The 72,089-nt window shown below is 36.1% G+C and overlaps 4 protein-coding genes across 4 annotated transcripts; 3 read left to right on the top strand and 1 right to left on the bottom strand.

Annotated features, from left to right (window-relative positions):
• Positions 1–16,557: 16,557 nt before the first annotated feature.
• On the top strand, positions 16,558–17,493 carry LOC145069807 (temperature-induced lipocalin-1-like). The gene is made up of 2 exons (XM_079016754.1): positions 16,558–16,983; positions 17,135–17,493. Exons 1-2 carry the CDS (start codon positions 16,612–16,614, stop codon positions 17,318–17,320), a joined length of 558 nt encoding a protein of 185 aa, XP_078872880.1. The 5' UTR covers positions 16,558–16,611; the 3' UTR covers positions 17,321–17,493.
• Positions 17,494–24,979: 7,486 nt separating this feature from the next.
• Positions 24,980–25,858, top strand: LOC145069561 (temperature-induced lipocalin-1-like). Its single transcript, XM_079016496.1, has 2 exons — positions 24,980–25,411; positions 25,495–25,858. The coding sequence occupies exons 1-2, from the start codon at positions 25,040–25,042 to the stop codon at positions 25,678–25,680; spliced, it is 558 nt and encodes a 185-aa protein (XP_078872622.1). The 5' UTR covers positions 24,980–25,039; the 3' UTR covers positions 25,681–25,858.
• A 3,956-nt stretch (positions 25,859–29,814) lies between these two features.
• Positions 29,815–31,134, top strand: NKS1 (ubiquitin-associated protein (DUF1068)). The gene is made up of 3 exons (XM_079017644.1): positions 29,815–30,193; positions 30,545–30,568; positions 30,646–31,134. Exons 1-3 carry the CDS (start codon positions 29,998–30,000, stop codon positions 30,945–30,947), a joined length of 522 nt encoding a protein of 173 aa, XP_078873770.1. The 5' UTR covers positions 29,815–29,997; the 3' UTR covers positions 30,948–31,134.
• A 1,120-nt stretch (positions 31,135–32,254) lies between these two features.
• LOC145066097 (two-component response regulator ARR12-like) lies at positions 32,255–37,298 on the bottom strand. Its single transcript, XM_079013277.1, has 8 exons — positions 36,875–37,298; positions 36,449–36,601; positions 35,618–35,986; positions 35,455–35,531; positions 34,355–34,778; positions 33,487–33,537; positions 32,765–33,390; positions 32,255–32,619 (listed from the first exon to the last, which is right to left on the bottom strand). The coding sequence occupies exons 1-8, from the start codon at positions 37,014–37,016 to the stop codon at positions 32,539–32,541; spliced, it is 1,923 nt and encodes a 640-aa protein (XP_078869403.1). The 5' UTR covers positions 37,017–37,298; the 3' UTR covers positions 32,255–32,538.
• Positions 37,299–72,089: the final 34,791 nt, after the last annotated feature.

The following is a 72,089-nucleotide window of genomic DNA, read 5'->3' on the forward strand; positions in this document are numbered from 1 at the left end:
AGCAAAAAATAAAATGGGAGGTGGAGGGAGAGGAAAACACATGTTTTTTTCATGGTAATGTGAACAACAGAAACCGAAAAAATTACATCCATGGGATTATGACAAACGGAGTCTGGATTACTGATCCATCTGAGATTAAGCAGGAGGCTGCTAAATTCTTTGAAAAGAAATATAAAGAATGTTGGCAATACAGGCCTTTGTTTCGAAGCTCTGACTTCCGTAAGCTATCCGAAATAGATACTCAGTTCTAAGAAGATGAATTTTTCCATTGGTGAAATAAAAAATGTTGTGTGGTCGTGTGGCAGTGACAAGTCTCCGGGGCCTGACGGTTTCACTTTTAAATTTCTCAAAAAATATCGGGAATTGCTCAAAGAAGATATAATGGGGTTGGTTAAATACTTTGAAACGGGTGGTAAATCACTAGAGGCTCTAATTCTTCGTTTATATCCCTAGCTGCAAAGACTAAAGATCCAATTCACTTTGGGGATTATAGACCGATAAGCCTGATTGGGTTTACATACAAGATCATTGCAAAACTACTAGCCCTTCGATTAAAGAATGTCATTGGCAGTGTAATTGACGAGGTTCAATCCGCGTATGTTGTGGGAAAAAATGTTCTTGAGGGCCCTTTGGTGATTAATGAGTTTTGCTCTTGGGAAAAATCAAAAGGAAGGAAGATGCTCCTTTTTAAAGAGGACTTTAACAAAGCTTTTGACTCTGTAAATTGGGTTTATCTGGACTCAATTATGGAGCAAATGGGCTTTGGAAGTAAATAGAAATATTGAATTAGTAATTGTTTGGAATTGGGTAGAGCGTCGATGATTATTAATGGAAGCCCAACAAATAAATTCTCTATGGAGAAAGGAGTGAGACAAGGCGACCCGCTCTCTCCCTTTTTATTCATCATTGCAATGGAAATGTTGAATATGGCGATGAAGACAACGGTTGAAAAAGGAGTTTTTGACGGAATAAAATTCCCAAACTCTAACATTTGTTTGTCTCATCTATTTTATGCAAATGATGCTTTATTCATTGGAGAATGGACGAGACGTAACATCGCTAACTTAGCGAGGATTTTGAGATGTTTTTATGCTGCGTCCAGGTTGAAAGTTAACTTTAGTCAATCTAAAGTATTTGGTGTTGGAGCATCTCCTAGTGAAGTATCTAACTAGGATCCTCCTTTGAGTTGTGAATCATCATCCCTCCCATTCACTTACTTAGGCATTCATGTGGGTGAAAACATGACTTGAAGAACGCATGGTGGCCGATTATTGAAAAGTTTAATGCCAAACTCTCATTGTGGAAAGCGAAAACACTTAGCTCTGGAGGTAGATTAACATTAGCAAAGGTGGTACTTGGTAATATTCCTACCTTCTTTATGTCCATCTTTGCTGTCCCAAACGGTGTCATTGAGACCGTAGAGAAAATCAGAAGAAGATTTATACGGTGTAATAAATTGGAGAAGAAAAGTATCAATTGGGTTGCTTGGGAAACACTAATTGCCCCAAAAAGATGGGTGGCACGGGGCTTGGATCTATCAAGAGTCTGAACATTTCCCTATTAGCTAAGTGGATGTGGCGATTGAAAAATGAAAAATCTACACTTTGGGCAAAAGTTATAAGATGTATTCATGGATTGGATGAAAGATAGTTGTCTATTTTTGCCAACAGATCTAGAACGGGTGTTTGGAAGAATATAACCAAAATCATGCTTTGGTTAAAGAATCTTAACATCGATCCCAATGGAATTGTGCATTGGAAATCAATGGAAAGTTGTTGGGTCTTCGACTTCGTGATCGACAATCAGTTCTCTGTGAGATTGTTACGAGAACGGATTGAAAGTGCAAGTCATGTGGTCTGTGATGGACCGTTCGATTGGTGTAAAGTGGTACCAACTAAGATCTTATGTTTTATCTGGAGAGCGAAGTTCGGAAGAATCCAATCACCAGTTTCGTTAAAATCAAGAGGTGTCCCAGTTCTATCGACGATGTGTGTTTCATGCAACTCGGACGAGGAGACATGTGATCACATCCTTCTATTATGCCCAGTGGCAAAAGTCGTCATGAATTCGATTTTATCTTGGTGTGAAATCTCATATGATGGATTCAAATCGATGAAGGATATGTTACCTTTCATATCTCGGTGGTCTAAGTGCAAAAAGAAAAAAAAAGTATGCTATATGAGAGCTTGTGTAGATGATTGTGGTGTGTATGGAAGGACAAAAATAAAAGGGTTTTCAAAAACATTCCCTTTATACCGGCGAATATAATGAAGAAGATAAAATCAACAACGAATATAATGAAGAAGATAAAATCAACAACTTTCATTTGGTGCAAGCATAGAGGTTCTTTTCGAAACATGGATTAGAGAGTTTGGAATCTTGGTCATTTTCTTTGTTTGTAATTTTCTTGTTTGTTTTGATTTTTCTTTTTCTTTATTTTTTGTACTTTTCTCCTTGCATCGTCTTGATGTGAGATGTTTTTAATATATTTGTCGTTTAAAAAAAAAGTTTAATAGTAAACCTTTATACTAATCTAACATATTAGTTTAATAGTAAAACTAACTTGTTTGTTAGAAGAGGTTATAGGTCTTTTCTCAAGTTATTTACTTTCATTATCTTTTAATTAAATTGGTGTTTTTTATAGAAAAAAAATGTGAACGTGAAATGGTGCATAAACATTCATCAAATGACCATAAAAGAGTTAAAATCAAAAATTATATCAGTCTTGGAGTTTTGATTGAAATTCTTTTTGTTTTCAGGGATTTTAGAATAAGTTTTTAAAATAATAAATATTTTATTAAATTTTTAAAGGAAAAATCAATTACGTTCCTTTAATTCATTAATTAGGAGTTATAGCCATTATGTTAATCATTTATAAAAAAACATAAAACTATAAGTTAGGCCCTGTTTGATACTCGTCTGACTGAGTCAAGTCAGATATTTTTGGCTGATTCGGTCAGCTGTAGCTGTTTGATAACCCTTCTGACTGAGAAATTGAGGTCTGGCCCGGTAAGAGAGAAGGAATCGGCTTACTGAGAAAGGAAGACATCTAATTTCACTTGTGCCCTTGCGTGTGTATCCCTGTAAGAATCGATCCAACACCCCTTTTGCATCTCGTTCGTAATAGGCTCACATAATCGATCATCCAACACCCCCTTTGCTTTCTTAAAATCAATCACAGAATCGATGGACTGCCCCTTTTGCAGGTATGTTTCCCCTTCTCTTTTGCGTTTATATCTCCAACAGTAATAAGAAATTAACCATCTAAAATCACTTCCATTCATCTTCTCGCAATCAATCAACCATCTGAAATCATATCAGAATCCATATGCTCCTATGTTCTCATTTTTCTTTTGTGTATGCTGGTTGAGTAAGGAAGAAAGAAAAAAAGACATTGATTTTCTCTTGGGGTAATTTCCTCTCTCTATGCTGCTTCTATCCTAATCTCTCTAATTTTGCTGTAGGAGTGGTGCTATGTACATTTAAAACACTCGATGGATACACTTGGATTTTTTTACTACAATAGAAAGGTGTGCTATACTCAAGACTAGATGCTCCCTCTGTTATTATTAAGCCCTTGAGATATATCATTATTTGTAAATGGCAAGGATGTGTTGTTGGTAGTTTAAAGTGGCTATAATTGATGTTTCTTTCACAAGGATGCTGGTAATTCTCTTGCTTTGGACAATTTTGCCCTTACCCAAGTTTTATCCAGAAAGGCCTTTTGCTCCCATGTTTAGTATAGAGTTTGGTTGTATTAGTTTGATGTGGTCATGATGTTGAATCTGGGTTTTATTTGTCTGTTTGTTTTTTTATACTCCTTTGAGTTATTGCTCAATGAAACCAATCCACCAAATAGAATATGTATGTGTTTTGATTTGGTCACAAAATGAATCATAGGATAAAATTTTGTTTATTTTAGCTATTTTTTTTAGTTTACATATCAGTTACAGTTAAATTTTTTGAATGATGGTATTTGTTCCTTAATTGTAAGCTAAACACTCAAAACCAACAAGCTTAAATATTCGATTGTCATAATAAGTTGGATTAGGTTTATGCTTCAGTTTTCACTTCCATAAGTTCTACTTATGATACAGAAAACAATCTTCTAATTCTACATTGTAAACTTTCACATTTCTTGGTTAATTGGCGGTCAATTGATAATGCTTCATTTTTCACTTCCAAGGATGGCATCAAAGCTTTGGAATCAGCCATTCCATCTTTTGGTGATTCCGTTTGTAAGGGTGTAATTTATTGATTCTTATCAACATGGTTTAAAGGGCATTTCAGCTATGAGGATTAGGAGGACATTTACGTCTTTTTCATAGACGAGAGATCGAGAGATCAAAAATTGCAATTTTGTTCCGGCCCCAGTCCCAGGCAGTACACGTGGTTCTATCATGTCCTGTCTTTGCATAACAAACAAGGCCTTAAAGCATTAGTAGACAAAAAGATTTGTTAGTAAGTTCATAATCTTTCTTTAAATGAATAGATTGATTAGATATTTTTTATTATGCCGGAAGTTTTATTATTATTATTATTATTATTATTATTATTATTATTATTATTATAAAGAGTACAAGAGTAAAATGGTCGCATCAGTCAGATGTACAATCAAACAGCATGACTTCTTATTCAGTCAAAATTTATTACTCAGACATGTATTTTCCACTCAGTACTTTCTCAGTCAACAACTATCAAACGTCCCCTTAATCTCTTGAAAACTAAACACCACTAATGCATTGTTTTACCAATGTTTTAAAAACCGGTTTTTTAGTTAAACCGGTATGGTGACCGGTTCCCGGTTCAACCGTCAGGTAAACCGGTTTTTATAATTTTATTTTTTTTTTATTTTCCTACACATACATACATATAAAAATGATGATTTGACGTTTACAAGTTCAAACATTAAAAATATACATAAAATTAAGTTGTAAATCAATCCAAATACATTAAAATAACACATAACTAGAAGTTTTAGTGTTTTACATCAATTCATATACGTCGAAAAGAAAATAAAGTATAATACCGAAATAAAGTATAGTTTTAAAAGAATAGAGAACACATCAAAAAATGTTATAACATATACCATATGTTTTTAGAGCAAACAAAATAGATTTTAAAAAAATCACCAAAGTTTATTAAGCAAATGGTTTTTTTCCAGATGTTTTTATTCGGTTATTTTGACCGGTTTAATCGGATTTTTCTAAAAACCGGTCGGTTCAATCCGGTTCAAAAATCGACGTAAAACCGATAATAATTGAATCGCTCCCTCCCCCGATTCCCGGTCCAACCGGTTCGACCGGACGGTTCAAACCGGTTTTTAAAACATTGTGTTTTACGGAAATTCGTGGCCAAACTGCGAAACTCGTAAATAAGGTATGTATTGACAAATATACCCTCCAGCCCTACGCAAGCCACACTTTTCTTTCTAAATATCCGAAGGACATAAATGGGAATCGCTATGACTATAAATACCAGCTGTCGAACGCAGACACACCAGAATTGGGGATCTGAAGATGATGCTCGGAAAAACAAAGGAGGCTCCGGCGAGAGAGACGGGAGGTTTTCAAAGGGTGGTTGCCCCTCTCTTGCCAACTCATAATCGGATATGATCCGATCATGTTGAGCCGGTGAATTTGTCCCCATTTTCGTCAAAAATCAACAGCCCTTGAAACAAATGAAAAAGGAAATATATATACTACTCTGTCTCTCTGTATCTATATATCTGTGTATATGTGTTTGTGTGTGTGTGTTTATCTGCAATTACAATGATATTTGATGATGGCGATGATATTTGATTTCTGTATGGATTGTTATCCGAGCATCATGGATCGAACACAGGGTGAAATTCGGCCCGTATCTTGGCGGGGCAACCCGGATGGTATGTTAAGAGGAGGAAGTGTTTTTTGGTCTTCTTTCTCTTCCCGTGCAATCGGTGTTGCAGCCATGGCGGTGTCCTACCCCTGTGTTTGACTTTAAATTACAGATCTGAGCCTCATTGTATTCGCTTGAAGTTTCAAATACTTTAAACTGTTGATTTGTATTAATTTGTTGTTTTCCAACTGTTTTTCATCTAATATTATCTTGGGGCATGATATGTTCATGCCACTAAAATTTAATAAAAGAAATAATTTGGGTATAGTGTGATTAAAAAATATATAAACTTTTGCTTTTGGTTATTTTAGACTGGGTCTCTAGTTGGTATCGAAATAATGAAATTGTCCGGTATTTTTTTTTCGGACCTGAACACCTGTGGGACCCGAACGCCCTAGGCTTGTTTGGTATAGTTTCAAATGAGATCGGCTCGGTCTCTTTTTTTTGGGTCGACACGTCGTTTTGTTCATGTCTAGCTTAAACAATCTCCGGTTGTGGTTTATACTTGAAAACCTAAACAATCTCGATATGGTAGGTAAGAATGATTGAGAATCAAGGCAAAGAGTATTGGGAATGTATAGGGGACTAGTGTTTATCTCTCCCTATGCCTTTTACGTCGAGAGTGGGCAACGTTCGGCGTTATTAGCCGTTATGTTATCTGCCGAAGGACAACAACTACAATTTGAATGTTGGAGGAGGATTTCAAAGGAATTGACCGTTTGAAAACGGTTACTTCTTCAAATATATAAAAAGAATTATATATTAATTTTACATATAAATACATACATATATCTTATTTATTTTACCTATACAAATTTTCTATTATCTCACAAGCCGTATCATTGTCTTTTCTTGCCAAGCCGGGGACCAAAACTCTGGGTCTTACAGACAAGTGTCAGGAGCCACCTCCTAGTCTTATATACAAGCATCATAAAGACAACTAGCATATTCTACATCTACTTATCTATTTAACTACTAGAGTCCAAACTCTGGTCTCGCATACAGATCTACCAGGAGCCACCTCCTAGTCTTTCATACAAATGTCAAGGGTCAACCCTCAGTTTTCCTACAATACATAAACCAAATGGGCCGACATTGGTGCCTTCAACCCAAAGTGCAGTGAGGAGACTTACCTCGACAGCTGAACCCATGAATAAATCTCTGACTGCAGATCAGCTAAAATCCTCGTGCTAGCAAACATGAATAACATTCAATTAACATCTAGGTTCCAATTCAAATCCAACAATCCATATATGGGATAAAAAGACCATTTTACCCCTTACTTAGTTTGGTCCAAGACTAAGGCATAAACTCCCAAACAATAAGGCCCACAAACCAAATAATCATCCAAAACCCACTTATGACCTAATTTTCCAAATTAGGCCCAACCCTTACATGAGACTCACACTAAAACCCATTAACTTTTCCCTATTCCAAAACACTTGATCTCAGATGGCCCAATAATGCCCCAAGCAACCAAGCCCAAAAGATAGCCTAAACCCGAAATGACACCACAAGACCCAATAAGGACCAAATATCCAAATTGGTCCCAAGACCATCATGGGCCTGACCCGAGAAGGCCCAATATCTAAAAGGCTCAAAATAACTAGTGGTTAACGTCGGTCAAACTTCTGGTCAACGATCAATGGACAACAAGTCAACAAAACAAGAAAAGTCCAACAGGTCGAGTACGCCCCGCGTACTCAGCTGGTATGCACATCATACATCCTTTGGGGCCAATACACGCAACGTACCAGATGGCTACCCCCAACATACTCTCCTGAATCCCATTCATCTCCATTAAGCACTTAACCACTTAAGTCCTTGCTCCAAACTCTCATATTTGATTCCTATGGATGACTTATTACGTAAAGTTGGCAACTTTACTTGCATGCATGGATTAATGGGTCTCTAGAGCTTAAAATAGCTTAATGAATGGTCTTAACACATGCACATGTCCAAATAAACCATAAAGATCACATTTTTATGCTTTTGGGACACCTAAAACGCCCAGATCTACAAGATCAAGCCTCTTAAACAACCTTAGCTCACAAGGGCCACCAAAAGAAGCTAAAATGACCATAAACAACCGAAAAGAAGATCCAACCAAAAGAGATGACAATATCAAAGCTTTTTACCTTTAATAGATTGTAAAAGATGAGAAACTTCTGGATCTACAAGCTCCCTTCCAGGTAATGATTCTTTAACAAGATCCAAACTCTTCAAAGTGCACAAGAATACTCCAAAAATCCTCACAATGGCTTAAAAGCTCCAATATAATGGCTAAGGGTCGACTATTAGGGTTTAGGAGGCTTAGAGGCTGATAAAAGACATTGCTCATGAAGGAAATGAGGTTTAAATAGGGCCAAGGACCAAAAATTAGGGTTTCATGGTTGAAGGGAGTACGCCCCGCATACCCCTTAGTACACTCAACATACTCCTCGACCACCCGCGACCAACTTACTCAGTACGCCCCGCATACACATCTAGTATGCTCCGCGTACCATATGGCCTTCCAAAACTCTAAAACTACATTCGACCTTTACTCCTTCGTCATACGCCTGTTTCCAACGAACTTTATATCTACGGAAAGGTGACGAGAAGCCCTACGCTTCTATCAGCTCACCCTTGCCTTAAAACTTCCTGAACAAGAATGCAGAATCCATAAAGGCCAAAACTAACAAATTACGATTATACCCTTGGGCTCCGAAAGACCATCGAACACTCAGATCACTTAAACTGTAACACCCACATCCAAAAAAATCATTTCTTCCCCAAGGCCCTGAGCCTTATGATAACCGAAGATCGGGCTACATCCCCGAATAATGAGGCAATTCGAAACCGAGTGTTACATTTGAACTTAAGATTTGTACAATATGCAAAAAACGATCTAAACTAGAAACACAAAACGATGTAGGAAGTTGATGAAAAGGAAAAAGTAAACTAAATTAAATCATATGAAACTACAAAACAAGAGGTTGAAATTGTGTAGAAGTCGGAGCAATGTATCATAAATGAATAAAGCAAACAACCTTATTCCTCATGTTTCTTTCTCTCCTTTGTATCTATTTCATATTTGCATAACGAGAAGAATAAATTAAGCTGATTTAACACATTATATGTTAGAAATTGGGTGTAACACCGTGAAAATTTACAATAAATTTAAACTTTTCAAAATCAACCCATATTCATAGAATCATTACAAAAAGGTTTTCATTTCATTTATTATCAGAGTATCCCATAACATCAACATAAAATTTGAGGAGCGGTACGATCACACCTTTGCCTTGCCACGATCTCCTGAGTTACCTGAAACATTACACTGAAACTGTAAGCTCGAAAGCTTAGTGAATTACCCCCAAAATACCACATGCAACACATACGCCTTTCCAGGCCATAACTCTATGGGATCTTCCGATCCGAATGTCTCAGGGGATTTCCATCCCATATCTCTGTTGACCTTCCGGTCCATATCATATTAACCTTCCGATCCTTATCATACATGACATACATAGCACATACATATCATATAACCGCATATAACATGATGACCTTCCGGTCCATAACATACTGCTCATAACGTAACTTAACACATACAACTCTCATAACATCTATCAACATATATCTCATACCCTTATAGCACATAAGACCTTCCGATACATATCATATAACTACATATAACATGATGACCTTCCGGTCCATATATACCATCCTAACTACCAGGATGCAAACATAGCAAAGCAATAACATAACAACAATACCCGAATTTCCATCCGATAGAGGGCCGATGGTGGTTGTCGAGGCCAACACAAATAATAACCCTAAATATTACACACTAAAATAGTGTATAGTGGTAAAGGGATCGAATCCACGGAGATTGGTTCAATTTATAACTCTATGAAAAATCTCTTTGTAAAAATACTTGTAAAATGACAATAAAAATAAAATGGGGGGTTTTGGTGTTTTGAAATACTTGAAACAAACTAGAATTAACTATGATTTAAATAGACAAATGCAACAAAAATAAGAGTTTGATGTAAAATCAATAAGGGAGAGATGGTTGACTTAAAGTTTCCTCACTGTGACTTTTGATGAACATATCATTAGAATCCAATGGTGCAATACTTTGATTTAAATCCTTAATTTGGCTATAGTAATCCAAGGAGCTTGAGATTACCTAGACTTTTCTTAATTGTTGAAATGGCTAGAGAAGCTCATAACAATTTCCTTAGTCAAAGTCACTAATTCCAAATAGCATGTAATTAGTGAAAGTCAACTAGCATTAAGAACCAAAAAGTCACCAAATCCAAGAGGGGTCAAATGCTTTCACCACCATGTTGGAGGAAATGTTTTTATGATTGTGTGAAGCAAAAACAACACAAAAATCATTTGTTGCTTGCTAATTTGAGGATCCTTTACTTAATCAAGAAATTAGCCAACTAATCACCACAAACACATTTAAACTCATGAACTAAAACATACAAGTAGTGATAAGATGTTAAAACACAAAACATTCCCATAAAGATTTAAGAACATGTTCATGGATTCTTCAACATTCAACAAAAGTTCAAAGGATTAACCAAAAGTCAACCAAGATTAGTTTAGCCAAGCATGGCTAAACCCAAAGAAACAAAGTTAGAGAAAATTGTACCAAACATTAAGCAAGAATCAAGAGGTAAAAATATGATGTTCTTCAAGTATTCTTGGCCTTCAAAAGTCTTCAAAACTCCAGAGAGAATCTCCAAAAATCGGATGTCTAAGAGTCTCCAAAAGATGGGCACCAACCTTCCTCAAATAGCCTTCCAAATGGATTTCCGAAAATGCCCCTGCAGAGCCTTGCACGACCCGCGTGCTGCTGCGCGGGTGGGTTGCGCGGGTGGTGCCTGACATGGGCTTCTTTGAGATTTTGGGCCTCCAAAGCATATCCCACTAGCCCAGATCGAATCCAATCACCTCCTAGCCCATTTTCTTCAAGTTTTTCTTCATTTTAAGCCCAATTTGACCTCTCCACATCCTCCAAAGCTCGTGCACTCTCCCGATTAAAAATCTACGTATGCCCGCATCTTGCAAATTTAAAGTTTATTTCTCTCCAAACCTTCAAATAACCATCAAGCTCGCTCCATGCATCATCTCCACAATCACCAAGCCTAACATCATTTTTGCCTATCAAATCTCATCGCTTCCCATACATCCCGAACACTCCCGCTCCGCTAGACCCGAAAACCTGCAATTATGCTCACAAGATTCAAAAGTACCCGAAATAGTCATAAAATAACAAAAGGGAAAATATGCATGGAAATTATCTAAATTATGAATGAAATATGCTAAAATAAACTATAAAAAGAAGTAAACAAAACTAACTATCAGCCGACCTTGGTGCCGTAGACCCTGTCAGTATAGTGAGGATAACTCACCTGCAACTGCCGACTTGAAGGATTAAGACCACGTTGCTCCGACCACCAGCACGAACTCCACCACTGATCATTACCAAATAACCAAACCAATAATTACCAAAATACCCCTGAAAGTCAAGCTGGTCAACCCTTGGTCAAAGTCAAAGTCCTCAGTCAAAGTCAACCTTCCTGACTGACTCTACTCACCGAGTCAACCCGCTGACTCGTCGAGTTCCTATGCTCTGAAAACTCCTATGCCTCGACTCTACTCGCTGAGTCACCTCGAGACTCGCCGAGTCCAAGAATCCTCGAGTCCCATCCTGTTCAACACACTGAGTCGTCCCTCGAATCACCGATTCATGACTTAACCAGAAAAGTTAGGGTCCCACGACCAGACTCGCCGAGTCCAAGAACAGACTCGCCGAGTGCAAGGCAATCTTCAACAGACTCGCCGAGTTGTTCTTCCAACTCGTCGAGTTCCTACCTATCTTCATCCAACTCACCGAGTACCTCTAGTTCTTAATCCATACAGTGGCTTTCTAAGCCATGCAGGGACTCCCAACCATAGATCTACTCTCCTACAACCCATCCATCACATAAAGTGGCAAACTTTACGTGAATCCAAAGAGATCTAAGCATAAAACACTCTTGGGCTAGGGTTTGGGACAAGAAGGCTTCACTAACAACTCAAGGACAGGGGTTTATGCACTTCTGAATCATCTCAATCCCAGATCTGAGGTAGTAACCTCAGATCCATCCTACAAACCCAACATAACACTAGATATGCTCCCAAAACTTCCACAAATGATAGATCTAGATGCACAAAAGCTCAAGCAACAAATTATTACCTCAAAAGAAAGCTCCAACTGAAGAATAATCTCAATCTCTGCAAAGCCCTTTTCTCTAATCTTCTAAATCTTCAAAATCTCTTCACCAATCACTTCTCAAAGCTCCAATTTGCTCTCCAATGCTCTCACCAACGGATCTAGGGTTTTCTGGACTTCAAAGGGGGCTAAGGGGACTGAAGGGAGGACATTAAGTCCTTTAAATAGGGTGCAATCCCAAAGATTAGGGTTTTTATCTCTTCAACACTAACTCGTCGAGTCCAGTCGCCGACTCGCCGAGTTGGCCACTTAACACGTGACCAGAATCGCGACTCAACTCGCCGAGTCGACCATCCTTATTTACACTTTGAACACTAAACTTGCACTTCTGAACTTGGGATGTTACATTGGGATTATACGTAATAAAGGTAGTGTACATAATCAAAATTAGACGAACATTTGAAATTGAGTATGAGGTAGAGAGAGAAAGAACCTGAATGAATTTAAGGGAGCAAATCAATCGGTTTAGGGTATATTTATAGATCTTCAAAGGTTATATGATTCTAAAATCCAAAATCCCCCTCCCCCCCAAAAAAAAATAATAATAACAATAATAATAATAATAATAATAATAATAATAATAATAAAATCCTTTATAGGTGGAAACTTTTAGAAAACGCACCTATAAAAAACCAATTAGAAACAACATAACCAAAATTTTTGTACAAAATTAAAATTAGGGGTTGTATCGAGAATTGAAAATGAAAAAAAACTACCAGAATCAAAATTAAGGGTTGTATCGATAATTGAAAATTAGGGGTTGTACATGATACACAATCACTATCGAGCCAACATGAGATTCCCCCTTTGTCAATGTTTGGAATTAGGTTAAAATCAATATAAAATTACAATAGAAAAGATAAGAGTCAAACCCATACTCTGATTAAACCCCCGGTGTCCATCGTTGATCTTAAGACTAGGTTGGAAACATAGATAGAGATATATAAAATAGAGAAAAAGGAATGATATAATGGATTATATTAGTGGGAAGAAGGTGGTAGGTTTTGCCTTCTAGGTGTGGTGATGAACGTTGTGACTATTAGCATATGGTGGTGGATGGTTGTGGAGGCATTAGCTGGTGGTGGTGGATTTTTCATGTGATTCTGTTTGGTTTGTGACGCCGCCAGTGAGCGGTGGCAGTTCTAGGTTTTCAGAGGTGCGATGGGTTATTGGAAAGGGTGGGCATGTTATATAGTCGTGGTGGGTGATCATACTTCATCGTTACCGAAGATGGTGGTGGGGTTGTTATTCTTCATCTTTGCTCGAGATAGTGGTGGCTGGTGGGGGGTCTTCATCGTTGTTAGAGACAACGTACGATCACAAGTGAGAAAGAAATATTGTTGTGTGGTGGGTGTTCTAAGTTTTAACAAGAAAGTTGTGGATTAACCGTGAACTCAAATGGAAAAAGTCAGGCAAGCAAAGAGAAAAAGTCTAAGTCAAGGAGAAAAAATAGATAATAAAAGAAACAGATAAGATGATATCTTATATTTAAAATATAATATTATTTTGTTAATAATTGGTTGTACTTTAAGCAGAAAGACTTGAATGTCTTAAAATATATTATTATTATATTAAAGTTATTTATAAAAATAATAAGATTTCTTTTATAAGATAGTATAAATCTAACCCGGAAATTCGGATGTTACGGAATTGTTAGCAACCAAAGACACGTCTACACTAGTTCCACCATCTACTTTATGGTGAATAGTATGACCCATTCCTATCTTTCTCATCCATAAGATCCTCTCATTTTCAAATCAATGCCATATTAATGACCATATTAGTCATTGATCAAACATTTTTTTCATCTAGTCAACCATACCAATATGTATAACAATATGTACAAATACTAAAGCTAGATTGTACAACACATGATGCAGTAATATGATCATGGAATGGGATACGTATCTTACACATGATGAAAAACCTTCATTTGGGTAATTACACAATCTAGGGACCACAAAATGTACCAAAACTTTGTTTTAGTGAGTGTTTATGCAACAAATCAAACATGTGGAGGAAAATTATAACTTTTAACATACAATAAGGAGTATTTATGTTCTCAAGGAGCCATAGGTTAGGAGATATGAAAGATTGTACATTCTTATAATGGAAATTCAAAATGGTTGTTTCAAAATATAAAAAAGATACCCAAAATTTTGATTCCTTCCCTACCTTAAACAAAATGGAGACATGAAATATTATACATTGTTATAATTATAATGTTTTATACGAAATGGGGACATTAAATGTTTAGATTTATACTGACGACTGAACTTCTTGATGATATTGACTATGGAATAACATAGATGTATCATAGTGATATTAGTATTAATATAGATATTTTGGAGTGAAATGCGGTTATTATTGATTATATTGTATTTGTATCAATATTACATAACAATGGAATGATAAGTAATCTGAGTGCTTAATCAATTTTCAAATAGATTAAGGTGTCTAAGTGGAACAATTAAAAGATGGTTACTATTTGGATTATTTATCCCCACTTACAACCATGATTAATTAATTTTCTTGGTTATTTGAAAAAAAATATTTATATCATAATAATGAAATGCAATCGAAACTTGAATAAAATACTAGAGGAACTTGAAACAACATACAAAAAATTGTTCCATTTGGATTGTGGAATCGTGTTCAAACCTTGATATTACTCCGTTTTTATGACCATGAAGATTTGCTTAAATTGATTCATGGACATGAGTCATAACATTATATATTCATATCCTACCTAATAAATAAAAATACTTATGACACTTAATATATGCTATTTTTTAGAATTTTTAAAATTGTTATTTTCCACTTGTTAATTTTTGGGGATTTCAATTTTTTCTTAAAATAAATTTCCAAAAAGTTCTAACGGGTTATATATATATATATATATATATATATATATATATATATATATATATATATATATATATATATATATATAAAAGGTTATCATTAAATTAATTCGATAATGAATTTTCATAAATGATTCAAACGATTTGATTTCTTTCATAAATGATCTAAAAGATTACATTTTTTTATGGAAAAACATTACTTTATAAACTATTTAATGTTTATATATATTTATATTAAATTTTTACTTTTAAAAAATCCGTATGATATACATGTCTCACACTAGAGGTGAGCGCGGTGCGGTTCGGTGCGGTTATTAGCCAAAACATCACCACTAACCACAAATGCGGTTAATTCATTTTCAAAACCGCATGGTGCGGTTATTTTTGCGGTGCGGTTAAGCGGTTATTTTTGCGGTGCGGTTTTGTTTTTTCTGTGTTGCGGTTATAAACCGCATGGATTTGATGCGGTTATTTTGTGTGGTTTAAACCACAGTTTAGAGCTCAAATAGTTTTAAGAGTTCAAACATATTACTTGTAATAATAATAAAAACCATAAGGTATAAGACAATTAACTATTTAACTTAAACCACAAACAATTAATATCTTAAAAACGTTAAATCAATAGTAATTAACAATAAATATCTTAAAATTGTCTAATTTCATCCTTTTTTCAAAGTTAAACATAAGAAAAAACCAACACTTTTGTCTTCTAGTATTTTATCCGTTTTTCATTCATGAAATTTGTCTTATTTTTAATATTTAATAAACTAATTATTGATAAAAAAAAAAAAAAAACTGTATATAATATATGCGGTGCGGTGCGTTTTTTTGCGGTTTTTGAAAATTAATAACCGCACCGCACCGCAAATTTGCGGTTTTTGAAAAACAGAAAACTTCACCATCGGTTTTTATTGCGGTTGCGGTTTTTCGGTTGCGGTTTATGCGGTTTTTGCGGTTATTTTTAGTTGCGGTGCGGTTTTTGCTCACCCCTATCTGACACCTAGTTCACAACAAAAAAATTAATGGGAATGAGAAACTTGTTCTGAAAACCATCATTACCATAGTTTCATTTCAAAAGAAATGTGATGTTATTTTTATGGTATTTACGAGATTCACTACCATTAATAACCTGACCTCCTTTTAAGTCTATTTGCAATGATGTTTAGCGGAATAAAAAGAAGGAAAGTAAACGGGGAGGCATAAAATGAACATATGAATAAATAAAATTTGTGTTTTTGAAAAAAATGATAAGTATAAAGATACAATTTCGGAATAGTAACCTTTTAGGCCATATTTTTGTAGAGGAAAATTTGGCACATAGTTTTCAAATCTCTCAAAATTTAATGTCTAGAAACAAGTCCAAAAGCCAAAACTTGGAGGGAAAGGGATAAGATTATTTTCAACAAAAATCTCATGGATGATAAACACTCTAGAATGATCGATATCAAAATATTCACTTTTACAGATGGACGGTTACGATTTCTCCATGTCACACTTATCAACACCCCCTCAGTTATAAAATCTGCAGAATCTGTTCTCCATTTTACTCATCTTCTTCGTTAGCACTCACCGATAGAGAAAAACCCCAAAATCATGTCTAAGAAAGCGATGGAAGTTGTAAAAGGTTTAGATCTACAAAGGTACATGGGCAGATGGTATGAAATAGCTTCATTCCCATCGAGGTTTCAGCCCAAAGATGGGATCAACACAAGGGCTACATACACATTGAAAGACGATGGCACTGTTAATGTTCTAAACGAGACTTGGAGTGGTGGCAAGAGAGGATTCATTGAAGGAACTGCTTATAAAGCTGATCCTAAAAGCGATGAAGCGAAATTGAAGGTGAAATTCTACGTTCCACCATTTTTGCCCATCATACCTGTTACAGGTGATTACTGGGTGTTGTATCTTGATGATGATTATCAGTATGCTCTGATAGGTCAGCCTTCCAGGAGTTATCTCTGGGTACGTTTCCATTTCCATTTCCAATTCCTGTTGTTTTTTTGTTCTAATTTCATTTAGTGGAGATTCTGTTGAAATTCAATACCATTTTCAGCCATTTGGATTTGGGAATTTGAGATTTGTAATCTGAAAACTGTGGTTTGGGTATGTGTAGATACTATGCAGGCAAACTCATCTTGACGATGAGATATACAACCAGCTTGTTCAGAAGGCGACGGAAGAAGGGTATGATGTGAGCAAACTGAAGAAGACAACACAGACAGAACCACCGCCGGAATCTGAAGATGCACCGGCGGACACCAAAGGGATTTGGTGGTTTAAATCATTATTTGGCAAATAGACCTTGAAAACAAGAACACTCTTAATAAATGAACGTATATTGATGTTGAATTCAGTTGAAGTGTGGAAGAATGTAGTGGTTATGTAGTTGTACATATTGCTTTACTTGTGTGTGGTACAACTTCTTTCTAGTTCATATGGGAATGATTAATGAAAATGTTATTGGTGTTTGAATGTTTGATCGCATTTTGGAGGTTGAAATTATGTTAATGGGTTTTTGCATTTTGGAGGTTGAAATTACGTTTATGGGTTTTTGCGGTGGGTCTGGTGGCATGTGGGTGGGTTGCTTGTATGGAAACGGGATTGGGACTTGTCTATGTGAAAAAGATGACACAAGAAACCAAATCAATTAACTTTTATCTTGAATAGACGAGTGAACTGATTTTCCTGGTTTTATGAAGTTGTGTGCACGCTTACTTAGGGGTGTTGAACGGATAATTTTTTCGGGTTTCGGGTAATTCGGGTCGGGTAATTCGGGTTTTTCATGTTAGAAAAATTACCCGTTATCCTACCCAAACTAAATTCGGGTAATTCGGGTTTGGGTAATTCGGGTATCGGGTCGGGTTTGGGTAATTCGGGTATTACCCGAAATATATGATTTTTTTTTTTGAATTTCACCTAAAAATAAATTTAATGAAATAAATAATTCGTGCTTTATTAGTCTTGTTTATATAAACAAACGAGACATAAACGAAGTTACTTAAGCTTTGAACATTGAGATTTTCTACTCAATAATACATGAGATATCAAGTAATTTTTTAACGACTTAATCTAATCTAATAAGATGTTAAAAAAACAAATACCTAAAGATCTTAATTTAAAAGTTTAAAATGTTTAAGATAAATGTAGTCATAAGTTTTGTCATGTTCTAAAGTTTCGTCAAGATAATGAGTTTGTTAATTGTAATAAAAACTATAATAAAAAAAACAGTTAAATTTTAAAGAACGTGATGATATATAAAAATTACTTTTAATATTGTTAGTGTCGTATTGTCATAATAAATATATTTATGTTTTACAATAATGATAGTTAGTTTAAGCGTGATCAAATACCTGTTATATAGTACAAGCTCTAAAAAAAAAATTTTAATAATTTGGGTAATTCGGGTATACCCGAAACCCAAAAAGTATACCCTTTACCCGACCCGAAAAATTTCGGGTAGCCCGATTACCCGGAAAAATTTACCCGATACCCGATTTACCCGACCCGTATTACCCGATACCCGAAAAAATTGGACGGGTAATTCGGGTATCGGGTATTTTCGACAGGGCTATGCTTATTGACCCTAATCCGTTGAACAGGTACGATTAAGGCTGTATCTTGCTTCGTATAGATCGATCCATCGAGATTGTTTTTGGCTGGTAGGATGTTAAAGTGGAACATTGTTTTTGGCTTGTAGTTGCACATGAATGAAATAGATTATCGACAAAATTGCAAAAATGTCTATTTTTTTTGAGGGGTTTTTGTCCAACCAACGACTTTTTTGGATTGATAGTTTTTTGGTCTGATTTGACTGTGATTCTGGTCCTCGTAAAATTGAAAAGATTAAAATGCACTTTTTATATATTTTTAATATATATTTTCTATTTAATTTAATGTTTTATTATTAATAAACATTGAACCCCACCCCTATTCTATCTTTAGGTTTGTGTTTGATAAACACCAAGGACATGTTCATAGATTCAAAAAAACTTATGAACATCTTCCAACACCACACTGCCGCCGCCATCGTCTGCCACCTCCATCTCCACTTAAACTTTTTCTATCACTTTAACTACACAAAAAATCATCTCAGAAACAAAAGTCATCCACAATCAGGGTTTGTTCTTGAGTTCACTCCTATTTTATGAACAAAAACACACATGAAATCATATGTGATGAACATACATATACAAAAAATCATACCTAATGAACACATACACACACAAAATCATTAACACACACAAAATCAGATCTGATAAACACATGTTTTTGTTAGTCAACAATATACCATTTAACCCATAAATCTTGCAATTTAATGACATAATAACCAATACACACTTGTATATCTTGAGAATGGGACTTGGACTTGAACACTTAAGAACAGAAGAAAAACACATAAAAATAACTGAACTTCAAATCCATGACGAGAAGCCAAGAAACAACCAAATGAAGGAAAACAAAGGTGATAAGTGATGAACTTGTCAGATCAGATACGTTGGTGTTTTTGTTTTTAGATCCATTGGAAACAACATCCGTCGCCACCCTTTTCTTGCCCACACTCTCCATCTCCGTCGTTATCAGAAACCTTTCCCTCTCCATCACCGAATCTGAAAACCATCATAAGCTTTTCCTTTTCTGTCTCTACATCTGAAGCCACGTCTGTCTATGGATCTAAAAACCCTTCTCGGATCTGTTCATCTCAAGCCCTCCACACTTTCAGTTTTTGTTCCTCCTTATTTTCTTTATTTTTTCTCAAACAACACAGACTCCATATTTTCAGATTTGTTCTTGAGGAAGAAGACAATCAGAGAGAGAGAGAGAGAGAGAGAGAGAGAGAGAGAGAGAGAGAGAGAGAGAGAGAGAGAGGACAATGTTTATTAATAATAAAACATTAGATAAAATAGAAAAAATATAAAACAAGAAGGACATTTTAGTCTTTTCAGTTTTTCGAGGGACCAAAACCACAGTCAAACTAGGCCAAAAGGACTATCGATCCAAAAAAGTCATGGTTTGGACTAAAACCCCCAAAAAATGCATACCACAGGGACCATTTTTGCAATTCTATCTAGATTATTATATTTATATTTGTTATTTTTTGCTCGATCAAAAAATTAGATTTTTTAGATTTTTATTTTATTTTGTACAGTGGAATTTTATAAAGGCAAAACTAGTAAGATGCTAGAAGATTACATAAAAAAATTCAGATATGTAGGAGAGCAACACCAATCTAAAGAATTACAATTCAATCTATAATTTTAACCATTTGAAATAGATGATTTGTACATCATCCGTCGTCTTCATCGGAAACCCACAAGCATGCTTGAACACCAAATCATTACATGTCTTCCAAATCGACAAAATAAAGTGTTTATCAAAGACCAACATAATATCCTATCCTTTTTGCTCAGATTCAATTTATCCATACCAACCATAAAAAAACAATAAAAAAGAGATAATAAACACTTTCAGCAACGCCACTACATAAGGGACAAATGTTAGATATCATATGCGCCCCCAAACAATAAGATTTAAAGAAACACGAATCCTATATAGGAAGAATCCAAGCAAAACAATTGACTTTAATCAGTATACAACTCATCCAATTGAACATACAAGAAACACCATTTGCCTTGACATCCGTAATTAACAATCTTAAGGATGGAACAAATATCATATGCACCCCCAAATAATAAGATTTAAAGAAACATGAATCCTATCTAGAAAGAATCCAAGCAAAACAATTTACTTTAGTGGATATACAACTCATCCAATTAAACATACAAGAAACACTATTTTCCTTGACATCCACAATTAACAATCTCAAGGATTGAACAGAGAAATTCCTTGAGGATAAAATGTGCTTGATTTGGAAACCAAAAGGACTAGCCGTGTAACGTTACCAACGTTATCCTTAGATTGCCACTATTTGAAAAGGACGAGGATCAATCTTGAAATCTTGTTTGTTAGACCAACCGGTATGCTCATAACGAAGGGTTTCGTGGTTGATGTGACAACGACCACTAACCACGAACACCATCCTGATGCTTAGTGGTTGTGGTGGACTGTTGTCCACACCTCGAAAGAGCACACCCAATACAATTGTTTCTCTCTCTTTTACTCTATCTCTCTCTAACTTTCTTAAACTCTCTCTACAATAAAACATATATATTTTTTAATTTAAAAAAATAAGAGGAATATAGTGGTGGGTATCCCATAAGTTTAGTGGTTGAATGTGGTGATGAGTTGACACCCGCCATTATAGTGGTTAGTGGTAAGTATAATGAATGACCTTAAATAAACAAATGGTAAAGACGGTATGGATGCAAATCCCAATAACCTTTTAATCACTTCAATTTTATAATTCATACTCATATTAGTAAAATAATTAATATTCTTTAAAAGTGCATATTGTATGCACGTCAACAATTGATTTGGAGTGAATCTACATATTTTCTTAAGGGTGATTCTAACCTCAATCCAAAACCTAATCCTATCAAAAACCCTAAAACTAAAATTAAATCTTACCTTCATAACCAACACCAACCTTGGCATCGACCACCGCCACAACTGTTGCTGAAATCAAATGTTAAAATTGAAATGTGAAACAATATGAAAGAAAGGAGAAGGTGAGTTGATTTGCTTTCATCCTTTCTCAACTCAAATCAAATGGTGAAATCAAAATCTTAAAGAAAGTGAAAGTAGGGAGAATATGACAATGATGAACAAACAAACACATATATACACACCTAAGGCCTTGTTCTCGAGTGTTTTAATGAAAGGAGGAAATGGAAGGAGAATGGAATGTAAGGAAATGGAAAATGAATACAAATAATTAAGTGTGTGGGAAATGAATTTGAGTCTTTTTTTGTCTTTACCTCCTAATCCGCCCAAATAAGGCGAATAAAAAAGACACATTTTGTTTCCCTCCCCTTACATTTCAATCTCATTCCATTTCTTAAAAAAAAAACTCAAGATTACATTTTTCATTTGATTTACTTTCACTCCCTTCCATTCCACTCCTTAAATTAACTTAAGAACAGGATATAAGTCTTTATCCTGATTCCCTGTCACAGACACAGATACTACTGAAGAAACCAGCGGTATCAAATGGGAAGCTACCACTTTCTTAATACTAAATATCCTTAAACTCAAATCTTTCGGCGAACCACCTTAGCCGCTTTCTCTGGGTACGTTTTCATTTCCTGTTGTTTTTTTGTTTCTAATTTCATTTAGTGGAGATTCTTGAATTTATTTAATACCATTTTCAGTAATTTGGATTTGGGAATTTGAGATTTGTAATCTCAGAATTGTGGTCCGGGTATGTGTAGATACTATGCAGGAAAACCAATCTTGACGATTAGATATATGACAAGCTGCTGCAGAAAGCGATGAAAGAAGGGTGTATGATGTGATGAGCAAATTGAGGAATACAACACAGACAGAACCACCGTCGGAATCTGAAGATGCACCGCCGCCACCAAAGGGATTTGGTGGTTTAATTTGGTTGAAATGTTGAAGAACATAGCGTGGTTGTGTGTAGTTGTACATATTACCTATCTATGTGGTATGATTTAGTTCATATGGTAATGAAGATGGTGTTGGTTTTTTTGACTGTTTGATTGTAAATGTGATGTATTTGGACTGAAAAATGAGATTTTTCTGTTAGTAATTTGGACCTCGAAATTATGGTTGTTCGACGGTGATTTTGTTGGTGACATGTGGGTGGATTGCTTGCTTGTATGGAAATGGGACCTGTCCATCTGAAATCGATGAAACACTACAAAGTAAATCAAATCGATTTTCTTATCTTTGAAATTCATATAATTATGTGTCGTGGGTTGACTACTCAGAATGTATCAACCCGTACACGAATCATATAAGTATTTGTATAACTTGTTGGGGGTCACGGGGTTGACGAGTTGGAAACATCAACCGGGCACGAACCGTCAAACCTGTTTAATTATATGAGTTCGCGGGTTTGTGGGTCAAATTTGGGTTCGAGGGTCAGGTTCACGGGTTAGCAGGTTGGCGGGTTGACACATGAGCCGAAATATTATTCGCATAATAGTGATGATTGGTTTGATTTAGAGCACACAACGCACATAGGCTAATAAACATAGTTGCATAACTTAAATCTAATATATTATACAGTGAACTACCTCCGGATAAGCTGCTTTAAAACGATAATACTCTTAAAAAAAACTATACTGGTTGACAGGTGAACCCAAATACTAACCCAAAAACAACATGTTTATTTGAAGGGTTGATAGGTTGGCAGGTTAAAAATCTCAATGAAACCTGTTTATTTTTATATCGGGTTCGTCGTATCGCGAGTGGTGTCAAGAATTGTCACCACAAATAATACCTTATTGTTTTTACGATAAATATTGATAGATAATCATAAGTTTATGTCACATAAAAGTATGTCTAAGTATTTTATTTATTTAATCATGAAAACTTTAAATACCAAATTCAATAAACGCCACTATAATTTATTTCTTTTATTTAATCATCAGAAGATTTATTTTCATGATTTAACTTGAAAGATTTTTTTTTTTTCATGGAACAAAAACCATTGCGATTTTGATTGTTGTGCATCATTGTTATCTCGAAATATACTATATGAAGGAGTTTTGGAAATAGAACCATAGATCCATAACTTGATTAGAGAGTCCCGTTTGTGCCATTCAGGATCATCAACATATTTATGAACGGAAGTTCCATCAAGATGACACACCAAAACTCATGCATTTGGTTTCACTAAATAACTTGTCAAATATTGTAGTATAGTTGATAAAGATGAAGGGATAGAGTAAAAAAGGCTTTGATGTTAGTAATGACACATGGTTTCTCTGAGTTTGTAATGGGAGGAGAGAATAGGGGAGGAGGGAGGCAGCCATTAGTGAGATGAGGGAATAGTAGAGATAGGATTAAAAGATATACATTAATACAATATTTTTTTTGTTCAAGGGTTTCAGGTTTGAACTTTTTCTTATATCCTCTTAAGTAATTGTGACATCTAAAAAACATAGTTGAAAAATCTTTCTTGCTTGTCTTCCCACACCTCCTATTTGTCCTAAGGCGTGGGAAGACAAAAACAACTTATTTGCATTTTTTTGTTATAAATACTCTAAAAGTAGAGCAAATTTGCCAACAAAATTTTATTTTTAATTAAACGGTTCCATGTTTTTTATTTAAATGTTCATCTAAAAACTCCTTTTTGTTTATTTAAAAACTCCTTGCTAATTTGAATGACTTTTTGAGAAGTCAATAAATTAAAAAAAAATGTTTAGATATCTAATAAAGTATCAAATTGTGACTATTTGAAAAGACTTATAACATATTAAGATAAAAAAAATAAATAAATAACAATTTTAAACCAAATATTTTTTAATTTCTTGACTTATTGATTTTTTCCACTAAAAAAGTTAATCCAAACATTTATAAATTTTTTTCTCACATTCATAAATCAATAAGTCATTTTTATCAAAAATACTTTTTAACATCAAAATAAAATCTCAAACATACTCTTCATTAACATTAATTAAGATTTATCTTTTTATTCAGAAACACAAGAAATGAAGTAAGGACGTATTTTTACCCAGTATCAAATATTTTAACATCTTTACTTCTCACCCGAGAATATATTCATATCCTCAAATTATATAATTTCTACTATAGTATTAAATTTTCAATGATAATTTCATAAAAGAAGTTTAATCTCCCAATGACCCAATCTATATATATGAAAACCCAACAATTGGAAAATAAATCTTCAAGTTTTGACTATTTTTGACAACCGTTGTCGACCAGAGAATCTAGAGGGAGAATGGAGAATATTAAAAAAATAAAATAAAAAACTTTTATTAATTCAAAATATTTTTGCAATCTCAACAACTGTGAGGTTATCAATTCTCCACATCATCTTTTATCTATCCCCCATCAATTATATACTCCCCAGAATCTTTCCTTCCATTATCCATCACCTTCCTATTCACAGTTCACACACAGAAACTCCATGGCCAAGAAAGAGATGGAAGTTGTAAAGGGCGTTGATCTACAAAGATACATGGGCCGATGGTACGAAATTGCTTCATTTCCATCAAGAAATCAGCCTAAAAACGGAACCGATACTAGGGCTACATACACACTGAAAGAAGATGGCACTGTTCATGTTCTAAACGAGACTTGGAGTGATGGAAAGAGAGGATTCATTGAAGGCACTGCTTATAAAGCTGATCCCAATAGCGATGAAGCGAAATTGAAGGTGAAATTCTACCTTCCGCCATTTTTGCCCATCATACCTGTTACGGGTGATTACTGGGTGTTGTTTCTAGATGATGATTATCAGTATGCTTTGATTGGTCAGCCTTCGAAGAAGTCTCTCTGGGTATGTTTCAATCTCGCATAGTTTGTGTTAATTAGTTTGTGCAATTGTATTGAAATTGATTGGTATAATTGGGGTTTGTGTAGATATTGTGCAGAGAAAATCATCTGGATGATGAGATATATGAGCAGTTGATTGAGAAGGCGAAGGGAGAAGGGTATGATGTGAGCAATCTGAAGAAGACGACACACACAGACCCACCGCCGGAGACTGAAGGCGCTCCGGCTGACACCAAGGGCGTGTGGTGGTTGAAATCAATATTCGGGAAATAAGAGACGGTCGATATCGTGGTTTACTGAATTTTAATGTTGGTTATGTATATTTAGTTCATGTAGTAATGAATATGTTGTATTCGTTTTTGTATTTTTTCATCAAATCATGTATAATTTTAAAAATACATATCACAAATCATATATGGACATGTAAAACGAAGTCGTTATTTTTTGCATATACCTCATTAACTATTAAATCACTTGATACTCACTTGGGATAAATCAATTTTCAGTTTTTATGTCTACATAATGCCTTGCATTCTCTTGACTTTCTACATACTAACCATACTTGTCATTAGCTTTTTTTCCCAAACAAAGTGAATTCCAAGTTCAATATGCTTTTCGTATGTTAATTTTGAACACGACTACTGAAACATGTAATGCCAATCACATTATCACATTAAACAAGTGTCTCCATCTGAACTGGTATATGAAACTCAAGTTATAAATTTCGAATCCGCCAGGTTTTGGAAATGATGTTTGCTACTCTTTGGTATTTGACTTTGGTGCTAGAACATTATATAGTGGGTGCATTTTTAAAAACCATGAAACATTAAAATGAGATTGGTTCCATGAAAAACACAATATCCAGACGAGTACCGATGCAACATGTCCGATTAGCATCCATGTATGTAGAAAGTCAAGAGAATGCAGATTTGTATTAAATCTTGAGTGCCTCGAATGTATCGAATGGTCCCTTTGAGAGGTGTCATGTAATCATTATGAGGAGTACACATGTGAGGATAAATTTGATGGGGGACATAAGAAATGTCTGGCCTTACGAATGTAAGGCATTATGGGGCTTAAACTAAGAGACGATAGAGAGGGTTTGATCCAAAAACAAAGGGCCTATGCTTACACTTAATTTACCTTTAGTGTTAATAGGCATCGTTGTTGGTTTACATGTCGACATGTTGGATTTCGGTAGCATGTTCTCACTGTGTGACTGAATCAGTGAGTAGTCGTTGCGGATGACATTATTGTTGAGAAAATAACTAACATTCCTATATCTTTCTTGGAAACTTCAACACATTGTTCCTAAAAAAAAGGTTCCCTTAATGTGTGAAAGGATATAGTAAGAACAATATTATTGAAACAAAATTGTAAGAATGATATCGTCGACATAAAGTAGTATAAAGTAGTAAATACATATACACCATATCTTCGACCTTCCCGATACATATAAAGGGAATGATCGGAGCTACAACTAAGAAAAGTTGTAACTCTACTTCGTGTTATAATTTCTAAGAACTTTGATGCCACAAGTAAATCATCCATCATCCCTAATGATCCAATGATGATTTTCGATCTTTTTTAGGGTGCTTTTAGGTGTTGTTGAATTCGATGTGACCCTACCACTCAATCATTCACTTGCTAGCACTATTGTGAGAATGATATGTGTTCAAAAGCTCCAAGGTATAACCAACTTACCAACCATCTCGGTAGTCTAATCTTGCCACTATCTTCATTGATATTAGACTTGACCAAACACTAAAGTCATTTTCCAATTCATATTAGTCGTTGTTACTTTGTATTATTCATTATGCATGATTTTGGATGTAACTTTATTTAATCAAGTAAATTGTATATCATGCACATGTCAGTATTTCGTGTTAAGTATAATGGATAGTAAATAATAGTTACTTCATAATAATACAGACATACTATATAGATTTGAAACCAACGATATGGTAAATAACTAATAGTTAACATCAATTTAAATCCACAAACCTTCATCATTCTCATTGAGGGATTGTGTGATGGAATTCATTTGGCAACGAAGCCTATATTATTAGACTTAAATATCTTTCATTCAGAATTTGCATCGTTCCAAAATAAACCCTAAAATCTTCATCTTTACAGACAAGAAAAATATTAAAATTCTAAAATATCATCATTCCTAATAAGTTAGGAATTAAATTTCTTATTATATTTAAAATGTAGGGTGAGCTTCAGCTTTCCTTTTCAACCCTTGCTATTCAGTAAATCAAACAAACAAATTTTGGTACTGCATCTTACGCCTAACTTGAATAATAAAAATTGAAATAGATTTATCTTGCTTGATTTCTCCGTTCTCACATTCAACATTACCACAATAATTAGATCTCACATGAAATGGACAATGGAAAACCATAAAAAAAATTAGATGAATTTATCACAAAACTTGGCACTGAGAGTGAAAGTTTGTTCTGTCACAAAACTTGGCATCGGTAATAGAATCTCACAAGAAATGTAGTACATAAAACTATACAAAAATTAGATAGATCTATCACGGAACTTGGCACCGATAGTGAAATTTGGACTAGAGGTGTTGTCGAAGGTACAATGGTGAAAGTTGGACTAGAGGTGTTGTCGAAAGTACGATGGTTTACACAAACTTGAAGGTACAATCATGTAACGAAACTCACATTTTGATTGAAAGAACGAATTGTTGAACGGTACTAAGAGATGTTAGAACATCACTATTGAAAGAAATTATGAGAACTCAGTCCATGAAGTGATTCTATGTACAAACTTTCCACATTTGTTAAACCACAACACTACCCTATACCCATACCAATGGGGTAATGGGGATATAAGAAGTATAAAAATACAAAAAGAGGATAGAATATAATGTAAAATAAAGAAATCAAGAAATATTGTAGTTTGTCCCAGCTGAAAAGATCCCTACATATAAGATCCTTGAATTTTAAACATAAGTCCGCAATGAACAAAAAAAGCAAAGATGTGTACCTACAAATATATTGATAAACGAGATAAGTCTGTAATTAGATAGGGGAAGGGTCAATTGGTACAACATGAATCGATAAACAAGTATTGGAAGTAAACACTAAAGCAAGCAAATGACATACAATACTAACACTTGTTGAAAGTAGTAGGAAGCATGAGTAAGTGGATGAAAATTGATAAGCAAGCAACAACAAATAAAAGGAAATTATTCCCTAAAATAGTTCACTACGACTCAATCACCCTAATTTCAAGACCAACTTCAATGGCAAAACATTAAAATGGTGATGTTTACACACAAAAATGATGTTTCCAATCCAACTACATACTAAAATGGTGATTTTTAGTGGCTATGTGTTTTAGCCTTCATATTTGGTGTATGAAGCTATCCCACACCCTAAAATGGTGATCTTTAGAGGTTGGTTGGAATGAAATAATCCCTTTTTATGCTTTTAAAGTTTTGTTTTAGTGTTCCATTGGAGTTTGTTTAAGCCTTCATTTTTTCCTATCTAAGGTCATGTCCTCAGTAAGAGCTAACCTCTTCAAGTCCAGTATCCCATTGTCTTCCCACTTTATCATCGGGCAAACTCTCCTCCTCACACCTTCGATTGTGATCGTCAAAACTCTCCTTATAACCTCCGACGTTTGTCTTCTATGAACATGTCCAAACCATCGTAATATATATTTCCTTAATTTCTCTATGACCGATGCCACTCCCAACGAATTTCTAATTACCGTGTTAGGAATCCGATACAACAATGTTCTTCCACATGGTCGCCTCACCATACATATTTATGCAACCTCCATCTTCCTCTCATGTTCCTTTTAATTGGCCAACATTCACACTCATACAACAAATCTAGACACATACAACAAAGTTGGCCTAATCGTCACTTTATAAAATTCCCCTTTTATGTCACACAAAACTTTCATCAACGCCCTCCACTTTAGCCATAGTATCTTTATACGGTGTGTAAGTCCACATTCTATTTCTTATGGATCATAGACCCCAAGTATTTAAATCTCACTTTTAGATGTAAAATATGCTCACTAATGCACACACCTATACCTCAAGAAATTTAAAGTTATCTTAAAAAGTCAAGAATCACTAGGTATCATATAAAAGATGTATGACGGAAATTAAGTGTCTCGCAAAAAGTTATAAACTCAATATTTTCTGAAAAATTCTTCTACGAATTGAAGTAGTTTTTTCACTTTATGAAATCCATATTCTTTAAATATGTGACTATTTTGTGATTACTATTTGAAATATATACAATCCTATACACAACCTTTTCCTGGATTTTTGTGATTAGTCCAAAAATTCAATGTGATAAAAATTTTATTTCTTATATAATTTTAGCATTAGGGTTGAAACTTGAAAAGGGCAAAATGCCGTTATCGCGTACGAAAATTGATGAATAATAAATCCTTAAAGAGAGCTGGTCGGGAAGTGCAAAATCCCTATCTTCATCATAAATACTCACACGATAGATTCCCAATAAACTCTTCAATAAAAGAGCTTTACTCCATGAGATCACATACAGCTTCCACACACTGAGAGATAACCGAATCGCGAGGGGACGAGAGATGACAAGGAGATCTGGGTCCTGTTTCCGGTGTTGTTTGGTAATTTTGGCTGTGATTTCAGCATTGTGTGTATCTGGGCCAGCTCTTTATTGGAAGCTCAAAAGGGGTTTTAATTTGAAACCTGGTTCTTCGATCCATTGTACTCCATGTGTCTGTGATTGCCCTCCTCCTCTCTCCCTTCTCAAGCTTGCTCCTGGTAATCAAACCCTTTTTTCTTGTTTTCGATCTGATTATTAGTTTTTTCACCCTATATGATTTGGGTTTATCCAGAATTTTAAATTTCAATAGAATTTGATGATTAAGCCCTATTTCTGCTCGCTATTTCTTCTATCCATGCCTCACTTTCATTTTCCTCATTAATTGGGCGTATTTGATCTGGGGTTTCTAATAAGTTTTTGATGTTGTGCGAAATTAGCTAATCCATAATTTGATTTCTAATTGAGAAAGATCTAGGTTTTGGACCTTTGGTACTTCAAAATACTCATAATTCTTGATTATTTAAGATCAAATTATACTAAAAATGGTATATCTACATTTCTTTTTGCAGGCTTGGTCAATCTTTCTGTTACAGGTGAGCTCTCATCAACTCATTCTTCATCTTTGATTACCTTTTTGTAGTATAATCTAATGATTCTTTCCAAAAACCAGATTGTGGGAAGGATGATCCAGATCTCAAAGAAGAAATGGGGAAACAATTTGTGGATTTGCTATCAGAAGAGCTTAAACTACAGAAAGCAGTAGGTGAAGAACACATTCGCCATATGAACATTACATTTGGTGAAGCAAGAAGGGTTGCTTCCCAATATCAAAAAGAGGCTGAAAAATGCAACACTGCAACTGAAACATGCGAACAAGCAAGAGAACAAGCTGAGGCTCTCATGAGACAAGAAAAAAAGATCACTTCTTTATGGGAAAGACGAGCTAGAGAACTTGGTTGGGAAGGAGAATAATTGTGTTACTAAAATCTTTTATTCTTGTTTCCTATTTATGCATTTTAGTTTGTGTTGTATTACTGATTATAGGCGTAGGTTTTATTAATATTATTTTAGCTATGCTTTATCTTGCATCAAGAAGACTCTTTTCAAGTAGTGTATCAAATTTGAGTTTATTCTAATATGGTTTGACTCATTTCCAGTTCTTCTGTTATCTGTAAAAAAAGTTATTCTTTTTAGCAATCATCGAACATAAAGTAAATAAGATACATATTAACACATTTCGGGTTCTTTTATTATCCATAAAAAAATTTATTCTTTTTAGCAATCAGTGAACATAAAGTAAATCATGTACATATTGACTCATTTCCGATTCTTCTATTATCTGTAAAAAATGTTAATTCTTTTTAGCAATCAGTGAACATAAAGTAAATCAGGTACATATCGACTCATTTTTGGTTTTTCTATTATCTGTACAAAAAAGTTATTCTTTTTAGCAATTACCGAACATAAAATAAATTAGGTACATGTTGACTCATTTCCAGTTCTATTATCCGTAAAAAAAGTTATTCTTTTTAACAATCATTGAACATAAAGTAAATCAGGTATATATTAACTCATTTCCAGTTCTTCTGTTATTCGTAAAAAAAGTTATTCTTTTTAACAATCATTTAACATAAAGTAAATCAGGTACATATTACTCTTTTCCAGTTCTTCTATTATCTGTAAAAAAAATTATTCTTTTTGGCAATCAGTGAACATAAAATAAATCAGATACATATTGACTCATTTCTGATTCTTCTATTATCTATAAAAAAATTATTCTTTTTAGCAATTACTGAACATAAAGTAAATCAGATACATATTGAGTCATTTCCGGTTCTTCTATTATTTGTAAAAAAAATTAATTTTTTTTAGCAATCACTGAACATAAAGTAAATTAGATACATATTGACTCATTTCCATGTGTTCTATTATCTGTAAAAGAGTTATTCTTTTTAACAATCATTAAATGTAAAGTAAATCAGGTACATAATAGTCTATTGACAAATAGTCCAATGGATAGTTGAACTAAAACTTACATACTATTGCTCACAACACCTCCTCTCATTGTCATTAGGTGAACTAAAACTCGCATAGTATTAACAAAAATTCCAAATTCATATTGGAATTAAAACTCTTACGTTGATCCGGTCTAAGATGAGCAACATGTTAGGTGGTTATCATGTAGTCATTGGGCTTATAAGGAGCCCAACACCTATTGAATTCTGACAAAGAAGAAGCCCAATTCATATTGAAATTAAAACTACCACAACCCTTTGACATTATTTACAAATATACCATCATGGGGTAGTACTATTTTTAAGCATGGTGCTACAAGCAACATAAGTATCAAGAAAACGACATGCCTTTGCATTATGACCATTAAACTGCAAGAAAAACATGCATTGCGGAAAAAAACTAAAGCAAAATTAATATAATATTCGCCATCATATCCATGATGATAAAAAAAACCCAGAGCAACTCTAAATTACATATGAGGAAAACAATAAAAACCTAAGTTGTTGAAGTTGCAGACTCTTTTAATCTTTCTCTATGAGTCAAACACCTAACTAGAATCATCATTCGGCCCAAAACCATAATCATCATATCCGAATTCTCCATCCATTATGATTGTCGACTCTTGCTCCTATGAATCATAAAAATTGCACAAAAAAATGTTAGTTAGGGTTCCTTGGACAGAGTTTGACTCATTTTGAATGTTTTCCATGGCAACTAAGTCGACTCATCAAAGAGGAAATAGTTTCAACAAAAAATAGAAGAAAAGATTGTACCCTTTTCATCATTCCAGTCATAAGATCATCCAATGAACCATAACCATTGTTTGCAACAAAACCACCTTGCAATTTTGTCTGATCAAATGGAAAATCTTCATTGGAGCCCATACTTAGCTTCTCGGTTTGTGTAAGGGTTGAACCACCACCACCACCACCATTTGATCTACTATGGCTCACCAAACCACCCAAACCACCACCACCACCACCACCACCAGTGGCTAGAGCTGAAGAGGCTAGTGTGCTAAAAGCATTGTGAGAGTATTGGATATAATCTTGTTTACTACCACTATATAGCCCACTTTTTTGGATGTGATTTTGGTTTTGATTTGATAAAGATTGATTAGCATTCCGAATGATGTCACCAACCAAACCACCACCACCACCGCTAGGTTCAAGAGGCACAGAGGCGGTAGTGGTGATGTTGGAAGCAAATCCGCCATTAACAGTAACAGGATAACTGTAGTTTTCGATTGGCAGTTGATTTGAAGAGAAGTTTGTTGACTGATTATCAAGAAAGGTTGAACTATTTGAAAGAAGATTAAGAGATTCTGGGCCTGTAGAAGATAGCTTTAAAACAGATTGACTTCCAAGAACTGCACTAGGATCCGTGAAGGTGCTAGAACCTGTAAACATTCAAAAAAATTCAAATCGTTTTTGTTGGAAATCCATAAATATTCAAAGATATATCATGGTATTGAAATCTTGTTGAATGGGTGTACCTGTAAAGATCCTAGATTCATCAATGGAATTGAAATCAGCCAGTTTGGTACCTGTAAGGATTCAAAGATTCATGACTTGTCAATGAATTCATAATCCATCAATGGTGGGTACTTTTAAAGATTCATTATTCAACCATGGAATCAGAATCCATCAATGGGGTACTCTTGAAGATTCAAGATTCATGAATGGAATCAGAATCCATCAATGGGGTACTCCCAAAGATTCAAGATTCATCAATGGAATCAGAATCCATCAATAGGATACTCTTAAAGATTCAAGATTCATCAATGGAATCTGAATCTATCAATAGGGTACTTGTAAAGATTCAAGATTCATAAATGGAAAGGGACACTCTTAAAGATTCAAGATTCATCAATGGAATCGGAATACGTCAATGGGGTACTCCCAAAGATTCAAGATTCATCAATGGAATCGGAATTCATCGATAGGATATTCTTAAAGATTCAAGATTCATCAATGGAATCGGAATCTATCAATAGGGTACTTGTAAAGATTCAAGATTCATCAATGGAATCAGAATCCGTCAATAGGGTACTTATAAAGATTCAAGATTCATCAATGGAATCAGAATAAGTCAATGGGGTACTCCCAAAGATTCAAGATTCATCAATGGAATCGGAATCTGTCAATGACATACTTGTAAAGATTCAAGATTCATCAACGGAATCAGAATATGTCAACAGGTTGTTACTAAAGATTCAAGATTCATCAAGGGAATCAAAACCCATCAATGGGGGTATATTTCTAAAGATTCAAGATTCATCAATGGAATCAAAACCCATCAATGGGGTATATTTCTAAAGATTCAAGATTCATCAACAGAATAAAAATTAATCAATTGGGTACCTGTAAAGATTCGAGATTCTTCAACCGAACCAAAATCCGCAAGTTGGGTATTCGGTTTATTACTATATTGTTGATGCTCAAGATTAAAAGATGTTGGAATCCCCTGAAAAAAATTCAAATTTTGGTGATTTGGGGGCATAGCCGATACAACTGGCTGCAACTTGTTTTGGGTATGGTTTGGTTGGACCATAGGTGGGCCCGTAAGGCTATGAAGTGTCACACCCGTTGCACTGTTGAGCCTACCAAGCATGCCAGATGGCGCATACGTGCCACCTGGCAATCTTCCTGTAGATGATAATGTCCTAAAATCTCCAAGTCCATCAAGAGAATTCATCCTTATGTAAGAAGATGCATCTTTGCTTCCCCCAAATGCAACCACCATATTAGCTTGATGACTGATCCTCTTTAGGTAAAGCCTATATTTCTGTAAACAAGAAGATCAAATTAGCATATTTTTTTTTTTAATTTTTCATTTTCATCATATAATTGACGAAAGAAAACCTATCTTTTTCCTGTTTAGGCACAAAGAATAATTTTTTTCTTTCAAAGTTGATTGTAAATGCCCTTGTAAACGAAAGGGTAAAATGGTCATTTACTCACATTAAGATGGTTCATTCGGACTTAAAAAGAACCAGTTTGAAAAAATAATTGTTTTGAAAGTCTATCTTTTTCCCATTTAGTTACTAAGAATGAATGTTTTCTATCAAACTTAATTGTAAATGCCCTTGTAAACAAAAGGGTAAAACAGTCATTTATTTACTCACATTTATATGGTTCTTTCGGTACAAAAAAAGAAACAGACTTTTGAACATATAATTCCTAAAGAAACCCTATTTTTCACATTCAGTCACCAAAGAATGAACTTTTTCTTTCATAGTTACTTATAAATGCCCTTGTAAACAGAAGGATAAAATGGTCATTTACTCACACTAACATGGGTCATTCAGTCCAAAAAAGAAACATACTATTGAACATATAACTGCCAAAGGAAAACCTATATATTTTCCCTATTTACTCACCAAGAATGAACATTGTTTTTCAAAGTTACATATAAACTCCCTTAGTAAACACAAGGGTAAAACGGTCATTTATTCGCATACCTGGAGATGACTTGCTACATTTTCCCTAGTAATTCCATCCACATTCATCAAATCAAGAATCCTTTTAGGCACAGCTTCTGAATACATAATTTACACCAAAAAACCAACTTTTAGTCAAATTATTATACACACCCAATATGTAAAATTACCAAAAAGGACTCACTCTCAATCCCCAATTGATTAACAGCAGCAACAAACTTTCTATGAAGATCAATTGACCAAACAACACGAGGCTTCTTTGGAGCCGATGGATCATCACTTTCATGTCCATTTTCTTCAACATCTTCATCTTCAATTCCTCTTTTTCTATTCGACTTCACATTCTGATCTCCATTTTCAGTCCCTTGATCCGATTTATCATGATCATTGTTTGACTTTGACTTTGACTGCGATTTTGACTCAACTTTTCGCCTAATCACATGCTGCCATATGTTTCTTAGCTCCTCAAGGCGAACTGGCTTCACTAAATAATCACAAGCACCATGAGTGATCCCCTTCATTACAAGCTTTGGGTCACTGTTTCCTGATAACACTGAAACCATTTCGAAAAAACTTCATTAATTTTCGAAAACAACCTTAAATCACAAAAAATAAATTACCATTTTATGATATTTGACAAATTGTTTAGTCTCAAATCGCAGACTTGATTTCTGAATGGACCCCACCACCAAAAAAAAATTGAAATAAAAATTTCATTCTGAAAAATAAATCCTATATTGCAATTAGTATTGTGAAATTGTTCATATAATTGCAAAATTGCACACTTTTTGTCAGTGCAAAATTTTGGAATTTCTCAATTGAACAGTGAAAGAAAATTTCACATTTTTTTTAACTAAAAGGTGATTTTGTAATTTTTTGGATTCAGTTTCGAAATTGGTGGTCATTTTATGCCATTGAACAAAAAGATTGTAAATTTTTTAAATATTACATTATAAAATGGTCATTTATTTTATTATTCTTAAAATTATGGTAAAATTAGAGGGTTTGAGCTTACTGATAACGGGTAAGTCCATTTCGAGGCCAACGAGTTCGAGAAGCTTGAAACCATCCATGTCTGGCATGTAAACATCACTAATGATCAAATCGAATCGGTTTCTATTTTCCCTTAGCATCTTCAATGCTGTTATCGCTTGATTTGTTGTTGTAACTGTGAAAAGTAAAAATCGAAACCATTGATTATGAACACATAAAACATTCGTAAGGTCAATGGATTGAAACCCTAAAAGAAAAAGGTCAAATTCGTAATCTGTAGTCCATAATTGGGTCATTATCCATACTTGAAAATTGTTGACTAGAACTACAAATTAACACAGAATTCGCTTATAACTCAAGGAAGAACGATTGTTTATGAAAAAACCCAAGTCAATTTGAAGCACAAAAAATTGAAAAAACAAAAACAAGAAAAAAAAAAAAAACTAACCTTGATATTGACATTTTCTTAGAAGCCCGTCTAATAATTTCAAGCAAGTTGGATCATCGTCAACAGCAAGAACTCTCATCCCAATGGGAAACCTGTCAATTTCATTACCCAAAACACCCCCTCGAATTTCCTCAACTGTCATCTTTTTTCCTTTTGGTGAAAAAACTTCTAAAAATCAGTCCAGGGTGATGAAACAGTGGAAACAGGGAACAAGAATCAAGAATCAAGAATCAAGAAAGACACAAAGATTTAGAGAATTTTGGATTTTTTTGAACTTTGTTGAAGACAAACAAACAAACCCAGAAAGGAAGAGGAGCGAAACGAACGAACGAACTCAAAGATTTTAGAGAGAGAAAGCGGATCTTAGAAAGAGAAAACAAGATAGTGACTTGGAATAGAGCTCTCAACGCAAATGGACAATCATGGGAACTTTGCCAGAACAAATAGAATGGCTTTCAATATAAATAATACAAGGAATCAAATTACTTTACTATTTCACTCATCAAAAACCCCCTACTTTCTCTCAAGAGTTTTTGTCTTCAGATTTTTATTTAAAGAAATAAAAAAAATCTAAACCTTAAATCCATAACTTTTAGAATGAAAAAAATAAAAAATAAAAATAAGGATTACTCGATTCCAATTAGAGTGTTTCTTGTCAATTTCTCGTTCTAGCTCTCATGTGAAAAATGAAGCTATGCACAATAGACTAAATATAGGCTTAAAAAGTTCCAAATTATGAATTAATCTTAGTCGTTGATTCTTGTGTGGGTCCCATATAGTAATGTAATCATATGTTACGCACAATAATGGTAATAAACATATTTTTTGGGAAGAATTTTAAGGTTGATACCAATGATGTCTTCTTCTTACGGAATTGACACGAAATGCCCCTACAATTGGTTGGAAAGAGCAATTTAAAAGGGATATGTTTGGGGTAATATGGTAATTTCGAGGTAAGAAATAATCTAAACATGATCACGTCACAATGGTTTTTATTGTGTTTTAAATGTCAATGATATGAAAATTTCCTTTTAAAGGGGAGAAACCAAAACTATTTATTAATTTTGCTTAATCAGATGGTTGAGAATCTCGAAGTATTAATGATGATTTATTTGAAATCACAAAATTAGTAAATTATGTTTGTAAATAGAGAAACTCGTAAATAAAAGGAAAATACATCTATAAACTCACAAAAAACCTTATTTATATATGAATTTATTTAGGAATCTAAACAATCATGGTAATTTTACATTTAACCATCATTTTTTTTACCTTTTGAAGCCACAAAATAACTCATTGCATTCAAAGTTATTAATTAATTATATTTGACATTAAGAGATGCTGATTTACTTTAATTTACTTCTAAAATTATTTGTTTATTTCACTAAGGACTCGAACTCTTAATTTCATAAAAAAAGAAAAAAAAAAAAAAAAAAACTCACCGTATCATTAGGTGATACTGATTGCTTCATGGTAAATAAAAACATGTTATGTTTCGTTATTTTTGTTAGGCTCAGAACAAATTATGTTTTGTAATACCTTTAAAATGTTTAATATTTTGTGTTCTTATTTTAGTAGTAAAAAACAAAGAATTCATAAATATTGGCATCGCCATGATGTAAGATGGTTTTAGGTTGTTTGTGATTGTATACGGCCTAAAAATGGGATTTCTTATTTTTTGGATCTTCCGACAATTTTCTTTTATGTTTTATTTTAGATAATTGGTTAAGAAAATCTTATCATATTCAACTTTCTTGATTAATAATATATATTTAGGTAAAAATAATTTTTTACTATGATGTATTCACATGTGAATAAATAATAATTATTTTTCAAAAAATTAGAAAAAAGAAACCCTTGTTTTTAGGGCCCTAGGATTTCTGAACGGATGAAAAACACATTACATCATGGCAAACCTATGAATTTGAAAATTTCGTCAAAATTCTATGTAACGTTCGAGATTTATAAGGTATTATATATATATATATATATATATATATATATATATATATATATATATATATATATATATAAGGTTAATAAATTGATTTGGCTTGGGTTTGGACCATTGGGCCTTATGTTTCGGCTTAAGAGTGCGTATGCGGGGCATACCACTCTAAGTGCGCGTTGCGTACTCACAGGTGATGGATGCTGATGATGAGTTTTATACAAAAGAACAATCTTATGTGCTCGTGCAAAACCCTAAAGATTGGATCTAGGTTTCTCTATTGTTCACGCAATTCATCCAAGACTTGAATACCCTATTCTAGCATACATAGAAATTGAAATCTATAACAAAACAAGTTTAGATGATACCTTTCAATAGTTGCAAGAATCCTTGATCTTTAAGAAGCTTAATGTCACAAGTGTAACACCTCTAATGGCTCACAAACACCACAAGCAAGAGGATGATCTAGAAGAGAGAAGGAGAGAGACTAATTTTCGGCTATAGTAACTCTAGGGTTCTTAGTGTAGCCGAAACTGAAGCTGTGGGGTCCTTTATATAGCTGAGCTGATAGGGCTTCGGTTAAAACCCTAATTTGATGACTTAGGCCCTAAGCAACTTGAGAACCTTCTGGAATAAGGCCTCCTTGGACGAAATTAGAGTGGGCTTCCACTCTTAATTTCATCCCTCTTATATCCAAGAGAGTTCACAGCCCAAAACCAACTATCACACAATTGACAATTTCAGTCCCCTTTATTTAATTAATCTCTTTTAACCACAAAATTAATTCTTAATTAATTCTTGACTAATACTAATTAAACTATATGATTTCTCATTTGATATATTATTCATATAATATATTAATAAACCATAATAACCTCTTTCTCTCTCTCCATAAATCTGATGGGTTTTAGACATAAGAACTTTCCTATGTACACATACAAACCCTAAAGCTTGGATCTAGGTTTCTCTAATTGAACATGCAATATATCCAAGACTTTCATGGCTAGATCTAATGTAAACTAACAATAAGACATATGAAAAACAGATCTAGAATAATACCTTGAGCTACTTGCTTGAAACCTTCTTCTTCTTGGAGCTTAGAGCCACAATTGTCACTCCTCTAATGACTTACAGACACCAACTAGCAAGAAGGTGATTTAAGAGAGGTAAGGAAAAGGGAAATCGGCTCTAGGGTTACTCCAATAACAAGGTTGGCCGATTTCCACAACCCAAGGGTCTATTTATACTGTGAGCTCCTAGGGTTTCACCCTAAAACCCTAATTGGATAACTTAGCCTCAAAGCAATCCAACATCCCTTCTTGATAAGGCCTTGGACGATTTCTAGGTGATCCATATCCCTAAAATCGTCCACCCCATATCCATAAGGATTCCTAGCTCAAAATACAACTATCACACATTTGACAGTTTATGCCCCTTTATTCAGTTAATCTCTTTAAGTCACTGTAAGTCCCTAATCTGCCCGTGTATCAATCAGATTCGTTTGATGGTGCGGAATCCCAATCAAACGGATGATGTCAGATCAAATAGAAGAGAAGGAGAAGAAGAATAATATGAATCTTTGTATGTATTGATATAAATGAAAGTTCCAGATACAAAAGATTCACACACATACGCTCCTTGTTCTCTCTAGCCGTTAACTCCTTCTAGTTCATCAATCTATTCCTCACACCCTAATACCTATATTTATACTAGGGGAACATGGGCCGGAAACAAATGGGCCGTAAATGAGTTTACGGTCGTAAGGTGTTTACGGCCGTAAACTCAGCCGTAAACTAGACCATAAATTCATAAATATTACAGAAAAATACAATTGCCCAGAAAAGTAAAGTATAAACCATATTTTGACCCAAAAATCTCCCCCTTGGTTTATATCTTTCTTTTCTTAATTGACCCAACAAGCTCCCCCTAAAAAGTAGCTGGCTCTTCTTGTTGATCTTCATTGGGAGCTTTGGCTTCAGCTTTAATCTTCGATGACTTCACGACTTCAAGATGAACTTGATGAATCTTCAATGAATGACTTCATCTTGAGCACTTGAGCTTTTCTGCAAAATTTGACATTGAACGCCCATTGGGTGAGGAGGCTTCTTGTACTGATTCTTGAAAGATGACGCATTCAGCTTGAGAATCTTCAGAGAGAACATCAGAGAGAACTGAACTTCTAGATCACTTCAGCAGGTACAAAGATAGCATCAGACTGATTGAGGAGGCTTCAATGCAATCCGTCATATAATCTTCAATTTCTGCTTCACCTTGCTTCTAGGGTTGAAGGATCGAATGTCGAAAGAATAATCTTCATTTCTTGCTCCTTCGAATGCGAATTCTTCGATGCTCACGGACGAGGCTTTGGCTCAGAAATCTTCAACACAAACTCCATGAGTTTTCATCTTCACCTGAAATAACTTTTCAAGACAAAACAAAACTAAAAGAAAACTTAGCACACAAATTAAAAACAGAAACAAAAATATTTTTGGATTTTTTTTTAAAATTTTTCTGAACAATAAATAAAACAAAAATTACACTATTTTTGTATTTTAATTTTTTTGATTTTTCTTTGATTTTTGAATTTTTTTGATTTTCATTATTTTTAATTTTTATTTCTCCCCTAATATTTAAATTAGAAGAAACTATGACAAATTTAACAAGAATAAAAATGATATCTAACTTTAAGAGTTATTTGGGATCAAAGTTTTTAGACAACCTTTATCCACCCTTCAGTACCTTTCATATTCACATCTTTGTCTGGTCGATCGTCGGTATTGTTGTCCACTTAAACACGAAAAATTGTGACAAATTTAGGACATACTATTTGTTACAAGACAAGGTGAACTTAAGTTCCTAAAAATTATATCTGATCTTAATTCCTTAGATACTATATCTTAAGGACCATTCATCTGACGACGACCAGGGATATTGCTGTCCACCTAAATTGAGCAGCGAGATCTATAGACAATCTGTATGTATTCAATTTTAAGTGTACTAGAACGTGTTTCCCGCTTCCTGATATGCCCCAGCCATCAAGAACTTCCAGAGTACTCCTTACACCGGGTGAGCAGACAACCATTCAGAGAGAGAAGAGATTCAGAATTCTATTGCTAACTACTTCAGAGGGGTTGAGAAGAAAAAGATTGCATATGCTGTGTACCAGGTCGGATTAGAAGTCGCACAAAGGAGACAACATATGGCTAACAGATAAGAAGTATTTCACACACACACACACACACACACACACACATATATATATATATATATATATATAGCCTGCAGAGAAATAGAGTTGCATATGTTGTGTACCAGGTCGGATTGGAGGTCACGCAAAGGAGACAATATATGACTAACAGACGGAAAGAAAGAAAATGATATTCTACAGACCTAATTTATCAGAATTTACCAGTCACCCTATCCAACCGGAATTAAGGACAGAATCCGCACATCGAGGAAAAGTTAAACCACGGTTCCAAGTACGGGTTCATTTAATGTGACGAGTAGATTCCCATATATATCTCCATGATCAACCTATCCGAGCGTCGTATTGTCAGGCTGAATGGATCTAACTAGGTCAAGATTTGTCAAGTCTATAAATTTCCTAAGTTCAGCTCTGCCTAGTCATGTCCATTTAAAATTTTTCGTGCCTACCGACGCATCAAACCAGAGCATAGACCCTTCAACTTTGGGTACGTTACGCAGACTCAGATTGGCTGTTATCACTTTATAATATCACTTCCCAAAACATCTCCCTCAAGCACATTTCATAACCAACATATTTTTTATTTTATTATTTTTTTTATTTTCTAATGTTTTTGGATTTTTTAAATTTTCTAATTTCTATTTTGTTTTTTTTTTATTTCTCCCCTTAAATTTGTGCATATGAGAGAAACGAAAATAAATGCGCAAATTTAAACTATCCTAAAACAAAAATTAGTCTTTAGAGCGAATCAGCTTAAGAAAAACTCAGGAGTATAGAGAAGAAAATGCAAACCGTAATTCACCGATTGAATCTGCATTCTGAAGGTCTGAGAATAGCAAGCATAATCTCAGAACAGATTCGAAAATTCTTCATGTCATTAAGAACTAACCCCTTTTGTGATCTCTTCCTTTCTTCCTTTCCAGCAAAGGACGCATACTCTCAAATAATGTTCTGAGTGTTGTACAGTTGAGAGTTGTCTCCTATCATGTGCCTGGAACAGCCACTACCAACAAACCAAAGTCTGATGATATGCCTCCATAGCTGCTCTGACATAGAGCGGGATTAGTTGGTCTTTGGAACCCAATCCATTTTGAAACTGGGTCGACCTTTGTCATCAACACACAATACTTTCTCCCATGACATATCCTGCTTATCACAAACAGAAGACAATGAAATATTAAAGTCATTAGAAGATTTGGGAGTTTTCACCTTTGGTACCCATCTATATTCGGGTTTAACCCATTTCTTGTTCGATCCGATGGGTGCCTCGGCACTTGCTTTGGAACTTGAAGCCGATCTTCTAGATGACTTTGACCTGACTGGTCTTGGCTTCACAGGAGCACCTCTTGAGCTAGACTTCTGGGCCAACATTCCCTTCTTGCCCTTGGGATTTTGATTCTTGTCCTTTGAGGTTTGATTCTTGGCCTTGGGAGTTGAATTCTTGGTCTTCATGGCATTCCAGTCGGCATTGTCTGAACGTGACCTTGAGGGGTTTCTTTTGAAGTGTCTCCTTCTTGGCGCGTTCTGTCAGCCTTGTGCGTAGTAAGGAACGTATGCGCGATTTGGACAATTTCGGGCAATGTGACCAGGTGTTCCACAGTGAAAACAAGTCTTTTTCTTCACTGGGAAATTGTTTCTTCCTGCCCCTGGTGGCGTATCCTTGCCTTGTCTCTTATTTTTCCCACACACATAGTTGCAACAGACACTTTGTTTAGCTTGAAATGGTGGCCTGTGTTTACCAACGGCAGGTTGATTAGAAGCAACATATTTAGAGTTCAAGGGGTCGTTTGTTTGTTCAAAATAACTCTCCTTGTTCTCACCCTCTGTTACTTTGCCTGCACAAGAAGTAGCAACATTAGTATCTTCAATATTAATAACTCTTCCTGACACAAATCCAGCTCGTTTGCCATATCGAAGATGTGGCTCCCTGTCAGTTTCGTCCTGTGTCATAGGGATGGATGTGTAGTTATGATTATAAGGAGGAGGTACACTATCATACCCTAGACCCTTGTTTTGATTTTCTTTGAATTTTAATTGGGTTTCATATAAGGACTCGACTGTCTGACTTGACGCAGTATAATTTTTGAAACTGACATCAATTTTTCCACATTTAATTTTTAAAGCGTCAAGTTCTTCAGTTACAGCAGCAAGTTGTCTCTTAACATAATCATAATTTTCACACTTGTTGCTATACTCTTCCTGAAGCTTCCTAAAGTCCTTGGTTTTTGCTTCTAACTCAGCCTTCAGGGGTTTTTGTCCTTTCCTGAGTTGATATCCTTCATATCTCAGGTCCTCAACTTCTCTTTTAAATAACTCAATTTGTTCTCGAAGAAACTTAATCGTATCTCCACATGATTGAGAACATGAAACTTCACATGAATGAGAACATGACACTTCATTGACCGGAAGGTTTACAGAACTCTTTAAAGCGTCAAGCTCTTCAATTACTTCAGCAATACTAAGACGATTGAGATCTTTTGTCTTCTTGATGACAGCTACATTCATATCCCACGATTTTGTAAGTGAATTCAATAGCCTTTTGTTTATCTCAGATTTAGACAAGAAGATCTCAGCTATATTCATCTCAGTAGTAAGGGTAGTAAATCGCTGCAACTGAGTTTCGAGGGTTTCTCCAGGGATATAATCGAAAATGTTGAAATTTTGTCTTAACATATCTTGACGACTCTCTTTCATGTTTTCAATTCCCTCGTAGACCTTAAAGTCAATTAAAAAAAATAACTAGAAGCTAAAATAAAACTTAAAAGTCAATTTAAAAAAAAAAAATCAAACTCAAAAGTCAAACATGAAAAAGTCAGACTTGAAAGTCAAACCGAAAAGTTAAATTTGAAAATTTAAAAATTAAACAAAAAAGTTAAAGTTTAAAGTCAAAGGTCAAACTTGAAAGTCAAAGTCAAAATTTGAAATAGAAAGTCAAAAATAAAAGAAAAAAAACAAATAAAAACAATTTATTATTATTATTATTTTTATTATTTTATTTTGGATGGAAAAGGAATTTAAAGTTAAAAGAAATTGAGTTTTTGGGTTAAAAGTATCAAAATTCGAAATTTGCTGCGAAAAAGACGGGTTATAGTTTAAATTTCAAAGGAAAGGAACAAGGAATTAGCTAGTTGAGTTGGATAAGGCGCAGGCTTGTTGTTCTGGAGATCTCGGGTTCAAAACCCGACAATGCCCCTTCGCTTCCTTTTTATTGAAGCGCTGAAGCCTGCTTCTGCTAAGCCGAGCCGTTGCCTAGCCGTCAAGCTGCCGAGCCGAGCCTTAAACGCCGACCGCAAACCTCCGACGACCGTGAACAGTTTCCGGCCAAAAACAATGAAACCCTAGCCGCCGGCCGCAAACTCCGACCAAAAACACCGATTTTTCGACTTTGAAGCTTCAAAACTCGATCAAAAACCTTTTTTTATGAAAAACACGAAGAACAAACCCCCCTTGTTTTTGCGAGATCTATCCAAAAACGCAAAAATATTTTGAAAATAAGATCAAATGATGCTCCAAAATAGGGTTTGCGGCCCAAGAATCTAGACTTCACGGTTGATGAATTTGACTGGTTTGCGGCCGTGAACTCAGTGTTTACGGCCGTAATCTTGGACCGAGAACACAGAATCTTCGATTTTTGGATGAAACAATAAATCCTTTTGACTGATACAACCAGGCTATGATACCAATTGTAAGTCCCTAATCTGCCCGTGTATCAATCAGATCCGTTTGATGGTGCGGAATCCCAATCAAACGGATGATGTCAGATCTAATAGAAGAGAAGGAGAAGAAGAATAATATGAATCTTTGTATGTATTGATATGAATAAAAGTTCCAGATACAAAAGATTCACACACATATGCTCCTTGTTCTCTCTAGCCGTTAACTCCTTCTAGTTCATCAATCTATTCCTCACACCCTAATACTTATATTTATACTAGGGGAACATGGGCCGGAAACAAATGGGCCGTAAATGAGTTTACGGCCGTAAGGTGTTTACGGTCGTAAACTCAGCCGTAAACTAGACCATAAATTTATAAATATTACAGAAAAATACAATTGCCCAGAAAAGTAAAGTATAAACCATATTTTGACCCAACAGTCACCAAATTAATTCCTAATTAATTTATGACTTATATTAATCAAATAATATCATTATTCCTTTAACAAATTATTCTTATAATACATTAATAATCATATCTCTTCTCTCTATATAAATCACCCTGTCAAGTTGCTACGGTGAAGGCAACCCAAAAGGACCATGCACAATCGGGTCAAGTACTTACCAAATATAGTTACAGCCTTTGACACTAATCCAACAAAATCATCATGTCAAGTTGATTTGGTGAAGGCAACCCAAAAGGACCATGCATAACCGGGTCAAGTACATACCAAATATAGTTACGAGCTTAGACACTAATCCAACAGTCTCTAACTTGAATAAGTCTAATAACTATAAATGCAAGTACTATCCGATTAGCAGTCGTAGCTCTCAAAGACGTTGTCGAACTCTTATCTTATCAGTATCATGTCCTTTAGATAAGGGATCGTATAGTCCTTCGTTCTAGATATCGCGCGGACAATTACATGGAACATAGTCATACTTATTGTCCAGCTGTTTGTTTCTCGATCTCTGATTCGTCTGACATAGAACTTAATTGAACACATCAATTCAGTCCTGACCATGCCCGACACATAAGTCAAACCAAATCATCGAGGGGCCCATATATCGCTTTTACACTCTTAGGATAAAAGGAACAGTTAAACTTCGACTTATATGCATTTACCATTCACCCATCAAATCATACACAACAATGCGTTTTATAGCATCAAGTTACTGATGCGTTTACGCATTATCAATGCACAACTAACTTGTAAACAATAAACCATATATCTAGGTTTTAAGACCATATGATATTATCATCTTGCGATCACTCGAGATAAATTCCATGAAGTGATAGCAGCAAGCGCGGGTTTAATCCAACGCTCAAATCTTATTCATAAGCACTCATGAACGTTGCAGCAAACCTTTGCTATGTCTAATACACTTTAGACAATCTATAAACCAATTCATGACAATCTTCTTTCATACATACTCCCAAAGTATGAGTGACTGTGGAACGTTCGAATAATCTTATTATTCAGGAAGTCAAAACATGCAAAGTGAAACAATAGGTAAACAATCAACATAAGATAGTAACTTTGCTTATAAATAATACTCATTTATTTAATCATCAAACGTCAATTAAATTTATTTATTACATGTTTCGAAACTATATAATCTAACTAATATCATCCTTCAGCCCGATGCTCCTAGCGTGCTGCAAGTGCTTAACCCTACTTAGTTCCTTCGTAAGGGGATCTGCTAGGTTATCATCCGAAGATACCCTCTTTACTACGAGAAGTCCCTCTTCCACCCGATGTCGAATAAAATGATATTCCTTATCGATATGTCGAGATCTGCCATGATCCCTCAGTTCCTTGGTCAAGGCAACCGCTCCTTCATTATCACAGAAAATTTCCATGGGCTCCTTTATGGGTGGCACAACTCCAAGGTCTCCAATGAAGTTCTTCAACCATATCGCCTCCTTTGACGCTTCGCTCGCTGCTATGTACTCTGATTCTCACGTTGAATCAACTACGGTCTCCTGCTTGGAACTTTTCCGAGTCACTACTCCTCCATTTAGGGTAAAGACCCATCCCGACTGCGAACGGTAGTTGTCCCTGTCGGTCTGAAAACTGGTGTCACTATACCCTCGCACCCTAAAGTCATCACTCCCACCGAGGACTTGAAACCATTCCTTGGTCCTCCGAAGGTACTCAAGAATATTCTTAACTGCGGTCCAATGTGCTTTGCTAGGGTTCCCTTGATATATGCTGACCATGCTCAAAGCGAAGGCCACATCAGGGCGAGTACAAGTCGTCGCATACATGATCGAGCCAATTGCGGAAGCGTAAGGTACTCAACTCATCTCTGCTATCTCGACTTCGGTACTCGAGCTCTGAGTCTTACTCAACTTGGCATTAGTTTGGATTGGTAACTCCCTTTTCTTGGAATTCTCCATACTAAAACGTTTTAGTACCTTATCCAAGTAAGTATTCTGAATAAGTCCTATTAGCCTTTTACTCCTGTTTCTCACTATCCTTATTCCCAGAATATAGGCAACCTCTCCGAGGTCCTTCATAGCGAAACACTTCCCAAGCCAGGGCTTGACTTCCTGCAGGGTCGGGATGTCCTTTCTTATGAGTAGTATGTCATTGACATACAATACGAGGAAGCTAACTATACTCCCACTGGCTTTGACATATACACACAATTCATCCTCGCTTCGCAGAAAACCAAACTCTTTGACTTTCTCATCCAAACAAAGATTCCATCTGCGAGATGCTTGTTTCAGTCCATAAATGGACTTCTCAAGCTTACACACTCTATTGGGGTGCTTCGCATTGACAAAACCCTCTGGCTGACTCAAGCAAACATCCTCAGCCAACTTTCTGTTAAGGAAAGCGGTTTTAACATCCATCTGCCATATCTCATAGTCATGAAATGCAGCAATGGCTAGCATCACCCTAATAGACTTTATCTTAGCAACTGGTGAGAAGGTCTCATCATAGTCAACTCCGGGAGTTTGAGTAAAGCCCTTTGCAACCAATCGCGCCTTATATGTGTGTATCTTCCCATCCATGTCGGTCTTATTCTTGAAGATCCATTTGCACCTGACCATCTTACGACCTGACATATTGTCAACCAAACTCCAAACTTGGTCTACATACATTGACTAAATCTCACTGTCCATAGCCCCTTTCCATTTCGTAGACTTCGGGCCTGCCATGGCTTCCTTATATCTATTAGGTTCATCCAAATTTATTAGTGTACTATCACTAATAAACATATCACCCTCACTTGTTATATGAAAACCATACAACACATGAGGAACACTAACTCTACTGGAACGTCTAAGAGGTAAGGATTCTTCAATCGGTTCAACCAGAGTTTCATCCTTGGGTTGAGCGCCAACGTCAGAGGTTCCTTTATTGCTCGACTCTTGAAGCTATACAAGATTGATATGCCTCCTACTGTCCCCTTGGCTTATGATTTCTCGCTCTCAGAAAACCCCTCTCCTTGCAATGAAGAAAACATTGTCACTCGGTCTATAGAAGAGATATCCAAAGGACTTCTGCGGATAGCCGATGAAAATACACCGCTTACTTTAAGGTTCAAGCTTGTCATGAGTCTCTCGTCTTATGAAAGCCTCGCAACCCCAAACCTTGATATGTTCCAACGAGGGAGCTTTCCCTTTCCACATCTCGTGAGGTGTTTTGGCAACCTTCTTTGTAGGGACTAAGTTAAGGATATGGGCGACGGTCTCTAAGGCATACCCCCAAAAAGAGATAGGTAGCAAAGCACGAATTATCATGGAACAAACCATGTCTAGCAAGGTTCGATTACGCCTCTCAGCCACACCATTCAACTGTGGTATCCTAGGCAACATCAATTGTGAAACGATTCCGCATTCCTTGAGGTAGTCTTGGAATTCAAGACTAAGGTACTCTCCACCTCGATCGGATCGAAGCATCTTGATTTTCCTGCCCAACTAATTCTCCACTTCTTTCTTGAACTCTTTGAACTTTTCAAAGGTTTCTGAATTGTGCTTGATTAAGTAGATATATCCATATCTGCTATAATCATCGGTGAAAGTCACATAGAAACGGCTCTCATCCCTTGTGGTGGATCTAAAGGGCCAACACACATTGGTGTGTATGAGATCCAATAAACCCTCACCCCTCTCACAAGTACCAGTGAAGGGTGACTTGGTCATCTTTCCAAGCAAACAAGACTCGCACACGTCATCGTACCTAAGGTCGAATGACTCAAACACTCCATCATTTTGGATTTGGGCTATGCGCTTCTTGTTGACATGTCCAAGATGACAATGCCACAAGCATGCTTTGTCCAAACTATTTGAAGATTCGATATGCAACACATCATTTCCTAAGTTGTCTACAACCATCGTAGTTTCATATATACCATTACAAGGCAATGCTTCAAAATAGAAAACACCATTAGGATAAGCATTAATATAACCTTTTTCATTATCAAATGAATATCTAAATCCTTGTCTATACAAACCATGAAAAGAAATGATGTTTCTTGCCATTTCTGGAGAATAGCAACAATTATTCAAATCTAGTCCTAATCCATTACTAAGCACTAAAGAGTAAACTCCAATATTGGTGACAGGCGACGATCTTCTATTCCTCATGATCAAGTTTATCATCCCATGCTACACATCCCTATTTCTTCTTAGGCCCTACAAGTGAGAACAAATGTGAAAACCACATCCTATATCAAGTACCCAAGAAATAACATGTGTTGAATCATTAGATTGAATAGTATAAATACCCGCGAAGGACGGCTTGATCTTTACATCCTTGATGTCTTGCAGATATTTCGGGCAACTTCGTTTCTAATGCCTTATGTCATGGCAGTGATAACACTCTGCATCCTTGGGGCTCGAGGTGGGTGCAGCGAGACCAACATTGGTTCCACTAGAAGAGATGCCATCACGGGACTTTCCCTTATGGTGGCTCTTTTAGGGACTCTTCCTCTTCTTACCCTTTCTTTGCCCAATAGCCAAGATAAGGAAGCAGTAGGAGTAGGAGTTTGTACAACGGACTTGTCCTTGAGGTTGCTCTCAGCAGTCCTCAACAGACCTTGAACCTTGCTCAACGTGACCTCCTCTTTATTCATGTGGTAGGTGATGCGAAACTGGTTGAAGATGGGTGGCAATGAATGAATAATGATGTTAATGATGGGTTTTGAGCATTCTAACACTTCCTAAGTGTACATGCAACCCTAACAACCTTGGATCTATGTTTGTCTAATAATCATGCAAGGTTGTTTTCCAAGGTTATGAACCTATCTAGCATACATAGGGTACAATTTTCTTTGTATAAAAGATAGAACTACATACCTTGTTGTTGAAAGTGTTCCTTGAAACCTTGTGAGCCTAGCACCTCAAGTGTGATGCCTCAAATGCTTCACACAACACCAAATGCAAAGAATAAACTTGAGAGAATACTCTAACACATGCAAAATTCGGCCAAGCCCTCTTGTTTCTTAGTGTACCCGATTTTGGGGAGAGTTGCATTGCTTATATAGTGTGTTGCACTAGGTAAACCCTAATGTAACATGAATCTTCATTTCTTGATCCATGGGTTAACTCCATGGAGCATCCTATGGGTGGAACCCAACTTGATAATCCATGGAGCCTCTTAGCCCACTATATAAGATATGGAAGATTTACATAATCTACCCATATATTTAATTAGTTATCTTTTGATCACTTAATTAATTCTTGATCAAAACTAATTAAACAATATTATTAATATATTAGAACTTATAATATATTAATAAACCATATGTGTTATTTCTCTCATTTAGTTTATCCAATTGCATGGTGCCATGCAACCCAAATGGACCATGCCGGGTCGGGTCAAGTACTTACCAAGAAGGAACAGATAAACTTCGTTCTGACCGGGCCTGGTACATAGGTCAAAACAAAATCATCGAGGGGCCCAGATATCAACTTCTAATCCAAGAAGGAACAGATAAACTTCGACTCATATGTTTATTCTACTACTAGTTGAATTATACACAAAAGCACGTTTTATAACATCGAGTTACCGATGCGGTTTCGTACAATCAATGCATAATAAATTCATAGGCAACAAATCATATCTCTAGGTTTGAAGACTTATATGATATTACCGTCTCACGATCACTCGAGATAAAATTCCATGAAGTGATTCCAGTGAGTGTGGGTTGATTTCAATACTCAGAACTTATGAGCACTCATGATTGTTGTAGCCATGTCCAACACCTTAGACCTATGCAACCAATCATGACAGTCTTACTTCATATCTACTTCCAACATATGACCGACTGTGGAAAATTTGAATAATATGTGAAACCACAACATACTATTCTGGAAGTCAAAACATGCAAAAGAAATTATAGTAAACGATTGACAAAAGATAGTAACACTTTACTCATAAATAAACACAACTTTTATTCATCATCAAATGTCAATTACACTTTACAAATTTTATAATTTTTCTAACTAGTAAAACTTAGATCATCGTTCAGCCCTATGCTCCGAGCATGCTGGAGATGCTTAACCCTACTCAGTCCCTTCGTGAGGGGATCTGCTGGGTTCTCATCTGATGATACCCTCTTTGCCACGAGGATTCCTTCTTCTATGCGATGTCTGATAAAATGATATTTTCGGTCGATGTGTCTGGATCTCCCATGATCCCTTGGTTCCTTGGCTAAGGCAACAACACCTTCACTATCATAGAAAATTTCCATGGGCTCCTTTATAGCTGGTACTACTCCAAGGTCTCCAATGAAGTTCTTCATCCATATCGCCTCCTTTGCTGCCTCGCTCGCTGCTATATACTCTGATTCACACATGGAATCAGCCACTGTTTCCTGCTTGGAACTCTTCCAAGTGATTGATCCTCCGTTTAGGGTAAAGACCCAACCCGATTGAGAGCGGAAATTATCCCTATCAGTCTGGAAGCCAGCATCACTATACCCTACAACTCTCAAGTCATCACTCCCATCGAGGGTAAGGACCCAGTCCTTAGTCCTCCGTAGGTACTTGAGGATATTCTTTACCGCAGTCCAGTGAGCCTTGCCAGGGTTCCCCTGATACCTGCTAACCATGCTCAAGGCAAAGGATACATCAGGTCGAGTACAAGTCATAGCATACATGATCGAGCCTACTGCCGAAGCATAAGGCACTCGACTCATTTATGCTATCTCAGCCTTAGTACTAGGGCTTTGTGTCTTACTCAATCTAACATTACTCTGGATGGGTAACTCTCCTTTCTTGGAGTTCTGCATGCTGAATCTCTTCAACACCTTGTCCAAGTAGGTACTTTGACTAAGTCCAATTAGTCTTTTACTCCGGTCTCTCAAAATCCTTATCCCTAGAATATAGGCATCTTCTCCTAGGTCCTTCATAGAGAAACGCTTCCCAAGCCAGGACTTAACTTCCTGCAGAGTTTGGATGTCATTTTCTATGAGTAGTATGTCATCCACATATAGTACCAAAAAGCTAACTATACTCCCACTAGCCTTGACATACAGACAAGATTCATCTTCACTCCTAGAGAAACCAAATTCCTTGACTTTCTCATCAAAGAAAAGATTCCATCTGCGAGGTGCTTGCTTTAATCCATAAATGGATTTCTCAAGCTTACACACTATATTAGGCTACTCGTTACTGACAAAACCTTCTGGCTGACTCATGTAAACATCTTTAGTTAACTTTCCATTAAGGAAAGCGGTTTTGACATCCATTTGCCATATTTCATAGTCATGAAATGCAGCTATGGCTAACATAACCCTAATAGACTTAATCTTGGCTATTGGAGAAAAGGTCTCATCATAATCCACTCCAGGAGTTTGAGAGAAGCCCTTTTGCAACCAGTTGTGCCTTATAAGTGTGTACATTACCATCCATGTCAGTCTTCTTCTTGAAGATCCATTTGCACCCTACAGTCTTACGACCTGGTACATTCTCAACCAAGTTCCAAACTTGATTGTCATACATGGATTGTATCTCGCTATCCATAGCCTCTTTCCATTTAGCAGACTCAGGGCCTGCCATGGCTTCCGCGTAGCTGTTAGGTTCATCCAAACCTACTAGTGTCTCATCACTAATAAGTGTCTCACCTTCCACTGTAATATGGAAACCATAATAATGTTCAGGTGCATTCCTAACTCTCATGGAACGCCTCAGAGGTACAAACTCGTCAATTGGCTCAACAGGAGTTTCCTCCTCAAGTTGAGGGCTAGGGTTTGAAGTTCCTTCACCACTTGACTCTTGAAGTTCTTCAAGGTCAATTTACCTCCCACTGTCTCTTTGGCTTATGAATTCTCTCTCACGAAAGACTCCTCTTCTTGCTACAAAGACCACATTATCACTGGGTATGTAGAAGAGGTAACCAAAGCATCTTTGTGGGTAGTCGATGAAAATACACCTCTCGCTTTGGGGTTCAAGCTTATCACGAGTCTCACGTCTCACGAAAGCCTCACAACCCCAAATCTTGATGTGGTCTAGTTTGGGTACTTTACCAGTCTACATCTCGTGAGGAGTTTTGGCAAATTTCTTTGTAGGGACTAGATTAAGGATATGGGCGGCAGTCTATAAGGCATACCCCCAGAATGAGATTGGTAGCGAAGCTCGACTCATCATGGAACGAACCATATCCAACAAGGTTCGATTACGCCTCTCAGCTACACCATTCAACTGTGGTGTCCTGGGAGGTGTCAATTGTGAGACAATCCCACATTCCCTAAGATAGTCGAGGAACTTTGAACTAAGATACTCACCACCTCATTCGGATCGAAGCATCTTAATGTTCCTGCCCAATTGATTCTCGACTTCCTGTTTAAATTCCTTAAACCTTTCGAAAGTCTCTGACTTATGCTTGATTAAGTAGACATATCCATATCTACTGTAATCATTAGTAAAAGTCAAATAATAACGATTAGCATCCCTTGTGGCATGTTTGAATGGTCTACACACATCCGTGTGTATAAGGTCCAACAAACCTTCACCCCTCTCACAAGAACCTGTGAAGGGTGACTTTGTCATTTTTCCAAGTAAGCATGATTCGCAACTATCATCTGACTTTAGGTCAAATGACTCCAAGACTCCATCCTTTTGGAGTTGGCCTATGCGTTTCTTGCTTATATGTCCAAGACGACAATGCCATAAAGATGCTTTATCCAAGTTATTATTTTTAACAGAATCAATACACCATACATTATTTCCTAAGTTATCAACCACATATACAGTTTCATACACACCATCACAAGGTAATGCTTTAAAATAAAGAACATTATTAAAGAAAGCGTTAATCGAACCAAATTCATTATCAAATGAAAAGGTAAAACCTTGTTTATACAATGCATGAAAGGAAATAATATTTCTTGCCATTTCTGGGGAATAACAACATTTATTCAAATCTAAACTGAACCCACTACTTAGCGATAAATTATAAACTCCAATCTTGGTGACAGGTGAAGCTTTCCTATTTCCCATGATCAAGTTTATTCTTCCTTGCTCCACATTCTCACTTCTTCTTAGTCCCTGTAAATCAGAACATATATGAATACCACAACCGGTATCAAGGACCTATGAGTTAGAATGGGGTGAGTTATTAGATAAGATAGTGTAAATACCTGCATGGTTGGGTTTAACTTTCCTATCCTTCACATCTTGCTGGTACTTTGGACAGTTCCACTTCCAATGTGCCTCTTCATGGCAATAGAAGCATTCAGCCTCTTTTGGGTCAGAAGAAGGAGTGATGAAACATTTCTTGGTTCCACTTGAAGAAGAGCCTTCAAGGGTCCTAGCCTTGGTACCCTTCGAAGAACTCTTTCTCTTCTTCCCTCGTCCTTTCCCGATTGCCAAGACAGGGGTGGAGTTGGTAGGAGTAGGAGTAGTAACAACCGCCTTACCCTTAAGACCACTTTCCGCGGTCTTTAAGAGTCCTTGAAGTTTTCTGAGAGTGACCTCTTCCTTGTTCATGTGGTATGTCATGCGGAATTGATCATACCATGAAGGTAAGGAGTGCAAAATGATATCTATTGCAAGCTCCTCGGGGAAGTTCACATTGAGCTTCAGCAAACGGTCCACAAACCTTTGCATTTTCTGCATGTGGCTCGTGATGGGTTCACCATCCTTCATTCGGGTTGTTATCATGGAGGAGATGATTTCATACCTCTCTTGTCTTGCACTTTGATGGTATCTTTCCATCAAATCTTGGTGCATTTCAAAAGGGTAGAAGTCCTCATAGGACTTTTGGAGGTCGGCTGTCATAGTGGCCATCATGATGCATGCCACCTTGGTGGCATCCCTTTCATGTGCCCTAACGTTAACGATCTCTTGAGGAGTAGCAATTGTCTCATCAATCTCCTTAAGCTCCTTATCGAGGACATATTCTTTGTCCTCGTAGCGGGTAATCATTCGGATGTTTTTGATCCATTCATTAAAGTTGGATCCATCAAAAGTGACTTTTCCACACAAGTTCATTAGAGAAAAGGAGCCACTAGGATTAGAGCCAGAAGCAGTAGTGTTTGCAGACATCTGAGAAGAAGAAAATTTTAGTTTAGAAATAGAGGTAGTCCTTAATAAAACACCCAAATGTAGTATTAAGGCTAGGACCCAGTCACAATATATTATACTTAGAAGAGGTATGCCGTAATCTAAGTAATAACATATTTGAAAGGTAGGTGAATGACGATTCACCAATTTCCATCAAAGACGAAATATTTAATTTGGTTCTTAGAAACTCCTAGATTATTTTGAGATTCAATGAACTTTTCAAAGGCATGTTTCAATCTCGAGTGTGCCCTCCAAGTTTTGTGACTGGGATGTCGAGGATCACAAAACAAGGTGTGAAGTAACCATGCAAATTACTTGGTACCCTTAATGTATTACCCCTCAATCGATGTGCCGGTTAACCACACATGCTCCATCGATACTATGATAAACATTAAGTCACCCTTTACCTACCTTGTTAAGTTCAAGTTAGTGTGCCGGTTAACCACACACGCTCCACTAACGACTTAGACAAAGTGTAAAGTGTAATTTCATGGATTAGCACCTTATTCAAATTTTTCCTAAAGTAACTAAGATTGGGAATTTAATAAAACAGTTAGTTACTTTATAATTATCATTATACTTTTAATGAGAATTTATAAGTCCTTGTCCTACCCATTCGGCTAACTACCATCCACCAGTCAAGCAAGCGGTGGGTGAGAGTAGACACCCATTAAGTTGCCATTTTATAGGCAACAACCTTATACCCACCTTATAGACTGGCTTCGTGAATGAGGTGTACTAGCGGTAAGATGACTTTGATCTTATACATATATATTATTATTAACTTATAATATTATAAGTATAAGGGTTGAATTTTAACTTTTAAAATTCTAAGGGCTGGAACTAAAGTTTTAATCATGACTTTACTTGTTCCAAAACTTGAGGGAAAGTTTTGTAAACTTTCGAAACTTTTCATTTCTTGTAACTTATGAGTTAATTAGAGTATTAAAAATGAAGACTCTTCATTTTTATAACCAATGTGTTCTTTTAATGGTTTTAAAACAAAGTGACTTTTGGTTTTCCATAACTTGAGGACAAGTTATGGACTCCATTAAAACACATAATGATCATGAATTAAACTACCACATAGGTTACAAATAATTCATATGATCATCTAAAAATCATAAGATCAAGAACATGAATATGAACACTTTCATGAATCAAAAATTACACTTAAAAACTTGTAATTTTGATAATATGTCATTGTAAATGGATTAACATGAACATTACACCAACTAAAACAAGTTTTAAAACACCAAAAGAGTTTAGGGTAATGTTCCTAGTCCATTTCCAGCAACAAAAATCGAAATTCTGAAAACTGCAGCCTCTACTCGTCAAGTGCATGAACTGACTCGACGAGTAGCTTGCATTTGGTCATGGACTCGGCGAGTTCATACGGGCAGAAAGCAGAAAACTCGATTTTTCAAACAGGTTGCACAAAAATCAAACAAGCAAGCCAAGGCTCTAATACCACTGATGGGTTTTGAGCATTCTAACACTTCCTAAGTGTACATGCAACCCTAATAACCTTGGATCTATGTTTGTCTAATAATCATGCAAAGTTGTTTTCCAAGGTTATGAACCTATCTAGCATACATGGGGTACAATTTTCTTTGTATAAAAGATAGAACTACATACCTTGTTGTTGAAAGTGTTCCTTGAAACCTTGTGAGCCTAGCACTTCAAGTGTGATGCCTCAAATGCTTCACACAACACCAAATGAAAAGAATAAACTTGAGAGAATACTCTAACACATGCAAAATTCGGCGAAGCCCTCTTGTTTCTTAGTGTACCCGATTTTGGGGAGAGTTGCATTGCTTATATAGTGTGTTGCACTAGGTAAACCCTAATGTAACATGACTCTTCATTTCTTGATCCATGGGTTAACTCCATGGAGCATCCATGGAGCATCCTATGGGTGGAACCCAACTTGATAATCCATGGAGCCTCTTAGCCCACTATATAAGATATGGAAGATTTACATAATCTACCTATATATTTAATTAGTTATCTTTTGATCACTTAATTAATTCTAAATTAATTCTTGATCAAAACTAATTAAACAATATTATTAATATATTAGAACTTATAATATATTAATAAACCATATGTGTTATTTCTCTCATTTAGTTTATCCGATTGCATGGTGACATGCAACCCAAATGGACCATGCCAGGTCGGGTTAAGTACTTACCAAAAATAGTTATGGACTTAGACACCTTATCCAACAGTTAATTGCCAGCTCTTCATCGAAGTTAACATTTAACTTCAGGAGGTGGTCAACATACCTCTGCATCTTTTGTAGATGCAGTGACAGACTCTCCATCTCTCATCTTGGTCGTCATCATCAAATTGATGATCTCAGACCTCTCCTGCCTCACACTTTTGTGTTACCTTTCAACCAAGTCCTGATGCATTTCGTAGGGATAGAAGTCCTCGTAGGACTTTTGGAGTTCAGCAGTCATGGTCGCTAGCATGATGTAATGGACTTTCGTGACATCACGCTCATGGGCCTCGAAGGCAACGATCTCTTCGGGAGTGGCAGTGTTCATGTCCACGTCTTTCAGCTCCTTTTCGAGGACATACTCCTTGTCCTCATAGCGGGTGACCATTTTGATGTTACGGATCCAATCATTAAAATTGTTTTCGTCGAAGATCACCCTCCCACACAAATTCATGATTGAGAATGAGCCGGAGTCGTTTGAGCCGAAAGCGTTGTTGTTCAAGTTGGACATCTGAAAAGGAAAAGAGCCAAAGTTTGATTAGATAAGAATCCCCAATTAAACACCCAAATCAGAAATTAGGGCTAGGATCCAACAACATTATTTGCAATTTAGAAGAGGGATGTCGTAATCTAAACAACAAATAATTTGAAGGTAAGTGAATGACAATTCACTAATTTCCACCATGAAAAACAAAAGAGAATTAAGTTTTAAATGTATTGAAAACTCCTAGATCCTTTGAGATTCATTGAACTTTTCAATGGCATGTTTAAATCTCAATATGCCCCTCAAGTTTATGACTGGGATACCGAGGATCACAAATAGGGTGTGAATAACCATGCAAACGTACATGCTGCCCCCAATGTTTCAGTCACCTAATCGACATGCCGGTTAACCACACACGCTCCATCGATATATGACAAACATTGAGTCACCCTTTTCCACCTTTTCTTAGAGCCAAATTAGTGTGCCGGTTAACCACACACGCTCCACTAACGTCTTAGCAAGGATACAAAGTGTAATTTCATGGAATAGCAGCAAATTCACATTTTGCCTAAAGTAACTAAGATTGGGATTTTTTTATAAAAAATTTAGTTACTTTATAATTCATTATACTTTTATTGAGGAAAGGTTTGCCCTATCCAACCCGTTCGGCTAACAACCCTCCACCAATCAAGGAAGCGGTGTGTGAGAGTGGACACTCATTAAACGGCCATTTTATAGGCCATAACCTTATACCCCCGTTATAGATCGACTTCGTGAATGAGGCCTACTAACGGTAAGACTAGCATTTAAGTTATACATATATAATAATTATTCTTATAATATTATAATAGTATAGGGTGACTTTTAAACTTGTAAAATTCTAGGGTTTGGAATTTAATAATTTCAAAATTAAACTTTTAATCCAAAAATTAAATTCCAAAACTTGAGGGTAAGTTTTGAAACATTTCAAAACTATCTAGATCAAAATTCAAATAAATAATTAAAGAATTAATTATGGTGATTATCTAATTTCTGACCTAATTCAATTTCATGCAAGATAATGATCAAATAATCCAAATAACTAACATTTATCATATAAGGAAGTAATTATTCAATTAATTTGAATATATCTTTTATTTTGGCAAGGATAATCTCCCAATATCAATAAAATTCGTATTTTATTAATTAAAAATGATTTGGTACTTATCCCACAGCAAAATAGGCATAAAATCCCGAAAATCCCTCTGTTTGATAGCCTGACTCGCTGAGTCCCCTTATGGACTCGTCGAGTTCATCCTACTCGTCGAGCCCACTTTGGGACTCGACAAGTCTGTTAGGCAGAAGACCAAAAAAATTCGATTTTTCATGCATGAATGAAACACAAAGCATCAAATACAACATAAACCAATCAAGACTCTGATACCACTGATGAGTTTTATACAAAAGAACAATCCTATGTGCTCATGCAAAACCAAACCCTAAAGCTTGGATATAGGTTTCTCTATTTTTTATGCAATTCATCCAAGACTTGAATACCCTATTCTAGCATACATAGAGATCGAAATCTATAACAAAACAAGTTTAGATGATACCTTTCAATAGTTGCAAGAATCCTTGATCTTCAAGAAGCTTAGTGTCACAAGTGTAACACCTCTAATGGCTCACAAACACCATAAGCAAGAGGATGATCTAGAAGACAGAAGGAGAGAGACTAATTTTCGGCTATAGTAACTCTAGGGTTCTTGGTGTAGCCGAAACTGAAGCCGTGGGGTCCTTTATATAGCTGAGCTTCTAGGGTTTCGATCAAAACCCTAATTTGATGACTTAGGCCCTAAGCAACTTGAGAACCTTCTGGAATAAGGCCTCCTTGGACGAAATTTGAGTGGGCTTCCACTCCTAACTTCGTCCCTCTTATATCCAAGAGAGTTCACAGCCCAAAACCAACTATCACACAATTGACAATGTCATTCCCCTTTATTTAATTAATCTCTTTTAACCACAAAATTAACTCTTAATTAATTCTTGACTTATACTAATTAAACTATATGAGTTCTCCTTTAATATATTATTCATATAATATATTAATAAACCATAATAACGTCTCTCTCTCCATAAATCATCCTATCAAGTTGCTTTGGTGAAGGCAACCCAAAAGGACCATGCACAACCGGGTCAAGTACATACCAAATATAGTTACAGGATTAGACACTAATCCAACAACGGATGACAAGCGCGTACGCGCTGCGTTCCAAAGGGAACGCGTAGCGTACGCATGCAATCCACAAAACCCTAAATTTTGGGGTTAACCCTTATATAATGAACATTATGCCCTAAGTTCAGCCACCCTCTCACCCTTAAGTAGATCCCACGAACCCTAATCCCTTGTTTGTGTGTTTTGAGCTTAGAAGACCCTTTTGGAGTTCATTTTGGTGTTTTGAAGAAAGGTGGCCATTGTTGAAGCAGCATCAAAGGAGCAAAGGCTTATAGATCTAGAACCTTGTCAACATTTGGCCTTCATATAAGGTATAAAGCTTTGAACTTGGTGTTTATTTGCTTAGATCTATTGAAGTATGGATTTATGGACCTTTTTGGTCCCAATGGTGGAGTCCCCTGAGTCCATGTCGTTTTTGGAACTTAGAGTTGCTACTCTTAGTGCTACTTGGGACCTAGAACCAGAAAGTTGCCATTTTTAGGGTTGAAATCCACCCATGCATGAGTTAAGGTCATTTTCATGAATGTCTATTGCTATTTCTTAAGATTGGAACTTTTGAGGGCATGCAAAGTCACAAAGTCCGTGACTTTATAGTTCTAGAGGTCCTAAATGGCTTAGATCTATGTTTTGGGTGGTATGGCTTAAGCATTAAGTGCTTAATGGTTTTTTTGAACTCTAGTTGTGAACGCGTTGTGTAACCCGCGATCTATACCAATGAGGAACGCCCACAAGGGAATTCCCTGTGTTCGATCCGACAGTGGGCTTCCTTGGGCTATTTTCTTGGACTTTACTACCATGGGCCTTAGTGGATCATCATTTTGGGCTTCATTGGACTATGCTTATTTTGGGTCTAAGGTAAGGCCCATTAGTGGGGTTGGGCCCAATTTAGAAAATTAGGCCAATGGTGGGACATTAATGGGCTTGGAAAGTCTACCTAGCATTGTGCCTTTCATGTTATGGTTTTAGGCTTTAAGCATGGACCAAATTAGATTAGGGGTAAAATTGTCATTTTACCCTAAGAAGGATTATTGGGTTTTGACTAAGTGTTATTTTGTACTAATAGCTCAGGGAGTCGTTGGAGCAGCCGTTAGAGATTTCTTACTGGGAGATTTAGCATTCACATGAGTTACCTTCCTGTATGAGTGGGTCGAAGGCACCAATGCCGGCCCACTAGTAGTTGTTTGTAGTAGACATGATTATCTTTGTGATAATTATCTGAAATGCCACTATCTGTTATGTTTTATGTGCTTATTTGCTACGATATTATGTGGTAATGGTAGGGGTGAAATAAATCCCGTAACCGGTTGGAATACACCAGAGGGTAGGTCGGGCATCCAGATTTGCCTGACAGTATGTTAATGCTATGTTATTATGTGGTAGTGGTAGTGGGTGAAATAGACCTCGTAATCGGTTGAAATATACCGGATGGTAGGTCGGGCAGCCAGATATGCCTGACAGGGTAGGTCGAGCACCCACATATGCTTGACAGGGTAGGTCGGGTACCCAGATATGCCTGGCAGTATGTGATTATGTGGTATGATGGGGTAACTTACTAAACTTTATGGTTACAGTTTTCTATTTTGGTTTCAGTTACTTCTTCTTCGAAAGGAAAGGAGCCGGCATGATTGCAGCGCATCACACCATGATTTCCGAACATTAGATCTTTGGGAGTTATACTCTGATGTTGTTTTATTACGACATGTTTTGACTATTGATATATTGGTTTTGATATGGGTTGACACTATGGATGTTTTTGGACTATTGTTTTTATAATTACTTAATTAAAAATGAAATTTTTGGTCTTGAATCTTGGGATGTTATATTCTAGACTAAAGATCATTGCATAAAATTTTGTGATGATGTCACTAAGTTTTCATTTCTACTAGCGTTGGCAACATCATAATTTGTTAGTTTTATTCGCATGTGAATAAAAGGATATAAAAATCATGTGAATAAATTTATAAAAATCCTCGAGCAAAATTTTCTAAAGTTGTCACTAAATTTTCAATCATACAAAGTTTCTTGATGTTCTTACCGAACTGTGAATAAATCATTAGTTCATCTATGAGCAAATAACTACAATAATTGTTTTGTGAATTATTTGTATACAGTGTAATTATGTTATTTTATATGAAAATTTTACATTATACTAGTATAGACTACATGTAGTGGTTAATAAAAACCATTTGCATGTGAATTTGACATGATAAAATTTGATGAATATTATGCAATATTAACATGTGAATATAACAACAGTCGAAACTCCAACTTTTGACTCAAAAAATACTAAGTTTTTATCCCTAAGCCACTGTTAAGACCGGTTGTCACACCCGATTTAAGCAAAATAATTTATCACAGCTGGTTGCACTAAAAATATAGCACATGGAAGCAGGTTCAAATCCTCAGGGACACAACCTAACGATCAATGCCTTTTTGCATCAGACACATTCTACTGAAACATAAATTATTAAAAGGGTGTTTTGAATTAAACGTACTCTAGTATAATCTCTTTTACCAAACGATCAATGCCTTTTTGCATCAGACACATTCAGTTCCGCTGTGACTTTCCTAATCATGCAATCAATTCAGATCTGATTATTTAGAATGTGATTCATCTAAGTTGATATTAAAAAAAACTAACATACTCTGGTATAATCTATTTTACCTAAATTAGTTAACTAAAACAAGTTCTTTCAATTAAACATAACTTTTTTACTGTTCATATAAACAAGCTCTTAATTAAATCAGAAAAGTTGCATTAAGTTCTATGTAAAATTCCCCAAAATACCCAATACTTATCACAAGCTCGGAAGCGTAAATGTATGATTTTTACAGTTTATATCAAAGTTAAATCCCAAACACATAACCAATCTGATACTTGTTACTTTTACCACTTGACAAGCACAATTACGGATTCTATTAACTGATTAACTGGAATGATAAAAACCCTAGCTAGGTGATCAGACTAACAAGAACTAAAAGCAAACATTCATTAAGCTCAAAACAGAAAAATCTAGGTAGAAACAAAAAATGAAAATCAGATCTGATAACTAATCACAAGAAAAGTACTAATCTATGTAGAATTCAAAACTAAGGTTTAGCCAGATTTGAAAAATACGAACTAAAACTGATAAAAGAAACATTTACTAATAAATCTAGATAAACTAAATTCGTGAAATGATTCGCAGCCTTCAGATCTTCAAAAGTTGCTGAAAGATATCAGAAATCGCGGTCAGAAGTGGTTTTCATTGTCTGGAATCGTCTCCTCTTCACATCTGATAATGAGGGTTGTATTTATACTCAAGGTGTACACTTCCGAAGAAAGAAAATGGTAACATGTGATCGCACGTAGACCCTATGCGTTCCCATGTTTCCTTAAAAATGCGTATTGGGTCAATTTCATGATGTACATTGTTGTTCTGGGCTTTTTTGGACAACATGTGATCGTAGGTACAAGTATATGCGATCGTAGGTTTGGACTTTTTACTTTAGATGACATCCAGACGACTTATTTTGACCCTGGGAAGCTTCATGGCAAACATGTGATTGCAAGAAAAACATGTGATCATACCTACGATCACATCTTTGGCCTATGTAATCGTAGATTTAGCCTTTTTCACAAACATTAAAGTTCTCCAAAATTGTGTCTAGCTTTCAGAACATTTTGAATCTCGTCAATCGGAGTTACAGTTCATGAGATATGGTCAAAATACTGACAGGGGTCAAAGCTGCCAACAATATCTTTAGCTCCAGATTGTAGCAATCTATCTTCGTATGATCAATTCGATAAAATGTGTAACACCCATAAAAATCATTAAAAATTTAAACATTTTTAAAACATTCAAAACCAATAATTATTACAAGATTTGTTTTCAGAATAGTTTAGTGTCAGAGTATCCAAGAATCAAATCATGAAAACATAAGGAGGTGTACGATCACGCCTTCGCCTTCCTGCGATTATTAGAAATACCTGAAACAAAATCAACAACTGTAAGCCCGAAGCATAGTGAGTTTCCCCAAAATACCAATACCATACAATCATAATCATAACATATAAAGAAACAATATGCATAAGGAGCCATCAGCCTGACTGGACTGCCTTACAGGGCCATCAATCTATTTGGACCGCTCTCCGAGCCTTCGGCACGTCTGGACCACCTCTCAGGGCCTTCAGCCTATCCGGACCATTCGCCGGGCCTTCAACCTGACTAGTATGCCCTCCCAAATCTGCAGTCTATTCGGTCCACCCAGGGTATGTTAGCCTTCAGCACAAAGCAGGTCCGCCTCAACCCAACCCCCAAATAAACAATAATATGCACATAAATATCATACGCTAGCATATATAACAATCAAACTGATCTAAAATATCACTAATCATAGCAACATCCTATAACCAGGATACAGACCTAACGAGTCACTAACATAACATTATCCTATATACCAGGATACCGACTGGCTAGGTCACTGAGCATATCACCATCCTAATTACCAGGATGCAAATCAAAAAGCATATCATGCAATAAACCCGAATACAAATCCTAAAAGGACCGGTATTGGTGCCTTCGACGTTGTTAGTATAGAGAGGACAACTCATCTCATAAGTAGCTCGAGATGATAATGTCAACTCCTCCAAATACAGATCCAACTTAAGCACCTACATCCACCAATGATCCATTTCCATAAATTCCCAAATTACTAAAATACCCCCAGAAGTCATACTGGTCAACCCTTGGTCAAAGTCAAAGTCAACGGTCAAGGTCAACAGTCCATGTTCACCTAACTCATCGAGTGTAGCCCATTGACTCATCGAGTTCTTCCAGAACTCGAGAAATCGTGAAAACCCTAATTGACTCACCGAGTTTCCATGCAACTCGTCGAGTCCATGCGATGTCCAATTGTCGAGAAAACCCTAACTAACTCATCGAGTCTTCTCACTGACTCGTCAAGTCCATGCAGAACCAATACATGAAATCTTCATCCGAATCGTCGAGTTGGCCTTGCAACTCGTCGAGTCCCTTCAGTCAATTTCTCATCCAGACGTTTTTAAGCTACCTCAACACTCCAAATTGTAGATCTAACCTCCTAGGGCATGGTTTCCATGTAAAGTTGGAAACTTTACGTACATGCAAGGTCCAAAATGCCAAAACCAAGCTAAGGGAGAAGTTTTAAGTAAGGGGAAGGTCATAACTTGCCAAAGACTGAAACTTTATGACTATAGGGGCTTAGAGGAGTCCAGATCTGAAGTTACAACTTCAGATCATGCCCAATACCCGAAATAACCCTCAACCAACTAGAAATGGCCCTAAACTGTGCATGAAGAGATCTAGCTAAAGATAAGTCAAGGTAATGACTTATTACCTTCAAGATGATGCGCCAAGATGAAGTAGAGTCAGATGCACAAGCTTCTCTTTGCTCCAAGCAACAATAAAGAACAAGTACCCGTTGCCAAGGATCGATGACCTGTTCGACCAGTTGCAAGGTTTGATCTATTTCTCAAAGATCGATCTTAGGTCGGGATACCATCAACTAAAGTTGAGAGAGTAGGATATCGAAAAGACTGCGTTCAGAACAAGATATGGTCACTATGAATTTTTGGTCATGTCATTCGGATTAACCAATGCCCCAGCAGCTTTCATGGATTTGATGAATAGGGTTTGTAAAGCATTCCTAGATAAATCTGTGATAGTTTTCATAGATAACATTCTGATTTACTCGAAAATCCAGGAGCAGCATGGCAAACACTTGAGAGAAGTGTTAGAGGTATTAAAGAAGGAGAAGTTGTATACAAAGTTCTCCAAATGTGAATTTTGGATTCAAGAAGTCCAATTTTTGGGTCATGTGGTTAACCAAGAAGGGATAATTGTTGACCCAGCGAAGATTGAAGCTGTAATGAAGTGGGAACAACCAAAAAGTCGTACGGAAATTCAAAGCTTTTTAGGATTAGCTGGATATTACCGAAGGTTTATCCAAGGCTTTTCTTCGATTGCTACTCCATTAACAGCTTTGACCCACAAAGGAGCTACTTATGCTTGGAATGAGAAGCATGAGGAAGCCTTTGAGAAGTTGAAGAAGAGATTGTGTGAAGCACCGATTCTTTCGTTGCTTGAAGGAGTTGATGACTTTGCAGTTTATAGCGATGCATCTGGAGTTGGGTTAGGTTGAGTTCTGACCCAAAGGGATAAAGTTATAGTGTATGCATCGAGGCAATTGAAGGAGCATGAAAAGAACTACCCCACTCACGATTTGGAGTTGGCAGTGGTAGTATTCGCCCTAAAGATATGGAGACATTATCTTTATGGCACAAAGTGTAAACTTTTCACTGATCATAAGAGTATTCAATATCTCTTTAATCAGAAGGAATTTAACATGAGGCAACGACGCTGGCTAGAGTTACTCAAGGTCTAGGACTGTGGGATACTTTACTACCCTGGTAAATCAAATTTTGTTGCTGATGCTCTCAGTCGGAAGGTAAACCTTGAAAAGAAAAGGCCAAGAGCGTTGAGAATTGAAGTTGTCTCGACAATTGTGGAAAGTATAAACAAAACTCAAGAGGAAGCTTTAGAGAAAAATGATCGAAAGGAAGAACGTTTGGGAAAAACATTAGTATTCGGTACAAACAACCAAGGGTTGAAGGTATTTCAAGATAGGATTTGGGTACCTAAGACAGGAGGAGTAAGAGATCTTCTGATGGAAGAAGCTCATGGGAGATGTGCCCGACATAATTCCGATTTTTGAGTTAAGGTTGGATGAAAACAAGAGGTTGATCGAAGAACCTGAGGCAATCGTTGACCGTAAGACTATGAAGTTGCGACGCAAGATGGTTGATTTAATGCTTGTGCACTGGAAACATACGAATGGACCAAATCTCACCTGGGAAACGGAGAGTGACATGATGAGTCGCTACCCGCAGTTGTTTGGTGATATGTGATTACGCGGACAGAATCATCCTAAGATGGCGAGAATTGTAACACTCGTGTTTCTAGGATAGGCATTAATATTGACATTATAGTCTAGGTTAACCTTTGTAACTCATTTTGAAGAAATGAAAAGGAATTATGTGAATATTATTTGAATTATGTGTTTTATGCTTAATTATTAGGGTTTAATTAATTAAGAATAAAAATAAGAATCAAAATTAAAGTGTGAGATAACCCCGATATCTTTACATAAAGTTGTAGTGGTCGAAACAAGTATTTCGGGGATATAAAGAATACCAAAATCCGAGTTATAACGAAGAAGTTATGACCTGTCGAAGTTTCGCGACAAAACCGACAAGGTGCTGAATGTCGTAAAAAGTGAGTTTTTGATAAATTACTTTTTAGCCTTAGTGATCTAAACGAAAGTCGTAGTATTCGTTAAGCCGAGAAGTTCAATAAAAAGAACGCCCAAATCTGACTTCGTATGAGGAAGTTATGATTTTTCGAAGTTTCAGCTTAGCAGTAGACAGCTAAAAACTCGAATTTTAGATCGAGTGATTTTTAGCCGACATGACCTAAACGAGAAACGAAGGTCTCGTCATTAGTAGCACAACGGTAAAAAGTCTGATGAAAACGGACGTCGGATGAAGAAGTTATGAATTTTTAACGGATTTCCTGTCCCGGTCTATTAAAAATAATAATATAAAAATCAAAGTCAAAATTAGCCGACGAAGTCTAAGCGAAAGTTGTAGAGCGTAATTTTACCTACGCGTGCATATAAAGAACGTCAAAAACGGAGCTCGTATGCGAAAGTTATGAATTTTAGAAGATTTTGGCACAAAATTCGAGAAATTTCGCATAGATAAGCTTCACCCAAAAATGCCATGTCACCGTCGCTGCATGCTTGCCACATGTCCAAAATGGTTGAGTCATCCGAGCAGCTGGCAGTCGCGTGTCACTTCCGGATTCGACCGAAGTCTTGGCCTTGCACATCCGACGCGTGCATAGTGCTCATCGCATCCGAAGCCTTCGCATGAGCCACCCACCTCGGATCCAAAGTTCGGTCCAATCAGAGCCCTCCAGCGAGGCCCACGCATGTGCAACCCACGTGCGAGCATGTGTTGCCTCCTTCTGATCTGCTGCCGCGTGGCTTCTCTCCTGACCGTCCGATCAGCAGCTCGCAGCCTATAAATAGGAGGGTGCGAACCCTCCTGGCTAGAATTTAGAAATTGGCAATTTTGGCCCCTTTTTCACTATTTTGGCTATTTTCACATCCCCCGAAGCCCCGATACTTATTCCAAAGCCCGGAATACTCCACGAAGTGCCCGAGAAGCCCGAAAAATTTATCTTTTCAGTTTCGAAGCCCGACCTTCGCAAAGCCCGATTTCTCAATAAAACTCCCGGTTTTATTAGAAACGATCGTTTTAAGCAACGAATTGCTGCCCGATTATCATGAAATCATGTGAGTGTGTAGTCACTTTCATTTTACACCTAGATATGAAGTATTTTTTATAAAATACGTGCTATGTGTAATTATATTAAGTGTTTATTTGAGGCGACTGTTGAATAAATGTTTTACACAAGTTTTAAACTGTATATATGCATTTTATCTACAAAATATATCGGGTAGAACATGGGTAGATGAAATAGTTTATGTGTGTTAAAATGCTGAGAGGCCTCGATGTTGTTGTTGTTGTTGTTGTAGTCATCTAGCGGAGTATAGATGACGACCACGGACCTTTCTAGACAGTCCAGTGGAACACTAGCAGGTTCGCAACTTGTAGGTGTTGATGAATTAAATGTTCATTGGTGTAATCCATATCCCTCATGGTTGCCTTTAGGACATGTATGGCTGAGGAGACCCCTTAGCAGTAGTGTCTATCCCAATGATATTCCTTAGGCTAGGTCCCTTATGATAGGTGTTTAGGGACGTAAAGTGAGGACAACATGAATGGGTAATCAAGGTTATTGTTGATTGGTGAACTTAATAAGTATATTATTAATGTGGGTTGAAAACCCTATATGCTCACCAGGCTCCCAAGCCTGACCTACTCAGTTTTTATGATTACAGGTAGTGGACCCCGAGCATAGTTAGAGGACGATGAGATATTTTTGATTATAGGCCAGTAGTTGTAAATAACTGTTGAAAGGCTTATAATGTCTTGTTTATGCTTTTGATCTGTATCGGAACATGACATCCCGATGTTTTGATATGAAATGAAACTATACATTTCTTAAAGAAAGGTTTTGATAAACTTTTATCATGTTTTGTTTTGGGAACCAATTCCGCAACATCTTTTAAAAAGATTTCTCTCATTTTATTTTAAAAAGCATAAATTAAATTGGTCTTTTCTGGCCGAGTAATTAGGGGATGTCACAAAATGCAAGAAAAAGGAAGAACAATTGTGCTAAATGATTGCATGAAATGGGACTAAAAGGTGTGCAAAAAGGTGCACAAATAGCACCTAACAAATCTCCCCAAGCTTAGACCTTTCTTGTCCTCAAGAAAGAACAAGAAACAGACAAAACAGGACGATTTCTAGATGACAAAAAGGAACTTAGAACAAAGAGGGACGCGAAGGTCCTAAGAACTAGGAATGAATGCATGCAATGCAAACCATGAAAAAGGAAAAAGAAAAGTATGTACAGAAGCACTAAAGAAACAAAATGCATTAAAAAGAAATTTAAGGCACAAGTAAATAATCTATGTAAGTACGATCAGACTTTACATCAACATGGCTCCAATCATTAATATTTAGGCATCCATCCTGCTTCATTCCATATATCACAGACTCCCAAAGTGAGGAAGACCCGAAACAGTGTAACCCAATAATCCAACCCTATTTTTATTAAAACTTTATACCTTAGTAAGCTTTATGGGCGAAAATAACATAGTCCGAATCTCATGTCCTTAAGACTAGATGACCAAGAATCAGAATCGACGCATCCTTAAGAACCCGTCACAGCGAATCAGATTTCGCTGAAACAGCGAGCCCACCCGAAGGGGCCCAGCTCCTATGCTTTCACTTTTTTGAGAGCCACAAGTATCATATCACACAGTTCTTCATTCGCCATATTTGACTTTGAATTGGCTTTTGATTTGATTGAACTTTGATTTGTACTTCGTTTTGAACTTGGATTCTTCAATCTTCATTTTTGGAATTTCTTGAGGTTTCTTTGTTTTGGCACTTGAAATTCTGATTTGGGTACTAGATATGACAGTTGTACCCTTCCTTCTTTCTTGACTATGTGGATTTGATAATTAAGCTCTCTGTTACAGCGGGGGCAGCGCGTGTAACAAATAGGTCCGTGTTCTGTGGGTCCAAAGTTGTCGATAAAGATTATTTTTATACATTCAGAAGTAAATCATCCTAAAGTTGTTATTATCGCCCAAAAAACGTTTCAATATAAATTATGTTTATTATCTAATGCTAGGGTCTCGAATTACGGTGTTTGGGTTCCCTAGTTATGACAACTGATTCTACACTTCCGGTAACTATCCGGTTGCTTCGATATTTTTTTTTGATTTTTCGTTTTCCCACGTCATGGAGCACTTATATATAAAGAGTCTCATCATCTCGTACATTATTTATTTATTTTTATTTATTTATTTTTTGATTGAAAATGCATGCAATTGATGAAATGTAAAAACTTAAATAAAAATAAAAATAAAAAATGTTTTTGGTTTTTATAAATGTAGAATGAAAGAATGGAGAAATAATTATATATATATATATATATATATATATATATATATATATATATATATATATGATGCATGGATGCATGAACCTAATGTAACTCTACCCCTCCCCAAGCTTAAAGATAAGCATCGTCCTCGATGCTTGAAGAGGGCGGAACAACCTATTACGGAGGAGGAGGAGGATAAGGATATTAATCGGAGTTTCGGGTCCAAGGCCAAAAGTCCTCCTCATGCTTACGCTGGTGCTCTTGATCCCTAACGTACTGGGTAGTGAAGGAAGAGAAACTCTGAGTGAGGCTTGCAATATCTTGCTGGTAGGTGTCAAGGAGGGTATGGATTGAC

Source organism: Lactuca serriola, chromosome 8 (assembly GCF_051521515.1).
Source record: "Lactuca serriola cultivar US96UC23 chromosome 8, Lser_US96UC23_V15, whole genome shotgun sequence".
In the NCBI taxonomy this organism is placed as follows: domain Eukaryota; kingdom Viridiplantae; phylum Streptophyta; class Magnoliopsida; order Asterales; family Asteraceae; genus Lactuca; species Lactuca serriola.

Excerpts from the sequence above, each read along its gene's own strand:
- LOC145069561 (XM_079016496.1), top strand. The coding sequence starts at position 25,040 with ATGGCCAAGAAAGAGATGGAAGTTGTAAAGGGCGTTGATCTACAAAGA. Across the intron at positions 25,412-25,494 it reads CTTCGAAGAAGTCTCTCTGG|ATATTGTGCAGAGAAAATCA; the intron begins GTATGTTTCAAT and ends GGGTTTGTGTAG.
- LOC145066097 (XM_079013277.1), bottom strand. The coding sequence starts at position 37,016 with ATGACAGTTGAGGAAATTCGAGGGGGTGTTTTGGGTAATGAAATTGAC. Across the intron at positions 34,779-35,454 it reads ATGTAGCAAGTCATCTCCAG|AAATATAGGCTTTACCTAAA; the intron begins GTATGCGAATAA and ends TCTTGTTTACAG. Across the intron at positions 33,538-34,354 it reads AGAATCTCGAATCTTTACAG|GTACCAAACTGGCTGATTTC; the intron begins GTACCCAATTGA and ends GAATCCTTACAG.
- LOC145069807 (XM_079016754.1), top strand. The coding sequence starts at position 16,612 with ATGTCTAAGAAAGCGATGGAAGTTGTAAAAGGTTTAGATCTACAAAGG. Across the intron at positions 16,984-17,134 it reads CTTCCAGGAGTTATCTCTGG|ATACTATGCAGGCAAACTCA; the intron begins GTACGTTTCCAT and ends GGGTATGTGTAG.
- NKS1 (XM_079017644.1), top strand. The coding sequence starts at position 29,998 with ATGACAAGGAGATCTGGGTCCTGTTTCCGGTGTTGTTTGGTAATTTTG. Across the intron at positions 30,194-30,544 it reads CCTTCTCAAGCTTGCTCCTG|GCTTGGTCAATCTTTCTGTT; the intron begins GTAATCAAACCC and ends TTCTTTTTGCAG. Across the intron at positions 30,569-30,645 it reads GGTCAATCTTTCTGTTACAG|ATTGTGGGAAGGATGATCCA; the intron begins GTGAGCTCTCAT and ends TCCAAAAACCAG.